A 72,089-nucleotide genomic window follows, 5' to 3' on the forward strand; every position below is an offset into this window, starting at 1 on the left:
CAAATCGTGGGCACGGGCAGCTGCGTTCTCCCGTGGACAACACTCACATCTCTGCAGGAAGGCTGACACTGTGTACTAGACGCCGTGTCGCTAGATCATGGCCACATAGCCTAACAGTGAGAATATTGTTGCTACAGCAACATTTTGGGTGAAGTAGCTGTGGATTCAAATTGCTTACTATACTCCTGAATAAAATCCTTGAGGGGTGCAGATTCCAAAATGGGGTCACTTGTGGGGGTTTTCTGACGTATAGGTACCCAAGGGGCCCTGCTAATGTGACATGGTGCACGAAGTTTATTTCAACTTTTCCAAAATTCAAATGGTGCTCCTTCCATTCCAAGCCCTCCCATTTATCCAAACAGAATGTGGAGAAGGAAATGACATCACAGGTTTTTTTTTCCAAAGGTCTGTGTTCAACCAACTTTATTAACACTGACAAGTCTTAAAAAACGCACCTAAAAAAACGCATGGAAAACGCATGAAAAACGCATGCGTTTTCGATGCGTTTTTCCCAAAAAGCATTGTTTACAATTTTCCCCTCTGCCAGAGGGTGCGTTTTTTTCCGCGCTGAAAAAAAAGCAACGTGTGCACATAGCCTTAGAAACAGTGTTGACTTCTGGGTTGCCACTCTGTTAGATCCACGTTACAAGAGTCAACTTAGCAAGATGCTGCCACCCCTGGAGCGGGATGTGCAGATGCTGAAGTATTGAAACATGTTTGTAGACCATCTTAACAATAGTTTTCCACAAGCCAGCAGGGAGGCACACAGCGTGCATGGCAGTTCAATAATTCCAACCACGGTAACGTCCCAACCTCAATGCAAATTGTCTCTCCAGGAAAGGAGACAAACTCTAGCACAGCGCCACCTATTGGAAGTAGCGATCCTAAAAGTCAAATGTGGATTTTTAACAATCCTTTGCATATGACCTAGGATATATAAGCCAGATCGGAATCCCAGTTTGCAGACACGGTGTTTCGGGATACTTGCCCCTCGTCAGTGCAGATCAGACACCCCATACTTTGCACTGACAAGGGGCAAGCACCCCGAAACACGGTGTCTGCAAATTGGGATTCTGATCTGGCATAAAATCCTAAGTCATATGCAAAGGATTGTTAAAAATCCACATTTGACTTTTAGGATCGCTACTTCCAATAGGTGGCGCTGCGCTAGAGTTTGTCTCCTTTCCTGGAGAGACAATTTGAATATTATCCAGAGGGGCATGGCATCTATAAGTCCCCTTACTGGCAGCCAGTCTGGCTTGCAAAGTCTCCTTAACCTCAATGCAGAAACATTAGCAGCAGTTGAAGTGCCAGAACCAATTTATATGCTTTTTGAACACATTGTTTACACCATTGCATGCACCAGCAGAACAGGGTAGTAGTCTGACACATAGTTAATGACTAGAGAGGATGGTGCTGGATTATCTAAAGCTCTACATCGATGCAATTAGAGGTAGATTGGACCCTTTTACATTTTGGTGTTCAAAGATGGAAGAGTGGCCTGAGTTTGCCAGGCAAGCCTTGGAAGTTTTGGCCTGCATGGCAGCCAGCATTTTCTCAGAATGTGTCTTCAGCATTGCAGGCAGTGCATTGATAGATAAGCGCAGATGGCTGTCTGCTAAAAGTGGAGACCACCTAACGTTCATAAAGATGAACAAGTCATGGATGTCCAGTGACTTTGCCACCCCAGTCCCAGACTGTGCAGATTAGGTAATGGTGTAGTGTCAGGCTTCTGTGAGCAAGACGCCAACACCTCTGTGTCATCTTGCTTGCTTCTAGTGATTAAACTAACGCTGTTTCAGGCTTTGTTCCGATGCCGGTCTTTTGCAGCTATGATGCATTGTTGGTAGTGATGGGTGAATCCGAACTGTAAAGTTTGGGGTTCGTATCGAACACAGTGTTCTTGAAGGCAGCAACTACAAGATGTGTCTCCAAATGTTGTGTAGAGGTTACTGTCAGTGGTCTTGCAAAGAGAAGTTTACGCCTGTGACTATTGCATGTCTTCATTTAATAAAGAACATATCGGCCCACAGCCTGTGTTGCATGGACCTCTCTCTGAACCTTTTTGACCAACTTTGATAAATGGCTGGCTCCACAGAACCTGGAGCAAGGCAAGGCCATGCGTGATTAAGGTGCAAACCTAGGGGCGGCACTACGGCTGAGCAACACTATGTCTGGGTGACATCACGTATGCACTGCATAGATCAACCTTGTTGAACAGGAATTTCTAGGACAGTATTATGTCCTGGATGCGCTGCTGAAGAAGGAACAGTCCCTGTGTACTCACTTTTTCAAATTAAAATGCTGGCCTACAGCCTGTGTGTTGCATAGACTGTATCTGTGGCGCCCTGGACTAGCCAGGTCGTCACAGGTAACACACACACCCCCCTACCACCCTAGGCAGTTACAACAGTCAGACACAAAATCCTTTTTGCCTCCCTCCAGGGTCTGATGTCCACACCAGGTGGGGCGGAGCCAGGTGGTTGGCCCCGCCCACCGAGGAGTTCACAGGCCTGGAGGCGGGAAAAGGAAGAGTTGAGTTCAGGAGGTTGAAGTGAGAGGAGTAAAGTGGAGAGTGTCTGGGTTTGTGGCCCAGGCACTGACAGCAAGGTTGGCAAACAGTGGCGGCCGTCTGCAGGAGTGGTGGATCAACGCGGAAGCATAGGACCGGGGTCAGACGGAGGCCCGCCGGTATTGACCGGGGAGCGAAGTGAAGCTAGCACACACAGGCAGGGCCATTGGACCCCGACTAGGCTTGGAGTCACCGTCAACAGTCAAATCCGAGTGTGACAGGAACCCCAGGGGTTTCCTAACAACCAAAGACCCGTTAGAAGGCAACCGTCCGCACTTTGAGGGTATACAGCCACCGCCAACGGCTAGAGACCTAAGGGCTAGCGCCTGCGGGCAAAACAGGCTCCTCCGGCATCCATACATCGGGGAGCGGACTACAGTTTGGAACCCATCATAGTTAAGAACAGTACACAAAGGTGCAGAGAAAGACAGCCGCCATCACCTGTCCGGGGAGAGACACTGCAGCCAGCTGTGGGACCCGTCCATCCAGCCGTTTGGTTTACCGGAGACTTTGTGGATCTCTTGCTGAGTGAGTACACCCGTGCCATCCAGCACCGCGCCGCACTGTCCCTGCAACCCTGCACCTCACCTACCCTGCCTCCCCGTCACACCACCGGGCCCCGGGACCACCAACCCCTACCCACGGAGGGGGAAAACAACATCCCAGCTGCTCCCTACCATCGCTCTTGGGATCCCCGTCACCAGCAGCGGTGGTGCCCATCTTCACCATGACCCGTGGGTGGCGTCACGGACTAAATCCCCAAACAATCAATCCCCTTTTCACTCACGGGCGAGGAGCGCCGCTCGAGTCCCCGGATCCGGCCCACCGCTCGAGCCACCGAGCAGCAGCGCCGGACCCGAGTGTTAGCGAGCGCAGCGCCCCACCGCCCGCGACATATCTCCCTGGTGTTTTAAGGCCCTATGGGGAGGGGGCAATTGATGCTACTATACAGCTGTTTTTGAAGGCAGAGACTACAAGATGTGTCTCCAAATATTGTGTAGAGTTTACTGCCAGTGTTCTTGGAAACAGAGGCCTACGCCTGCCACTAATGCATGTCTTGATTTTAAAAAAATACTGGCCCCACAGCCTGTGTTGCTTGGAAACAGCCATTGATCAAACTTGGCCCGGATTGTTTTCCACAACTCTGCAGCTATATGACTGCATTCCCTGATATAGATTAATTTGAGCACTGCATGATTGTGTTGAGCCCTGGCTGAGCTGTACGGAGGTGGGGTGGATGCTCTTGTAACATGTGTTACATTAAGGGAGAGATTGATGCTGCAGGAGTAGGCCCTAGAGGAGGTGGAGAGAGCAGAATAGGAAGCGGTAGATTCAGAATTTTGGCCCTCAAGGGATTTCAACACTTTGTAGCAGTCCCTTCCCTGCAGCCACTGGAGTTAGGCTGCTTTCACACATCCGGCTTCAGCTGTGCGGCTCAATCCGGCTGTGCAAGCTATGCAACGGATGCGGTGAAAACACCGCATCCTTTGCATAAGTTTTTCCCATGCGGCCCGTCCGGTTTTTGCTGCTTGCGGCATGCTACTGAGCATGCGCAGTGGCAAAAACCGCATGTGGCGGCCGGATGCGGTTTTTGCCGCATCGCGCCGCATCCGGCCGCCATAGGCATGCATTGAAAAATGCGCCGCATCGGCCGAATGCGGCGCAATGCGTTTTTTTTTGCCGCACGAAAAACGTGCCAGGCAACGTTCCATCCGGCCGCTGCATCGGCTAAATCTGCCGCATGCGGCAAAAACCGGATGGAACGCAAGGCCATGCGGCACTAATTAAAGTCTATGCAGAAAAAACGCAACTGGCAGCAAAAAAAAACGGTTGCAATTTTCCTGCAAAGTGCCGGATTGTGCCGCATTGCAGAAACCGGAGGTGTGAAAGCAGCCTAACTCAATGCCCAGTCATGCTTGCAGGTCCAGGTGTCAGTGGTGAAATGCACCTTGGGAGACACAAAGTTCTCCAAAGGAAAGCTAATTTTGGCTGTGACGTGATGGTGTAGCGCAGGCACAGCTTTATTAGAGAAGCAATGGTGACTGGCAACTGGTACTGGGGACTGCGATGGCCAGGATGTTTTGGAAACTGTATCCACCAGCTGGAAAGGCAGCATTTCTGTGGCCAACAATTTCGATATGTTTAATTTCAAGCACTTTGATTTCTCATGTTTGGCAGGAAATGCTTTTTTACATGAACAAACCTGAGTGACCGAATGCTGGCTGCTGTACTGAGAGAGGGTGGAGGAAGGTGTGCGACACCGACCAGGGGACTTGGCGGGAGGAGTAGGGGTAGATAGAATGCTGGATTGAGAACCATGTGGTGTGCTCAACGTCTCACATGGATCTAAAGCACCAGGCACGGTCATTTCTGTAGCACCTGATGATCCCTCAATCACCCCCACCACTGTAGCGGGTACACAAGAGGAGGTTATGCAGTCGGAGACCTGTGTTACAATACTTTCTCCGTTGACACAGGAGGAGGAAGTGGCAGGCGATGTTGATTTGGTGGCCGGTGGCTGGGTAGGACTATTACTATGCATTTTAACCCGGTGAGATTCCCATAGTAATGCATGTTGTTTGCTCATGTGTCTGCTCATGCTTGTAGTAGTCAAATTATTACAATTTCTGCGTTCACTCAGTTATCGTTTACAATGCTGGCAGATAACGAAAGTTTGCTCATCTTTTGCGGTCTCAAAAAAGGCCCAGGCTAAGCTAAACTTCTTGCAAACTGCAGACCCACAACCATTGCTGACAACAGACAAAGTTGTGGCTCAGGATGCAGTGCTTCTCATGGTTGCTTCACTATGTGTTTGTGCAGGAATCACTACTGTAATATCCTCAGATTCCTCCTCTCCATCATCTGCTGAGCTACTCAGCTGCGTGCCTCTGGGTTCACACCAACTGTATTTTAAAACTTTGTCGTCATGCTCTATGTTGTCTCCGTCCTCTTCCTGACCTGACATCATACTACACAGTACCCGTGCACCTCAGGTATCTGAGTCTCATTATCATTACCTCCATCCCTGCTGGGACCCTACTTCGTCCGGGCCAGATTCCAACTCACAAAGATTATGGGCAGTGGTGAGGATGCTTTCCTCCTCTTGAGTCTGGGAATCTTGGAATGGACCCATGATGCCCATGCGATACCATGTGTGAAGAGCTCTGCATTCGGCCATATCTGGTTCCCCACAGTCAGTTTGCTGGTTGGAGATTTGTGACGCGGGCACAAACAAGTGTAATTGGGGTGGCACCCCTGAGCAATAAACTTTGTGTGATGTGGAGGTGGAGGAAGAGGAGGAGAAGCTGTTTGACAAAGTGCTTAAAACACACTCTACCACCTGACGTTGATGAGCCTCATTTTGAAGTTGAATCTATGTATGGCTGGCAAACAAATATAGTGTACTAGGCGGTCCAGTAACATAAGCTGTTCTCATTTCTCTTGGGACAGGCTGAGCCGGTGTTTGCTCACTAGTCCTTTGACTAACAGAACTTCCCACACATACACCTCCAAAACCCTGCCTGTTCCCCCTTCCAAGACCACCTCCTTGGATGCTATATAGAAAAAGTACCAAGATATAAGGATCTCATAGTAAATGCCATAGCTCATTAACTAGATATAAACAATGAAGAAATGGGGAGGCTGATGGAATACATGAAGAAAGTAACACATAGATAGCGTGCCATGTAGTCTTTTAAGCTGCTTTTATTATAAAGTGCACATAAGTACAGCCAGACAAAGATGGCTAGTGGATTCAAAATCCATAAAAATGAAAATATTTGCAAAAAACAGAATAGGAGGTTGGGGGAAACAGAATCCCATACAAGAGAGGTATACCCGCATGTACAGCATAAAGGGTCACATATACAAAATAGTAAGGAACATAGTCCTAATAAATAGGAGACCCTTATGTATTGACAATGGTATCTAGTATAACATATGGGGTTATAAATACAAAATGGTAAGGCTCACAGTCCAAGTCAACAAGAAAAAAAAAAACCCCTCATATATTAACCATAGTAGACAGAGAAGGTCACATCAGGGCCATTCACTTAGAGAGAGTATCAGATACAAAAACCATGTGTACAAAAATATTAATAGTGAATAGGCACCTGGAGACTAGTGTTGAGCCACCCCCCTAGTGTTCGAGTTGGGTTCGGTTTGTCGAACGGCGGGTGTGTTCGGCGAACGTTTGATTCGACGAACGTTCGACGAACACCTTCGAACCCCATTGAAAACAATGGCAGGCAGACACAAACACATACAAATACCTAGAAAACACCTTCTACGGTGTCCAAAAGGTGACAAACTCACAAGACACCACAAACACATGGAAAAGTGACAAGTACATATACTCATGCTGAAACAAAAGAGCTGGACGAGTAAAAAAAGGAGGAGACACAGATATAGAAGTATCTGCAAATGAACATCGATGCCATTACTGTGCAACTGGAGCCTTGCTCATTTTGTGCTTCCAATCTGGAAAATTGGCCTGATCTAGCCACTTACGCCTTGGAGATTTTGTCGTGTCCAGCTGCCAGCGTTGTCTCTGAACGTGTCTTCAGTGCTGCTGGGTGTGTGCTGACAGATAAGCGCACGCGTCTGTCCAGTGACAATGTGGACAGACTAACGTTCATCAAGATGAACAAGTCATGGATCCACAAGGACTTTACTACCCCTGTGTCATCCTGGGGAGAGTAAATGCTGGTGGATTTTTGAATGTGCTTCATGAAAATAACCATTTTAAGTTTGCAACTGTGGGAAAATTGATGCCACTTAAGTGGTGTCTGTGGCCAAATTTGGCAAAATAATTTCTGCCATAGAAAGGGACGCACGTATGCAGGAGTATCAGCAGAAGCTGTTATGCAATCTTAGCTCGGCTTTTCCACTAAACACCAGTGCTGCACAGAGTGAATCTCAACGCTTTATCATGGCTAGGAGGAAATGGTCTTTACTTGTCCACATCTGAGGGACTGAGGGCTGGCTGCTGTGCTGAGATGGCATTGAGTACGGTGTCCCTGTAGAGTTGTAAATTGGCCATATACAAAATGAGTGGAAAAAGGCCAGATGCTGGTGGAAAGGGGAACAGGTGTGTTGGAAAGGGAAAAAAATTGTCTCCGTGGGGTTGGTGGTAAAGCAACAGTAACATGTGCTGAAGAAACACCATCTGTTACAGGGGACTGGCAGATTAGGACAAGGTTGTATATATTGTAATCGCCAGTCAGGGTCCACCGTGCCCCCAGATGGAAAAAGAGAATCTAGCAAGCCGAAGGTTAGGCAGAGGATACAGAGCTGGGTGGCTCTGAAACTAATAGGAGCCTGACACGAGTTAGATGACACTCGGATCAGGAGACTGTGAACCCTGTTAGCATCACTGGGTCCAAACACCCAGCCCAGGACTCCCTGTTAACAACACAGGAGCCATTGGGTACGCTGTCCGTGTGCGTAAGGGGCACACCTGTGGCCAGCAGGCGCAGCAGCCCAGTTATTGCCACTGGTCTGCACTAGCAGGACAGGTAGGAAAGGAGCTGGCCGTAACCATGCTGCATTACCAAGTGTGGTGGCATCCAGCACCGACGCCCTATCCCTGCCTACCTCTGTCCTAAAGCCACAAGGGGTTCAACACATGGAGGTGTGCCCTGACTGACCATAATAGAAAACTGCGCACCTCCATATTGTCTCCAGCCCCTTTTATAACCTGGGTCTGCCCCAACCAAGGGTGGACCACAATGCACCTCCAGGAGCCAATAGCAGAGTGCCACATCATCATTGACATAACCAGCGGCCTATCCTGAACTGCCACTTCACTGCTGACCTCATGGCAGCCACGCCCCAAACACCTCACCATTCATCGTCTGACGAACAATGATGAGGTGCCAAGTAATAGGGGCGGGCCTCTGCAAGCCAGTCCAGGATGGCCACATCATCAGGACACCTGATGCCCTCTGGCCTATCAGGGCCTGCCACCTCACGACATGGCCAGTGAGGTCCTTACCGGACCTAGCCTCTGATGCACTAAATGATCAGTTCAGTAGGCACAACACAGGACTTAGACACGGCACGGAGTCCAAGTACCTGTGCAAAGAGGCTTTTCGCACTAAGTGTGGGAGCATGCTCAGTAGCCCAAACTGAGGACTTCGCCTCAGGAATGGCACAGTAAGGCTGAGCATGCTCACTTGGCGAAACACTGGACTTAGGCTGTGGCTGGGTTAAATCGGCACACGCATGCGCACTAGCCGCCTCTCCACACTTAGACGTGGAGGAGGAAGCAGCCAGCTGGATGACCCGAGGCACGGCCAAAAATGGCAGCTGATGCCTGCGCACAACTGGAACCGCAGCAAGCTGCTTGCGGCTACGGCGGCACCGATTCGTAACAGCAACTTCCAGCCAAAATAAGAGGTCTACTTCTTCCCGTGGATAATCTGATATGATCCCTTTGTTATGGACAAGACCATCGCTACCAAATGTAGATAAGGCACAAAAACAGCAGGTTCTTGAATGGATCTCAAGTGCTCCATCAAGTGGCCTCTCCTCCACCTCAACTTCAATATCCCAAATATTCCATTCCTCTGTGGTGTCATCCTAATCGCACTTGCTTCCTACCAGCTCTCAAGTCTCCAGCTGCCCTGTTGAGTATGGGGTAACAGAGATGGTTGAGTCTGCAGAGCTGTTCAGTCACACTATAGCCTGGGAGTCAGAGGTCTGCTCCAAAGCTGCAGTGAGTCCAGACAAGGAAATGATCTGCACTGATGCCCAAAAGCTTTGTGAGTCGGATACAGGCCCAGATGAAAAAGGTTCTGAGCATAATGTAGACCCTCATTCCCAAACTGTAACTCCTCTTGGTGGAGACAATGGGGAACATGCTGATGAGACTCAGATACCTGATTGGAACAACAACTTTACTATTCGGTCAGGGCAGGAAGAGGTTGGCTCTGAGGAGTCAGGACGAGGGGAGTGAAAACACACAGGGTGATGATGAGGTTGGAGACCCCACTTACTGTTAACTAGAGATGAGTGATGTTCAAATTGAACCGTTTGCCAATTTCAAATTCGAGTGATTTTGGGCGGTGTTCGAGTCGTTTGACGAACGTCAACGATTTGCTTCAAGTTCGGCCGTTCGAGTTACCATTCGATAACGGTTCGATCACCAAAAGCGTGGCTTTTCACAGTAAGGCTATGCGCACACGTTGCTATCTGCATGCGTCCTGCGTCCCCCGCACAATCCCTCTCTCTTTCCTACTCACCGATCAGCTGCACGGCTGTCACAAAGGTCCAGCGGCTTTTCCTCTTTGAAAATAGCTGCCACTCATTATTCAATCTGGTATTCCCTGCTTTCCACGCCCACCGGCGCCCATTATTGGTTGCAATCAGACACGCCCCCACGCTGAGTGACAGCTGTCTCTTTGCAACCAATCACAGCTGCCGCCGGGCGGGTCTATATCGTGCAGTAAAATAAATAAATAAATAAATAATTTTAAAAAAAAACAAAAACCTGCGGTCCCCCCAATTTTGATACCAGCCAAGATAAAGCCACACGGCTGGAGGCTGGTATTGCCAGGATGGGTTGTGCCACATTATGGGGAGCCCACGACCCTAACAATATCAGCTAGCAGCTGGCCGGAATTGCCGCATCCATTAGATGCGACTGTCCCGGGACTCTACCCGGCTCATCCCGAATTGCCCTGGTGCGGTGGTAATCGGGGTAATAAGGTTAGGTTAATCATGACAGGCGTCTCGCTGTTATACATTCCATGATTAACGTGTAAGTGAAAGTAAATAAACACTGTGAGACTCATGTGGGATTAGTGGATGAGGGCAGGTATATCTCACCCCGGTATCGGTCCTATGTGACTTAGCCTGGCCAGGATCACCTGGCTACTAATGGATTAATGGGAGGTGAAGGACGGAGGTAAAAGGAATCTGGGAAGTTGGGGGAGGGTCTCCATCTGGGAACACAGTAAGCCTGTCTGTGTAGGAGACACTTGTGAGGAGCAGTGCCTGATGTTTGTATGGTTTAGCTGGAAGGGAGAAGCCCTCCAGTTGGTAGTTAGGATAACACTGTGTATAGTTAGTGCCGGACAGGCAAGGATTTATTTTGTTGGTGTTTTTTTTTCTTTTTGTTTATGCTTCACTGCAATAAACCTGACCAAGCGTCAGTTACACCTTGAATTCGGCTGTCTGCCTGAGGTGAATACGTGCCCTTTGAACCCAGCAAAGGCGATCCCGGAGCGTGTTATCACATTGTGGTGGAGAATGCGGGCAGCACGTTACAGCGCATCATAATGGATGACGTGGTGAAAGCGCTGGTACAATCCGCAGCTGTGCAGCAGGAAGCTAATCGCTTGATGTCGGCACAGTTGAAGGAACTGGTGGAATCGACGGTTAAAGACCGCCAACTTTTGCAGCAGGTGGCGCAGCGTCTGGCGACCGTACCGGAGACTAATGCAGAGGCTGACCAGAGGGTGATTCATGTGAGTCGGTGCTGGCAGAAACTAACCACAGAGGACGATGTGGAAGCTTACCTGACCACGTTTGAACGGACGGCGGAGCGGGAAAAGTGGCCAAAGGAGCGATGGGCCGACTTGCTTGCACCGTTTCTGGCAGGTGAGGCCCAAAAAGCCTACTTTGATCTTGAGCCTGAAGCAGCGCATGACTTTGATAAACTAAAAGCCGAGATCCTTGCCCGGCTGGGAGTGACGACGGCCGTGCGAGCACAGAGAGTTCATCAATGGACTTATCAGCCCGATAAACCACCGCGGTCACAGATGTTTGACCTCATTCACTTGACCAAGAAATGGCTACAGCCTGAGGTTTTGACGGCGCCAGAGATGGTACAAAGAATCGTTCTTGATAAATACCTAAGAGCTCTACCGCCATCTCTGAAGAGGTGGGTAAGCCATGGAAACCCCACGACAGCGGATCAGCTAGTGGATCTAGTGGAGCGTTATTCCTTGGCAGAAGGACTTATGGACGATGCTACACATCCTCACTCTTCCCCTTCTCGACGAGGATCTGGTAAGACTGTTCCAGGGTCATGGGGAGGAGGAAAATACCCTAAGGCAGTTGAGGAGGAAAACAGGACTGCTGGCCCTGTGAGGGCTAAGGTGCCAAACTATGGTCTTAGCAAGGGGCCCGTGAGGTGTTTCCGCTGCCAGGAGGTGGGCCACATTGCTGCAAACTGTCCATTAACTGCAGAACCGATGCAGTGCGATGTCACGGACTTTGAAAAACGCAGGGCTATGGTTGCACGGGTAGTGTGTGTTGCTGCATGTCAAGGCGATATGAAAAAACACCTGTGTGAAGTGTCCATTGATGGCAATACTGTTGTTGCACTATTAGACTCGGGAAGTGTGGTGACTCTGGTAAAGGCCAGTCTGGTAGCAGTCCCGATGGGACCGTCAGATAAATTTTCTGTGACATGTGTGCATGGAGACACCTGCTCGTACCTCACAACGGTCTCCTGCATTACTACGCCCTATGGGTCTGTGCATCATAAGGTGGGACTAGTACCAGCACTATTGCATGATATCATTTTGGGCAGGGATTTTCCCCACTTCTGGCAGTTGTGGGAGAACCAATTAGTACCCCAGGGTAGCCGCACGGATGATCCTTCTCCCACACCTTGTGTGGGCCCGGAGCCACTAGAGGATGCCCCACAAGAGGGTTCAGAGGAGGAATCCGCTGAAAACAACCCCCAGTTCCCCTTTTCAGTTCTGGCGGGTGATTCCGATGAACCCGGGGCAGAGGCGGACACGGGTGGCTGTCCCCCTTCCTCTTGGCTGAATTTGGAAGTCCACAAAGATGACTTCCAAAGTGAGCAAATGAGAGATCCTACCCTTTCTCAGGCTATAAAAAATGTTAAAATGATAAACGGGGTGCAGGTGGATGCAGGTACTAGGCTGTCTTACCCCTACATGGCACTGGAGAATGACTTTCTCTATCAGATAGAGAAGAAGGGGGATGACACAGTACAACGATTGGTTGTGCCGAGAGCCTACAGGCGGAGAGTGCTGGACCTGGCACACGGACACATGATGGGGGGACACCTGGGGGTCCAGAAAACTACCGAAAGGATATTACACTGTTTTGTTTGGCCCGGCATGCATCACGATATTCGCACCTATTGTGAGTCTTGTCCTGACTGCCAATTGTCTGCACCTAGGCCCCGTTTCTGTAGCCCCTTAGTACCTCTGCCTATCATCGAGATCCCATTTGAGAGAATTGGGATGGATTTAGTTGGACCCCTCCCCAAGTCTGCACGAGGACACCAGCACATCCTTGTCATCTTGGATTATGCCACTCGTTACCCCGAGGCCATCCCTTTGCGTAACACGGCCACCAAGACCATTGCCAAGGAGCTGGTCCATGTGTTTAGTCGGGTTGGTGTCCCAAAACAAATACTCACAGACCAAGGAACCCCCTTTATGTCTAAAGTAATGAAAGAACTCTGCAGGCTGTTACAAATAGCACAGTTACGCACCTCCGTGTATCACCCTCAAACGGACGGACTGGTCGAACGGTTTAACAAAACTTTGAAACAGATGCTCCGTAAGGCGATAGACAAGGACGGGAAGAACTGGGACTACTTACTCCCGTATTTGCTTTTTGCCATCCGGGAGGTGCCCCAGTCTTCCACCGGGTTCTCTCCTTTCGAGCTTCTGTACGCACGACGTCCCCGTGGACTGTTAGATGTCGCTAAAGAAACCTGGGAGGGACAGGTCACCCCGTTCAAAAGCGTAATAGACCATGTAACCCAAATGCAGGACCGTATTGCGGCGGTGATGCCCATCGTTAAAGAGCATATGATACAGGCTCAAGGAGCACAGAAAAGGATTTATGATAGGGGGGCCAAGATCCGTACTTTTGCACCCGGAGATAGGGTGTTGATCCTGGTCCCCACGGCAGAAAGCAAATTTCTGGCAAAGTCCCTTTGAAATTAAGGAACGGGTGGGTGAGGTAAACTACAAAGTGTACCAGGCTGGTAAAAGGAAGCCTGAACAGATTTATCACGTGAATCTGATAAAACCCTGGAAGGACCGTCCAGCTCTGTCAGCAGGTCTGGCCCTTCCGGTCTGCAAGCAGACCATACCGGATGTCGGGATTGCGGAGACGCTGTCAGAGCGGCAAAAGACAGACGTCAAGCAGTTTGTAATCAACAATCACGAGTTTTTCTCGGAAAAGCCCGGGCAGACCACTCTCATTAAACATGACATCATAACAGAGCCTGGGGTAACAGTTCAGGTAAAGCCCTACCGAATACCGGAAGCTCGGCAGGAAGCTGTCTCCCGAGAAGTGAAGACCATGTTAGAGTTAGGTGTAATCGAGGAATCGCATAGCGCCTGGTCGAGTCCGATTGTGTTAATACCGAAACCAGACGGCTCCATTAGATTCTGCAATGACTTCAGGAGATTAAATGCGGTCTCCAAATTTGATGCATACCCTATGCCACGGGTCGATGAATTAATAGATCGGCTTGGAAAAGCCCGGTATATCACGACCCTAGACTTAACGAAGGGCTATTGGCAGATCCCGCTAACAGAGGCCGCTAAAGAGAAAACTGCGTTTTCTACACCGGAAGGTTTATACCAGTATGTGTATATGCCGTTTGGACTACACGGGGCACCGGCAACCTTTCAAAGGTTGATGGACCGAGTCCTGAGGCCCCATAGGCAGTATGCTTCTGCGTATTTGGATGACATAGTCATTTACAGCCTGGACTGGGAGACGCACCTCCAGAAACTAGAGGCCGTGATTGAGGACCTGCGGGAGGCGGGTCTAACAGCAAACCCCAAGAAATGTCATATCGGGCTGGAAGAAGCCCGGTATTTGGGATACGTAATTGGGAGGGGAATTGTTAAACCCCAGATTGACAAGATACAAGCCATTCAGAAATGGCCGCAACCAGTCAACAAGAAGCAGGTGAGAGCGTTTTTAGGAATAGCCGGCTACTACCGACGGTTCATTCCCAATTTTGCGGCTACCGCTGTTCCCCTGACGGACCTTACCAAAGGGAAAGACTCTGTCATGATCAAATGGACCACGGCAGCCGAAGAAGCCTTCCATAACTTAAAACTAGCTCTTTGCTCTCAACCTGTGCTAATGACTCCTGACTTCCGCAGCGAGTTCGTGGTCCAAACGGACGCTTCTGATGCCGGTATAGGGGCTGTATTGTCACAACTAAAGGACGGAGAGGAACATCCGGTCCTTTATCTTAGTCGGAAACTTAATAAGCATGAACGCAACTATGCCATAGTGGAAAAAGAATGCTTAGCCATTAAGTGGGCTCTAGAGTCCCTTAAATATTACTTGATTGGTAGGAAGTTCCGGCTGATCACTGACCATGCCCCTCTCAAGTGGATGCACTTGAATAGGGAACGGAATGGCCGAGTGACCCGGTGGTTCCTTGCACTTCAGGCCTACCGTTTTACAGTGGAGCACCGCCCGGGGGTGCGGATGGGGAATGCTGATGCCCTGTCTCGTGTGCACTGTTTTGTGGGTGCTGTTGCTCAGCTGCAGTGGTCTGAGCAGAGGGGGGGGATATGTGAGACTCATGTGGGATTAGTGGATGAGGGCAGGTATATCTCACCCCGGTATCGGTCCTATGTGACTTAGCCTGGCCAGGATCACCTGGCTACTAATGGATTAATGGGAGGTGAAGGACGGAGGTAAAAGGAATCTGGGAAGTTGGGGGAGGGTCTCCATCTGGGAACACAGTAAGCCTGTCTGTGTAGGAGACACTTGTGAGGAGCAGTGCCTGATGTTTGTATGGTTTAGCTGGAAGGGAGAAGCCCTCCAGTTGGTAGTTAGGATAACACTGTGTATAGTTAGTGCCGGACAGGCAAGGATTTATTTTGTTGGTGTTTTTTTTTCTTTTTGTTTATGCTTCACTGCAATAAACCTGACCAAGCGTCAGTTACACCTTGAATTCGGCTGTCTGCCTGAGGTGAATACGTGCCCTTTGAACCCAGCAAAGGCGATCCCGGAGCGTGTTATCACAACACACACAACGAAAAATCCTTTATTTGGAATAAAAGACAAAAAAAAACCTCATTCACCTCTTTATTATTCCCCAATCCACGTCCGAAGTAATCCACACGACGCTTACAGCTCTGCTACATGAAGCTGACAGGGAACACGACAACTCTGTGTCAGCTCCACGCAGCAACTGAAGTGAGCCGCGCTGTCACCAGAGACTTCACTCAAGTAGTGCTCTCTCTCTCTCTTTTTCTCTCTCTGTCTCTTTCTCTCTCTCTTTTTCTCTCTGTATTTCTCTCTCTCTCTCTCTTTTTCTCTTTCTTTCTCCTTCTCTCTTTTTCCCTCCTCTCTTGTTATCTCTTTCTTTCTCTCTCTTTCTTTGGGTAGAGCTGCCACCTAAGGATAATTAATTCACGAGTTCGAATCACGGCCGTCCCGGTAAATAATTTAATTTATTTATAATTTAAATTATAATTATTATTATTTATTTATAATTATAATTTAATTATGCACTGAGGGGAGGGGCGGACATCAGCTGTGAGCCGTGGGACACACCTCTAAAATCGGAGCAGTTCACGGGAATGAGGCTGCTTTCTCTCTCTTTTTCTCTCTCTTTTTCTCTCTTTGTCTCTCTTTCTCTCTCTCTCTCTTTCTTTCTCTCTTTCTCTCTCTTTTTCCTCTTTCTCGTTTCCTATCTTTTTCTCTTTTTTCTTTTTCTCTCTTTATCTCTCTTTATCTCTCTTTCTCTCTCTCTTTCTCCCTCTCTCCTCTTTCTAGCTGAATAATCAATTTCTGGATTCTCTACTGCAATACAGAGGTCAAGATTACCAAATCTTCCTATGCTTTTCAATACAGGCAGTGGCTCAATGGCTAGAGCTGCCGCCTAAGGAGAATTAGTTCACGGATTTGAGTCCCGGCCATCCCAGTAAAGAATTTAATTTATTTATAATTTTAAATTATAATTATTATTTATTTATAATTATAATTTTATTGAATTATGCACTGAGGGGAGGAGCCGGACATTAGCTGTGACCCGTGGGACACACCTCTAAAATTGGAGCAGTTCACAGAATGAGGCTGCATTGCTTTTTCTTTTCTCTCTCTTCCCTCTTCTCTCTCTCTTCTCTCTCTTCTCCCTCTCTCTCTCTTCTCCCTCTCTCTTCTCTCTCTCAGAACTGGCGATGATCAGCTGATGCGGTCACCTGATAGAATCAGCTGACACTATAAGTCGAGCGGTGAGGTCGGCTTTTTACCGCCCGGCCAGCTAAACTATCAGCTGCTGCTGTAGGACAGGAGTCTGCGCAGAAGTGTGTATGTTTTTTTTGTTTTGTTTCTTTTGCACTGATGCATCAGCTGATTGTATAAAAGCCGTTTATACAATCAGCTGCTGTGTGATGGGATTCAGGCCCTTGAACCTGACACATCATCTGATCGCTTTGCCTTCCAGCAAACCGATCAGATGATATTGGATCTGGATTGGATGGCGCGGGACCCTTGACCCAGGATTACTGCGGAGGGGGGTTCTTTATTTCAATAAACATGGAGTCACTAATTGTGTTGTGTTTTATTTCTAATAAAAATATTTTTCTGTGTGTTGTGTTTTTTTTACCTGTAGTAGAAATTCATGGTGGCCATGTATAATATTGATACCACTTATACCCTCACACCAAGGATATATACGATGATTCTATTCCTTAAAAATAATACTTTTATTTGATCACAAAATTAAAAGCACAAATACATACATACAAAAGGGCACAACAGGGCAGAGAAAAGTATAACAGTGACTCCCACAGATTGGGGGAGGGTGGAGGGGCACGCTGGGTCCCTTTAATTACTCAATCAAAATTACTGGTCTGTATACAGGTCACTTCACTCCAAGACTGACATATATATATATATGTTTTTTATATTTTTAGTGAAAAACATGTTTAACTGTCATTAACAATATGCTGCAGGCTTTTTGAGGTTATTGGAACGTATATCTACCTTTACCAGTGATGACTCTTCATCTACGGAGTCCCCTTTTGGAATGAAGAATCCATCCCCCCTTTTGGCTATCTACATGTGGAAAATGATGTTGGAACAAAAATAAGCCGGCCGGAAACAGCAGTATATATAAAAAAGTGGATCAAAATCGGGCTGCTGCTTATACAGTCAGGGCCAGAAATATTTGGACAGTGACACAAGTTTTGTTATTTTAGCTGTTTACAAAAACATGTTCAGAAATACAATTCTATATATAATATGGGCTGAAAGTGCACACTCCCAGCTGCAATATGAGAGTTTTCACATCCAAATCGGAGGAAGGGTTTAGGAATCATAGCTCTGTAATGCATAGCCTCCTCTTTTTCAAGGGACCAAAAGTAATTGGACAAGGGACTCTAAAAGCTGCAATTAACTCTGAAGGCGTCTCCCTCGTTAAACTGTAATCAATGAAGTAGTTAAAAGGTCTGGGGTTGATTACAGGTGTGTGGTTTTGCATTTGGAAGCTGTTGCTGTGACCAGACAACATGCGGTCTAAGGAACTCTCAACTGAGGTAAAGCAGAACATCCTGAGGCTTAAAAAAAAGAAAAAATCCATCAGAGAGATAGCAGACATGCTTGGAGTAGCAAAATCAACAGTCGGGTACATTCTGAGAAAAAAGGAATTGACTGGTGAGCTTGGGAACTCAAAAAGGCCTGGGCGTCCACGGATGACAACAGTGGTGGATGATCGCCGCATACTTTCTTTGGTGAAGAAGAACCCGTTCACAACATCAACTGAAGTCCAGAACACTCTCAGTGAAGTAGGTGTATCTGTCTCTAAGTCAACAGTAAAGAGAAGACTCCATGAAAGTAAATGCAAATGGTTCACATCTAGATGCAAACCATTCATCAATTCCAAAAATAGACAGGCCAGAGTTAAATTTGCTGAAAAACACCTCATGAAGCCAGCTCAGTTCTGGAAAAGTATTCTATGGACAGATGAGACAAAGATCAACCTGTACCAGAATGATGGGAAGAAAAAAGTTTGGAGAAGAAAGGGAACGGCACATGATCCAAGGCACACCACATACTCTGTAAAACATGGTGGAGGCAACGTGATGGCATGGGCATGCATGGGTTTCAATGGCACTGGGTCACTTGTGTTTATTGATGACATAACAGCAGACAAGAGTAGCCGGATTAATTCTGAAGTGTACCGGGATATACTTTCAGCCCAGATTCAGCCAAATGCCGCAAAGTTGATCGGACGGCGCTTCATAGTACAGATGGACAATGACCCCAAGCATACAGCCAAAGCTACCCAGGAGTTCATGAGTGCAAAAAAGTGGAACATTCTGCAATGGCCAAGTCAATCACCAGATCTTAACCCAATTGAGCATGCATTTCACTTGCTCAAATCCAGACTTAAGACGGAAAGACCCACAAACAAGCAAGACCTGAAGGCTGCGGCTGTAAAGGCCTGGTAAAGCATTAAGAAGGAGGAAACCCAGCATTTGGTGATGTCCATGGGTTCCAGACTTAAGGCAGTGATTACCTCCAAAGGATTTGCAACAAAATATTGAAAATAAAAATATTTTGTTTGGGTTTGGTTTATTTGTCCAATTACTTTTGACCTCCTAAAATGTGGAGTGTTTGTAAAGAAATGTGACAATTCCTACAATTTCTATCAGATATTTTTGTTCAAACCTTCAAATTAAACGTTACAATCTGCACTTGAATTCTGTTGTAGAGGTTTCATTTCAAATCCAATGTGGTGGGATGCAGAGCCCAACTCGCGAAAATTGTGTCACTGGCCAAAGATTTCTGGACCTAACTGTATGGTTCTTGTCCAGGCGGACCCCTCCGAATGATGGACTATTATCATCTCAGTCCTCGTTCCCATAATGTATGAACCCTAAATTGACCATTCTTGTTTCTGGACTATAAGGGGAATCCATATGATATTAGATAACCTATTGTATGTCGGCCTATGTCGTTTTGGGATTTACACCGTTTAGACTATGGCCTGCTAGACGTATGATATAAGGCCCAACCATGAGATTTATTTTGGAATATGCATTGGGGCTGGCAGACCGGCAATGGTATTGTTTGTATTTATGGTTGCGGGTGTAACATGTATTCGTATCGATGCGGTGAGGGTGGGCCTTGGCATAAGTGGCTCGGCTGGGACACATACGGTATTTCATATTTAATAAGAAAAGTACTTGTAGTTATGATGTAGGTAGTGTGGGCCTGGATTTGGTGCAATACTGCCTTTCTGTAGATTATAAGGGCTATGGGATGCAGCAATTTTGTCATACCCCACAATTTTCTATTTTTATAAATTTCTATTTTTCATAAAATTCTATGTAAACCATAAAATATGATGGCATGATTTATGCAGTGGGATCTCAGGCCATCTATGTATGTGATGTGTACGCTAAGTGCATATATATGTATAAATACCGTATTGATGTCTGTTGGCAGCAGCGCCATAATACTGCCTTATTAATCAGGCCATATGAATAATAATAAAATAATATGGCCCTTAGCAAAATTGTTCTATGGATGATTGCGGCTCCCCTGCAAATTAAAAGCTGAATTAAATTGTAAAGCACAGTTTTTGGGTTCTGTGAAATGTGGGTGGTCTCGATCCTGGAGGTGATCCACATGCAGGAGCTGTTTGCTGCCGCTGAGTCATTCATGCTGTGCGCGGCTGGTATCCGGCTGGGGGATTCCTTGCCTCACAGTACGAACGCCAGGTGCGGGGTGCGCGCATGCCCAGTGACTTTGGCATCACGTTGCCGTGGTTGCGGGCCTGCGTGTATCCCGCCCCCGGCCGGAACTGGGGTGAGGTAATTTCCAGTTTATCCCCCGGCCGTAACTATGCCCGCGCCGATACAAACATGAAGTGGAGCCGGCAATCACCTACCACGTTCGGTGCCTGTACGGGAGGATACTTAAGGGGCTGCAGCCAGTAGAGGTATGTACCTGCCTTCTGACGAAGCCCAAGTGGAGAAACGCGTTAAGGCGCGGTGGGGTGGGAGCCGCAATCACCTGGTTCAGGTCTGTAATGCACGCCATGGTTACTCTTTGATCTACTTTAGACCTTGGCATTATGTTGTGCTGTGAATTTATATACAGCTAGCAGGTCACAGAATGCTTGTAGAAATATTTTATGGGTATTTTTTGATCTGCTCGTGACTTTGGGACTATTTGCACTGTGGATTCTATGTATACCCAGCAGGTCACTAACCTGCAGCACATTGTTATTTACAGTCAATGTTGATTACAGGGGCGCAGTGAGTGTATATCTTGTGCACGTTAGGTGATACAGCTGTATATGGTTAATTAACCTCTGAGGAACCTGCAGGCGCAGATTCCGCCACTCCCTGTGCACCCTGGAGGTAAATGACGCTGTTGGTTATGTTGTGCTGTGAATTTATGTGCAGCTAGCAGGATATATTATGGATATTTTTTGATCTGCTTGTGACTTTGGCACTTTTTGCACTGTAGATTTCATGTGTAGCCAGCAGGTCACTAGCCTGCAGCATATTGTTAATGACAGTTAAACATGTTTTTCACTAAAAATATAAAAAACATATATATATATGTCAGTCTTGGAGTGAAGTGACCTGTATACAGACCAGTAATTTTGATTGAGTAATTAAAGGGACCCAGCGGGCCCCTCCACCCTCCCCCAATCTGTGGGAGTCACTGTTATACTTTTCTCTGCCCTGTTGTGCCCTTTTGTATGTATGTATTTGTGCTTTTAATTTTGTGATCAAATAAAAGTATTATTTTTAAGGAATAGAAGCATCGTATATATCCTTGGTGTGAGGGTATAAGTGGTATCATTGTACAATAAGATGTGATCCTAAGAGTATTGGAACAAAAATGTGGTTTATGTGGTTACATGTCTAATATTGGCATGACACCATGAATTTCGGGCTTAGGGCCAGTTAATAATATACAGCTAGCCCTAACCCCATTATTAACCAGCAAGCCACCCGTCACCAGGGCAGCTGGAAGAGTTGGATACAGCGCCAGAAGATGGCGCTTCTATGAAAGAGCCATTTTCTGGGGCGGCTGCAGACTGCAATTCGCAGCAGGGGTGCTCAGAAAACTTGGGTACCCTGCACTGCGGATTCCAATCCCCAGCGGCCTAGTTGTACCTGGCTGGACACAAAAATTGGGCGAAGCCCACGTCATTTTTTTTTTTTAATTATATCATGAATTTCATGAAATAATTAAAAAAAAAAGGAGCTTCCCTATATTTTTGGAATATTTTGGACTTTGAAAATCTCAAAAAACATCAAAAGAAGGTAATAATAGCTATAACAACCTTAACCCCTTAAGGATGAAGCCAGTTTTGTACTTAATGCCCAGGCCATTTTTTGCAATTCTGACCAGTGTCCCTTTATGAGGTTATAACTCTGGAACGCTTCAACGGATCCCGGTGATTCTGACATTGTTTTTTCGTGACATATTGTACTTCATGACAGTTATAAATTTAGAACGATATTTTTTGCTTTTATTTGTAAAAAAATTGGAAATTTGATGAAAATTTTTAATATTTTGCAATTTTCAAAATTTTAATTTTTATGCCTATAAACCAGAGAGTTATGTCACACAAAATAGTTAATAAATAACATTTCCCACTTGTCTACTTTACATCAGCGCAATTTCTGAAACAAAATTTTTGGGGGTTAGGAAGTTAGAAGGGTTCAAAGTTCATCAGCAGTTTCCCATTTTTTCAACAAAATTCACAAAACCATTTTTTTAGGTACCACATCACATTTGAAGTGACTTTGAGAGGCCTAGGTGACAAAAAATACCCTAAAGTGACACCATTCTAAAACCTGCACCCCTCAAGGTACTCAAAATCACATCCAAGAAGTTTATTAACCCTTCAGGTGCTACACAGGAACTAAAGCAATGTGGAATGAAAAAAAGCAAAAAATAAAATGTTACCTAAAATGTTGCTCTACCCCAAATTTATTCACTTTTAGAAGAAATAACACAACAAAATGGACCCCAAAACTTGTTCCCCACTTTCTTATGAACGCGTTAATACCTTACATGTGGTCAGAAACCTCTGTTTGGACAAATGGGAGGGCTTGGAACCAAAGGAGCAATATTAGAATTTTGGAAAGCAAATTTGGTTGAAATAGATTGCGGGCACCATGTTGCATTTAGATGTCCGCTTAGGTACCTAAACAGCAGGAACACCTCACAAGTGATACCATTTTGGAAACTAGACCCCTTAAGGCTCCTATCTAGGGGTATAATGAGCATTTTGGACCCACGGGTACTTCACATATTTTGATAACGTTACATTGTCATATTGAAAATTTTCATTTTTTTTCTCAAAAATGTTGCTTTAGCATCAATTTTCTCACTTTTTCAAGAGGTAATTCCAAAAATTTGACCCTAATGTTTGTTACCCACTTTTTTATGAGCGCGGTGATACCTCACATGTGGTCTGAAACCTTTGTTTGGAGAAATGGGAGGGCTTGGAACGGAAGGAGCAATATTTGAATTTTGGAAAGGAAATTTGGCTGAAAAAGATTGCGGGCACTATGTCACATTTGGAGTTCCCCTAAGGTACCTAAACAGCAGAAACCCCCCACAAGTGACTCCATTTTGGAAAATAGGCCCCTCAAGGAATATATCTAGATGTTTGGTGAGTACCCTGAACCCCCAGGTGCTTCACAGAAGTTTATAACGTTGAGCCATGAAAATAAAAAAATTAAATTTTACCACAAAATTGTTACTTCAAGCAGGTAGCTTTTTTTTCACAAGGGTAACAGGAAAAAAATCACTATGAAATTTATTGTGCAATTTCTCCTGAGTTTGGCGATACCTTATATGTGGTGGAAATCAACTGTTTGGGCACACGGCTGGGCTCGGAAGGGAAGGAGTGCCATTTGACTGCAAAATTGGCTGGAATCCATAGCGGACGCCATGTTGCATTTGGAAAGCCCCTGAGGTGCCTATACAGTGAAGCTCCCCAACATGTGGCCACATTTTGGAAAATAGACCCCTCAAGGAATTTATCTAGATGTTTGGTGAGTACCCTGAACCCTCAGGTGCTTCACAGAAGTTTATAATGTTGAGCTGTGAAAATAAAAAAAATACATTTTTACCACAAAATTGTTACTTCAACCAGACAGCTTTTTTTTTTATCAAGAGTAAAAGGAAAAAATTCAGCATAAAATTTATTGTGCAATTTCTCCTGAGTATGCTGATACCTTATGTGTGATGAAAATGAACTGTTTGGGTGCACGGCAAGGCTCGGAAGGGAAGGAGCGCCATATGACTGCACAATTGGCTGGAATCATTAGCGGACGCTATGTCGCATTTGGAAAGCCCCTGAGGTGCGTAAACAGTGGAGCTCCCCCACAAGTGACCCCATTCTGGAAACAAGACACCTCAAGGCTTTTATCCAGGTGTATAGTGAGCATTTTGAATCCACGAGCACTTCACAGAATTTGATAAGCTTAGGTTGCCATATTGAAAATTTTCATTTTTTTCACAAAAATGTTGATTTAGCATCAAATTTCTGACTTTTTCAAGAGGCAACAACAAAACATGGATCCCACAGGTTGTAATCCAATTTCTTGTGAGAGCAGGGATACCCCACATGTGGCAAAAAATCTCTGTTTGGATAAATGGGAGGGCTTGGAATGGAAGGAGCACCATTTTAATTTTGGAAAAGTTGAAATAAATTGCGCACACCAGGTCACATTAGCAGGGCCCCTTGGGTACCTATACATCAGAAACCCCCCACAAGTGACCCCATTTTGGAAACTGGACCCCTCAAGGATTTTATTCAGGAGTATAGTAAGCATTTTGATTCCACAGGTACTTCACAAAAATGTTGCTGTAGCAACAAATTTCTCACTGTTAGGCTATGTGGCCATGATCCAGCGACACGGCATCTAGTACCCAGTGTCAGCCTTCCTGCAGAGATGTGAATGTTGTCCACGGGAGAACGCAGCTGCCTGTGCCCACGATTTGGGTTCAGGCTGCTGTGGACTTTAGCTCTATTCTACCTGCAGAGGACACTCTTGTCTCCGCAGCATAAATTGACATGCTGAGGCTCAGGAAGCTGCACCACAGGTCGGTTTATGCTGTGGAGAAAAGAAGCACAGTGGGCACAGGATTTCTAAAAATCATTCCACTGTGCTTCTACTGCACAACGCAGCGTTATGGATGCAGGAAAAACACTCTGCACCCAAAACGCTGCAAACCCTGATTGTGGGCACACAGCCTAAAATGCTACAATGGATGAATGGATAGATGTCAAACACATATAACATCCCACCCCCTGCATATTCTAAGCTGGCGCCCTTCAGTGACTTTCATGTGGCACTAAAGGGTGCCTAGCCTTGTATGTAGCCCAAAAAGAAAAAAAAATAATTAAAATAAATGACGTGGGGTCCCTCCTATTTTTGATAGCCGGCTAGGGTAAAGCAGACAGCTATAGCCTGCAAACCACAGCTGACAGCTTCACCTTGGCTGGTGATCAATTTGGAGGGCTCCCCAAGCTGTTTTTGTTTTTAAATTTTTATAATTAAAAAAACAAACAAACGTGGGGTCCCCCCAAATTGGATCACCAGCCAAGGTGAAGCTGACAGCTGGGGTCTGGTATTCTCAGGGTGGGAAGAGCCATGGTTATTGGACTCTTCCCAGCCTAAAAATAGCAGGCCGCAGCCGCCCCAGAAGTGGCGCATTCATTAGATGCGCCAATCCTGGCGCTTCGCCCCAGCTTATCCCGCGCCCTGGTGCGGTGGCAAACGGGGTAATAAATGGGGTTGATACCAGATGTGTAATGTCACCTGGCATCAAGCCCAGCAATTAGTGATGTCACGGCGTCTATTTGATACCAGACATAACTAATTGACAGTAATACAAAAAAAAAATTGACAACAAAAAAAAATATTTGAAAAAACACTCCCCAACCATCCCTCTTTGACCAATTTATTGAAAAGAAAAAAAAAAATCTCCTGTAAGCCATTTTGGAAGTCCCACGATCTTCTAAAATATGGGGGGCACGTTCAGGGAACGTGTACCCCATTTTCTAGGAGTGCAGACCCTCCATTTGAGGAGAGTGGGTGCAAAGAATCTGCACCCACTCTCCCCGGGTCACAGCTGCAGACTCCGTGCAGCAGCAGCAGCAGCAGCCAGCGTCTCTGAGTCAGACACCGGAAGCTGAGCTGACAGCCACGCTCTGCACATGTGACCGGCGTCTGCTGTGAAGGAGGAGGGGGCGCGGGGGATCAGCGCTCCGACAGGTACGGGGGACACCGGGGAACACCGGGGTGGGAATAGGGGGTGACCTGGCAGGCCTGGGGAGGAGTTTTCTGTCACATGTGTGATGGCACATGCGACAGAAGTCAAAGGAAATGGGTAAATGCGGGCGGTGCGCTGCTGTGCGCGCAGCCATTTTGGGTTTTCGGGGGGGGAAGTTGGGGGTTGGGGGTCAGGGGGGGGCACTTCGGCGACCCCGGGGGACCGGGGGAGGAGATTTATCTCCCAGCTGACATGTTTGATCATGCCAGATGGGAGATAAATCATTGTTTACCGGCGCTGTGATTTACTATAACATGATCATCGGTATACGGTGTATACCGGTCATCACGTGACTGGGGACCAGAAAAAACGGCCCGAATCATGATCTCCAGGGTCTCAGCTACCCCCGGTAGCTGAAACCCCGGAAATTTTCTGACGCTGGGGGGCGCTATTTACCTTTTTCTGACCGCCGTTTATAGACGGCGGATCAGAATAAGGACCTGCTTCTGCCGCCGTTTATCTCCGTAAGGCTGTCGTAATGGAGTTAAAGTAGTGGAAAGAAAGGCATTGGAAACATTGGCCAACAACAAGAAACTTGTGTTCAAACCCTTAGACAAAGGGGGAAACTTTGTCATCTTAACTAACAAGGACTATAAGGTGATGTGTCAAAATATTCTGAAATACACACTGAATTATGCGCCAATTAAAAATGATCCAACAAACCCCGTTATTGCAGAACTAGAGCAGATTCTGGACCATGGAATAGAAGACAGGGTCATCTCTAAGAGAGAGAATTTATTAGACAAAAAAGAATTTCAAATTTCAGCCTATCGTCATATACATAGTACTCCTCAGTTCCTGATGCACAGAAACAACCAGGGCTTGGACGCCTGGAGGTACATAGCTTAAGACACCTTAGATTTCCTAGAATTTTAATATATTTGTCTATGGATTTTAATATGGGATCCAATAAAAGTTACATTTTATTTTATGATGAAGCCTTTTTTTCCCTGGTGCTGGATTATTGTCTTATGGTGTCTGAAGAATTTATTAGAGCAGGGATCCCGACAATACTGGTCTTCTATGCAGTGCCTAAAGTGCACAAGGGTACCAACCCTATAAAAGGAAGACCGATAGTCTCAGGAAATGATTCCATAACACAAATTGGAAGTATATATCTGGACAAGATCTTAAGAGGCTTCGTAACAACCCTTCCGTCACATATAAGGGATACAATGGATCCCCTAAAAAAACTGGAGGGCATCCAAATCAATGGAGATAGAAATCTGGTGTCCATTGATGTGGAGGCTCTATATATCTCCATCTCTCATGACAAAGGCCCAAAGGCAATACATCATTTTCTCAAAGCCAGAGGAACACAGTTCCAACAACACAACAGTTATATTCTGGACCTAATGGAATTTACATTAACGCATAATTATTTTCTATCTGACAGTCATTTTTTCCACCAGGTCAGGGGCACAGCAATGGAGACCCCAGTGGCCCCCACATATGCAAATCTGTACCTGGGTTGGTGGGAAAACGCTATTATTTTTGGCCAAGACACAATCTCTTGGTGGCTACCCAGAATAATATTCTGGGGTAGATTTATAGACGATATTCTATTAATATGGGAAGGTGATAAGGAATCCGTCAATAAATTCATGGAAGAGATAAATGTAAATGAAATAGGCCTTAAATTTACATCAGAATTTGGGGGAGACCAAATCAACTTTCTGGACCTCACAATCTATAAGGACGATGATGGGCAAGTGCAGACTAGAACATACCACAAACCAACAGCATGTAATAATCTGCTCCATTGGAATAGCCATCACACTCCATCATTAAAAGCAAGAATACCAAAAGGACACGAGATACACGAGAATAAGGAGGAACTGTTCAAAAGACACAATATTTTATTAACATACTGATGACGATGAGACGCAGATACCAGATTGGGATGACAACTTAAATATTCGGTCAGGGCCGGAAGAGGCTAGGTCTGAGGGTGAGGGGAGTGCAAACACAACGCTTGATGATGAAGTTCTAGATCCCACTTACTGTCAACCCACAGTCAGGCATTTGAGGAGGTAAACAGAGGCGGTGGAGGAGGATGCAACTGACGACGAATTTACCTTGCGCCTTCCTGGACAGAGTAGGAGTACTGGTAGCACGTCTACAAATGCATCCTCAGCCACCACTCTGCCTCTGAGCACAAGTCAGGGTGGCTCTGCAGGTCGCATGTCTTCTAAGCCTTGCCTAGCCTGGTCCTTTTTTGACCTTGCAAAGGATCGCCCAAATCATGTGATCTGTAAAATTTGTCGGGAATCTATAGGTGGAGGCAAAAAGCTCACCAGTTTGACAACTTCTTCCATGAATCATCACATGAATACCAAGCATAATTCCCAGAGGAAAGCTCACTGTGCTGCAATGCGGCCTAGCGTAGCAGGCCAACCACCGCCTGCCCCTTCCAGTGCATCCACGCGCTCTTCATCTTCTATGACTGTAAGGACAGCTGTCACACCTGGTTTTCCACGCACACCTTCTACCACTGTAACCGCAACAGGCAGATTGCTTGGTAGGTCGTCAGTTGGTTTGGAAGGGGAAACAAGTGCGGGTGTACAGCTCTCTCAGACATTGATAGCACCAACGTTGGATGAAGGCAACATCATGTCTCCGTCTGCACTTTCCTCACAAACCTGCACTTTTCCAGGGACACACTACTTTCCACCATCTCCACACAGCAGCCAGATCTCTGTCTCTCAGATGTGAACAAATAAAAGGCCATTTCCTCTGACCCATGACAAAGCTAAGAGGTTGACTTTATCCCTCTGTAAGCTGTTGGCTACCGAAATGCTGCCTTTCCGCCTGGTGGACACACAGGATTTTCGAGACCTTATGTCCTCGCTTTGCCCCAATGACAGATGCCCAGTCGCCACTACTTCTCTAAGAAAGGTGTGCCTGCGCTACACCAGCATGTCGCACACAATATCACCGCTTCCTTGAGAAACTCTGTGTGTGAACGGGTGCATTTCATCACCAATACTTGGACCAGTAAGCATGGACAGGGGCGTTACATGTCGCTGACTGGGCACTGGGTAACTATGGTGATAGATGGTGAAGGGTCTGCTGCACAAGTCTTGCCGTCCCCACGACTTGTGCGTCAGTCCTCTGTATGTAGAAGTTCCTCCAACGCTTCTGCCTCCTCAACCTCGTCTGGGTCTTCCACCTCCTCCCCAAGCCTGCCTGGTCAGGCCACCAGCGTTGTAACTTGTAAAATAGTGAGTTTATGGAGATTTGATTCATAAACTTGAATACATACATTCATATAATGTGTGTAATTCGCCCATGCCTTTAAGAGTGTCTTTGTGAGTTGGAAATACTAACCAAGGTTTGACATGGTAGAACCAAAGCCATCTGCTATTGTTCATCAAAGCTTTCAACGTAGTGCTATATTCTATTTGGAATTTGTGCAAAGATCTGAAATTAGCTTTGAGAATCTTCTTTCTGTTACACTAGGGTCAGGGGTCAGCGAGCTTCAAAAGGGTTCTATATTTTACATTCTATGTCAATGTGGTTTAGTCTTACAAGTCTCCACTGCGCAAGACACTTATTTTGCAGAAAATATGAATCACGTGCAGTGGCGTAACTAGAGTTGGATGGGCCCTGGTGCAAAGTTTAGACCTGGGCCCCTCCTCCACATACACAGACACTTGAAGTAAGGCATACCTCCCAACTTTTAAAGAAGGAAAAGAAGGACAAAGTTTGCGGCGCGCGTAGCGCGCTGCGGCAAATTTTTAGGCCACGCCCCCTAACCACACCCATTTCACAGTCACGCCCATATCCACTCCCCATCCACACCCATTCAGCATGGACACGCAGGCAGCCGGCGGGCCTCCAGCATGGACACGCAGGCAGCCGGCGGGCCTCCAGCATGGACACGCAGGCAGCCGGCGGGCCTCCAGCATGGACACGCAGGCAGCCGGCGGGCCTCCAGCATGGACACGCAGGGAGCCACAGTGAGGCGGCCGGTCGCCCACACAGTGAGGTGGCCGGTCGCCTTCACAGACAGGCGGCAGGGGGGCGCCCGCACAGACAGGCGGCAGGGGGGCGCCCGCACAGACAGGCGGCCGGGGGGCGCCCGCACAGACAGGCGGCCGGGGGGCGCCCTCACAGACAGGCGGCCGGGGGGCACCCGCACAGAAAGGCGGCCGGCCGACCGCACAGACAGGCGGCCGGCCGACCGCACAGAGAGGCTCCGGCCGAGGGTGAGGGGGGGGGAGGGAGGGAAATCAGCGCTGGGGAGATTTTACTGTACCAGCAGCAGCACAGGCAGCGCTCCTCTCTGTTATGCCACGTCTACTGGGATGGTAGGAGGGAAAAGCAGGGAGGCGGAGAGAGAGTGGATGGGCGGAGCCCGGGAGCCGGCCGTCCCGATCGTGGCAACGGGACAAACAACGTAAAGCGTGAAAGTCCCGCTGTATCCGGGACGGTTGGGAGGTATGGGGTAAGGGATAATGACACTGACACTTGGGGTACAGGATAATGACGCTGACACTTGGCTCTCACCCACAGCACCCTGAAATCCCTCTATCAGCACCCAGCTTTCCTATGTTCTGATATTTATCTTGTCCTCAGCACCCAGCTTTCCCATATCAGAGCATGAGAAAGCTGGGTGCTGAGAGATGTATATCAGAACATGGGAAAGCTGGGTGCTGAGAGATGTATATCAGAACATGGGAAAGCTGGGTGCTGAGAGATGTATAGCAGAGCATGGGAAAGTTGGCTGCTGAGGGAAAGAGCCTTTTTCCCTCAGCACAAAACATTTCCATCCCATACTTGTATCTTTGTCCCCCCTGTATAAAGTTCTCAAAATACTATAACAGCCCCCACATAGCCTTCCAAATAATTGTATAAAGGGTCTCACATAACCCTTCATATATTAGAATGCAGATACATAGCCCTCCATATATTATAATGCACCCCCATAATCCTCCATGTATAAAGTAGCCCTTCAATTATAATGCATTTCCCATAGTTCTCCATGTATTAAAATTCACCCCATAGTTCTCCATATATACTGCACCACATAGTCCTCCATGTTTTATAATGCACTTCCATAGTCCATGTATAAGGTAGCCTCCATAGTCCTCCATATATTATAATGCAGCCCCCATAGTCCTATATGTATTATAACACAACCCCATAAAACTTCAGATGGTATTATGCAGCCCCATACTCCTCCATGTATAATTCACCCCTATATTCCATGTATAAGGTGTCCCTTCATTTTGTATTATACAGCCCCCCCGACCTCCATTTTAATGCAGCCCTATAGACCTCCAGTATAATGCAGCCTCATAGACCTCTATGTATATTACACCTCTATATTCAATGTATAAGGTGTCCTTCATGTTTATTATGCAGCCTCACCAGGCCTCCATATATAATAATGCAGCCAACCTCTCCAGGCCTCCATGTATAATATAGCAGCCAGCCTCCCAGGCCTCCATGTATAATATAGCAGCCAGCCTCCCCAGGCCTCCATGTATAATAATGCAGCCAGCCTCCCCAGGCCTCCATGTATAATAATGCAGCCAGCCTCCCCAGGCCTCCATGTATAATAATGCAGCCAGCCTCCCCAGGCCTCCACGTATAATAATGCAGCCAGCCTCCCCAGACCTCCATGTATAATAATGCAGCCAGCCTCCCCAGGCCTCCATGTATAATAATGCAGCCAGCCTCCCCAGGCCTCCATGTATAATAATGCTGCCAGCCTCCCCAGGCCTCCATGTATAATAATGCTGCCAGCCTCCCCAGGCCTCCATGTACAGTATAATGGAGTCTCCCCAGGCCTCCATGTACAGTATAATGCAGCCTCCCCAGGCCTCCATGCACAGTATCATGCAGCCTCCCCACCCCAGGCCTCCATGTACAGTATCATGCAGCCTCCCCACCCCAGGCCTCCATGTACAGATGCAGCCTCCCCACCCCAGGCCTCCATGTACAGTATCATGCAGCCTCCCCACCCCAGGCCTCCTTGTACAGTATCAGGCAGCCTCCCCACCCCAGGCCTCCATGTACAGATGCAGCCTCCCCACCCCAGGCCTCCATGTACAGTATCAGGCAGCCTCCCCACCCCAGGCCTCCATGTACAGATGCAGCCTCCCCACCCCAGGCCTCCATGTACAGTATCATGCAGCCTCCCCACCCCAGGCCTCCATGTACAGTATCAGGCAGCCTCCCCACCCCAGGCCTCCATGTACAGTATCATGCAGCCTCCCCACCCCAGGCCTCCTTGTACAGTATCAGGCAGCCTCCCCACCCCAGGCCTCCTTGTACAGTATCAGGCAGCCTCCCCACCCCAGGCCTCCATGTACAGTATCATGCAGCCTCCCCACCCCAGGCCTCCATGTACAGTATCAGGCAGCCTCCCCACCCCAGGCCTCCATGTACAGTATCATGCAGCCTCCCCACCCCAGGCCTCCTTGTACAGTATCAGGCAGCCTCCCCACCCCAGGCCTCCATGTACAGATGCAGCCTCCCCAACCCAGGCCTCCATGTACAGTATCAGGCAGCCTCCCCACCCCAGGCCTCCATGTACAGATGCAGCCTCCCCACCCCAGGCCTCCATGTACAGTATCATCCAGCCTCCCCACCCCAGGCCTCCTTGTACAGTATCAGGCAGCCTCCCCACCCCAGGCCTCCATGTACAGATGCAGCCTCCCCACCCCAGGCCTCCATGTACAGTATCAGGCAGCCTCCCCACCCCAGGCCTCCATGTACAGATGCAGCCTCCCCACCCCAGGCCTCCATGTACATTATCATCCAGCCTTCCCACCCCAGGCCTCCATGTACAGTATAATGCAGCCTCCCCACTCCAGGCCTCTGACCACCGTGTACTCATATATATATATAAAAAAAAAACCAAGTACTCACCGCTCTCCTCCTTCCACTGCTGCTCTGTCCTGACGTCTCCTTGTTCCACTGATGCTGTACTCCCGAGTCCCTGCTCTCCTCCTTCCACTGCTGCTCGTCCTCCCGGTGCTGCGGTCGGCGTCCTCCCTCCCTGCGCTCTGTGCACTCAGCACAGCAGTCGCACAGGAGTGACGTCACCGCACAGGCACAGGGGGAGAATGATGATGCAGAGCGGCGCCGGCCGCTCTTTGCTTCATTATTACTGTGCGCGGTGACGGGGGAGGGGGGCCCCGGTGCCGCCGCTGACATCGGGCAGGAGGGCCCGGTGTCGGGGGCGTCAGCGGGTCATATAGTGGGCGCGTGCACTGTGATAGATCAGCGCAGCTTCTCTCTCACTGAGAGGAGCTGGCTGCTGATCTGCCGGGTCCCCGCGGGCCCCAAACCGCCCGGGCCCGGTCGCGATCGCGACCGCTGCGACCGCGGTAGTTACGCCACTGATCACGTGATATGACATAAGCTAGAACTAAAAAAGATAGTTAGTTCTTGTAACACCATGTAAAGAGATAAGGAGAATCAGGGGGTGGGGTTTGAATTATAAAAGAAGACCACACTTCAAAGGGTCAGAAGAAGAAGGAGAGGTAGAATGGAATCATTCGACCAGACGATCCACAGAGAGACGGCTTATCACAACATCACAACTATGTAAGATAAATGAACTTTTTTTACTCTACTTATCTATCTACCTATCTATTAACTCAAGCCAAGACAGTAACTTTTCTGTAATGACTTTAACTTCAACTTTTATTTGAATAAATCCATATATGTTTTTGCACCTATTTTGCTCCAATCATTAATATACTGGCTTAGCATATGTCACGTCAAACCGTATTTTTAACATATTTGGCGAGCATCAGCCTGAATGATTGAGAGGCACAGCTGTTTTCTGTGCGTGGTGATTTTTTTCACACTGCCTTTTGCTGGAAGACCCTTTTTCTTACGTCATTCCCTGCTTTTTGTCCGAGAAGGGGGGTCAGTGCAGTATCTCTGTCCAAGTACTGCAGGCAAAGACGTACACTGTGTCTACATCACGGAACCTTGGAGAGGTTTAACGTGACAAGCTGCACGGAGGTCGTATGTGTCAAAGCCTTGACGGACATCTGAGGACTTCCAATCCAGGACGATCGACCCATAGACGAGTGGAGCCATTCCAGGACGATCGACCCATAGAGGATTGGAGTCATTCCAGGACAAGCATCACATATTGGTGAGATATGTATTTCATTCATCATTATTCTAGACAAAGTCATGTAGAGTATTCTTTTGACCATACACATAGTGATGCACAGTTATGGTCAAATTTGTACCGGCAATGTGAACTTGAGAATGCTAAGTTAGATAAGAAGTTTTTTACTGTGAAACGATTGCAGAAAAAGATACAGAATGTATTGGGTATGGTTTACACTTACAACTCCATGGTGGGTGGGGCACAGCCATATGCACACACCATCTGCATGGTGACAGATTCACCCAATACAACAGATACACCCATTACAACAGATACACCCAATACAACAGATACACACATCACAGATGCAGAAACAACAGATTGTCCAAATTGTTCGATATTAGCAGAACATATCGAACATCTGGAGGATCAGTTGGAAACAAGAGCAGATTTAATATCAAAATTACGGAAAGATATTAAATATGTATCTGTTAATACGAGGCAGAACACGAAAGATGCCTCAGCAGCACCTGCCTCAGGTTCCGACATACCGGACAGGCTGGATACAGCCGAGGACGAGAGTCTAAATGAGGAGGGACTTCGAAAAAAGAAGTTACATGATAAGGCCGCCCGTCTTAACATTAAAATCCATGACCAATTAATGAAAATCATTAAAGACATCCCCAAATATGATGATAAAATGGACGCCTTCCATAATGCGGACATTTTTGAGTCACATTCGGATAAATATAATCTAACGAATGAACAGAGAAATAAGATATTCAGGGTATGGCTTCCCTCCCACATGGCAAAAAGGTTACAAGCAACACCTAGGCCAAACGAACACGATGACCTGATCCATGACACAAAGGAAGATAGGCTGAGACAGTTAATTCTCTTTACCACAGGAGAGTCTACCCCAACAGTCGAATTGTTAGAAAACCTTAAAACACACATACAGGAGGATCCATTTGTCTTTTTAGTGCAATTCGAACAAGGCTATCGTTTGATAATGGAAATCGGACCTGATCAAGAACCGACTTCCATGGTCAAGGCCTTTGTTAAAAAGTTTAAATATTTGGACCCTGCTTCATTCGAAATAGCTTCTATGATGGAAAATCTACAAGAGGCCACGTCATTTATTGATAGAATACGTAGACGAATGAAGCAAAATCAGGTAAAGTCAAAAATAGCCATGATAGAGGGGACCAGTGACACATTAGTATCCCAGGAAAAACAGATCAAAAACAAGAGACCAGTGTTGAATTCTAAAAACAAGAATTCAAGGGGGGGTAACAGTAAGAGCAATATGCATTGCTACTACTGCGGCCTACCCGGACACCTGAAGTGGGAATGCAAGAAATTCCTGAGGGCGGGAGCTGAGGAAAGGCTGGGTAAAGAAAATGGACTGACGCCAAACACATCCAGTGCACCTCCCCCATCTTCAGCACCTCCACCTTCATACACGCCCACTCATACTGACAACAGAAATAACCAATCACCATATACGCCCACTCATACTGACAACAGAAATAACCAATCACCATATGCACCTCTGACCAAACAAATTAGGGAAATGACCATACAGGGATTGGATGGAAGGAGCAAGACACCTGCTGCTCTTCTCCCTTCTCCATCCTCCTGACTAGCAAAGCCGGTCCCCAGGCTGCATCCACTGGAATTTGTCACTCGAGTTTCAATGGATAGCTGTGGTCGACCATTTTTAAAGGTAAATCTTGAAGGCCAGGATGTAACATTTCTCCTTGATACAGGTGCTCAATTGAGTGTCACAAATGTTGATTTACATTTAAAGCCAGATTCCCCTGTATGTACAATTGTTGGTTTCAGTGGTAAAAATGGAACAAAGGTGACATTAGCGCAGGATGTTTCTTTGGAAATACCTGTTTTTTTGAAAACGAAAATGGATATTTGGTGTTGTCAGGATACTGAGAATATAATTGGCACTGATTTTATGGAAAAGCATGGCTGGATTATTGATTTGGGTAACAAAACAGTTTGGAAAGACTCTAACGGTTGTAAGGCGGTAGTTATTGATCCAAATGAATATAGTCATGTCGGGACCATTTGTTTGACCGATGTAGTGTCAGCAGATCATTTGTGGCCTGAAACTGGTGGTGATGAAGTATTGACTGAGATAGTACAGCAGTTTCCTTCTTTATGGGCTCAGTACAGGAATGAGGTTGGAACGATGAAGGACGTGATTGTTAAAATTGAAGGCCGAGATCCGCCTCCACAGTGTCAGTATAAGTTGCCTCCAGAGTCAGTTGCTCCGATGTCTAAAATTATTCAGGAATTGTTGGCTCAAGGTGTGATACGTAAGGCAAATTCTCTTTGTAACAATCCATTGTGGTGTGTTCTGAAAAGCAATGGTAGCTATCGGATGATATTGGACTTGAGGATGTTCAATAAGTTTACTCCCAATGTTCCACAGATTGTAGCTGATACACATGACATGATGTCGAGATTGGATGCTAAGGCAAAGTATTTCTCAGTATTGGATATCAGTAATGGTTTTTTCAGTATACCGATTGAGAAAAGTTGTCAATATAGGTTTGCATTCAACCACCTGGATCAGCAATATGTATGCTGTAGGCTTCCTCAGGGGGCTAGTATGTCGCCAAGCATTTTTCATCAGGCGCTAGCGAACGTTTTGTCGAAATTTTCTCGTCCAGAATGTTTATTGCAATATGTGGACGATATCTTGTTGAATACAGAGGACAAGGAGTTGCACGTGACTCTACTTGCAGAATTGTTTGAGCTGCTGCATGATGCAGGATTAAAACTGAATACCAAAAAGGTCAAGCTGCTGCAGACTGAGGTCAGGTTTTTAGGAGTTCTGCTAAGTCCAGGTACACGGCGACCCCTACAGGACAGAATTGAGGCAATCGCATCCCTTCCAATTCCAACATCACACAAGGCACTAAGACATTTTTTAGGACTTGTAAATTACTCAAGGGATTTCATTGAAAATTTTCCTGACAAAGCCAGACCTTTGTATGATCTTTTAAAAGGTGATAATGATGATTAATTTGGTCCCTGGGGTGTCGAACAGGAAAAAGCCTTCACACAATTGAAACATGATCTACAACACGCACCTGCGTTAAGTATGGTGGAAAAGAACGCACCTTTTGCGCTTCAAGCACACTTCAGAGGCAAGTATCTCTGTGGTTTTGCTGCAGCTGCAAGGGGGGATTGGAGAATCTTGGGTTACTTCTCTAAGCTTCTCTCACCTGTTGAGAGGGGGTTTGAGGTGTGCGCAAGATACCTGGTGGGAGTGTATGTTGCGATAAAAATCACTCAACACATCATCGGGTTCCAAAAGGTTATTCTCCAAACGCCACATTCCACACTGAAACTTCTCTTTGAGAAAAACATCCCAGGTGTGTCACATCAGAGATTTGCCCATTGGTTGCTCTCATTGTCTCCAAATCAAATTGAGGTAGATTATAAGGCCAAATATGTTCTTCCTCAATTGATGCAGTATGAAGGACAAACCCATGATTGCCTACAAACGTTCCATGAACCAAGTCCATCTCTCTTCAGACGACAGTCGGAAGACGCAGATGAACCTGTGTTTGTAGACGGTTCTAGATTTTTTCTGGAAGGACACTATCACACAGGATATGGAATTCTCTATTCCAAGCGAGGACAAGTGGTAAAACACAAGTTACCGAGTCATTTCTCAGCTCAAAGGGCAGAGATAGAAGCGGTAAGAATGGTCCTACAGCTGAATGAAGCTGATGATCAAACTCCAATGGTAATCTACAGTGATAGCTCCTATGTTGTCAGATCCCTAACCGATTACCTGCCTGTTTGGGAAAGGAGAGGCTATGTGGATTCCTCCAACAAAGCCTTGGTGCACCGTGATACTCTAGAATCAATTTTTGAGATGGCATCTAGGGCCCCAAATAGATTTGCTATAGTGAAAGTCGCTGCACATCAAAGATCTGATGATGAGTTATCTGTAGGTAATGCAACCGCAGAAGCTCTAGCCAAAGAAGCTGCCCTGACAGGAGAGGAAGTGTTTAACTCTGATCCTTCTGAGAATTTAGCGGTTCAAAGAACAGACACGTACATACCTTCATTTGCAGAACAACAGAGTAAAGATTCTTCTCTTGTTACTTCTCAGGATGATCCAAAGCCTCCTTTTATCTGTGAAAATGGGGTTTTGTGTCACAATTCAAATGGAGAATTGCGTCCCGTTGTACCAAAACATCTACAGGTAGAATTCACTCGATACAACCATGAGAGTTTAGGTCACTTGGGACAACAGAAATTGTTAGTCATTCTCAAGGAGAAATTTTATTGGGAAAAAATGGACGAGACAGTTCAAAGTGTTGTACTATCATGTCTCATTTGTGCCCAAATAAATCCAAGACCTAAAGGACAGAAGCCACCGCTTCTACGAATCGCACCTGCAGATGGTCCATGGTCTACATTACAAATAGACTACATTGGTCCTTTACCCTCAGGTAAACATGGTCTCAGGTATGCATTGATTGTGGTAGATGTGTTCTCAAAATGGGTAGAAATATTACCTGTTAGGAAAGATGATGCTTTGTCCACAGCAAGGGAATTGGTACAACATGTCTTTTGCACTTGGGGGATCCCAAGGATGATTACCTCCGATCGAGGAAGCCATTTCACAGGTAAAATCATGCAAACTGCTTGTGCTATTCTAGGGGCACGACAGCAATTTCATGTCCCCTATCATCCACAATCTGTGGGAATTGTGGAAAGAATGAACAGAACAATCAAATCCAGAATTGCAAAGATTTTCGTTTGTGAACCCTCCCCAACCACACCTATTGCCAATCCATATCATACGCATATATAGCCTGGGTCTCAGCTTCCCATACACGGTAAGTTTTTTAACTGCATGAGAGGACACACACAAGCTAGAGACCCCAACGTAGAGAAATACTTTGGCGTAGTGTTGGGGCTCTATTGCATTGATCAATTCAGTAGCTAAATTTCTCTTGATTCATATGTTCATGGCAGTAATGCAGATTCCATTTTTCACATTTTCACTTTACATATAGCTATTGGATTTTTCAAGTCAGTATTCACACACCAGTTTCTGCTATTCCATGTATTCCCCTTACATAGTCACTGGTGTGCATGCCTTGTCTCCCCATAGTGATGTTTTTTTAGGTTTTTGCACCCAGTTCAGACTTGGAATGGTGGTGTTCCAAACGTTATTCCTTATTTGTTAGTTGTTTTTCGTTTGTGAACCCTCCCCAACCACACCTATTGCCAATCCATATCATACGCATATATAGCCTGGGTCTCAGCTTCCCATACACGGTAAGTTTTTTAACTGCATGAGAGGACACACACAAGCTAGGGACCCCAACGTAGAGAAATACTTTGGCGTAGTGTTGGGGCTCTATTGCATTGATCAATTCAGTAGCTAAATTTCTCTTGATTCATATGTTCATGGCAGTAATGCAGATTCCATTTTTCACATTTTAACTTTACATATAGCTATTGGATTTTTCAAGTCAGTATTCACACAGCAGTTTCTGCTATTCCATGTATTCCCCTTACATAGTCACTGGTGTGCATGCCTTGTCTTCCCCATAGTGATGGTTTTTTAGGTTTTTGCACCCAGTTCAGACTTGGAATGGTGTTCCAAACGTTATTCCTTATTTGTTAGTTGTTTTTCGTTTGTGAACCCTCCCCAACCACACCTATTGCCAATCCATATCATACGCATATATAGCCTGGGTCTCAGCTTCCCATACACGGTAAGTTTTTTAACTGCATGAGAGGACACACACAAGCTAGGGACCCCAACGTAGAGAAATACTTTGGCGTAGTGTTGGGGCTCTATTGCATTGATCAATTCAGTAGCTAAATTTCTCTTGATTCATATGTTCATGGCAGTAATGCAGGTTCCATTTTTCACATTTTCACTTTACATATAGCTATTGGATTTTTCAAGTCAGTATTCACACAGCAGTTTCTGCTATTCCATGTATTCCCCTTACATAGTCACTGGTGTGCATGCCTTGTCTCCCCATAGTGATGTTTTTTTAGGTTTTTGCACCCAGTTCAGACTTGGAATGGTGTTCCAAACGTTATTCCTTATTTCACAGGTAAAATCATGCAAACTGCTTGTGCTATTCTAGGGGCACGACAGCAATTTCATGTCCCCTATCATCCACAATCTGTGGGAATTGTGGAAAGAATGAATAGAACAATCAAATCCAGAATTTCAAAGATGCTTTTGGACAAAGGTAACACTTGGGTTGACAAGGTACCTTTCATACTCATGAGTATAAGAGGTTCAATCTCTTCTACAACTCAATTCACTCCGTTTGAGTTGATGACGGGAAGGAAAATGCCATTGTGGTTTCCACATGAGCCATTTTTATCCACTCCACAAAAAGATGCTATCTCAAGGTCCCAATGGTTGAGATCGCTACAGGAGAACCTGAAAGCGATTCTGCCATATGCGGCATCGAGAATGCAGAAAATGGAGCCACCCTATGAGTCCAAATTCAAGAAAGGTGCTCTAGTGATGATCAAAACCTTTCGCAAGAGTGGTCCATGGGAGTGTAATTGGGAAGGTCCTTTTGAAGTCCTTGAGACTATGGGACAAGTCATGATTCTCGTGCACCAAGCGTCAAATGTGATAAAAAGGACCCGGAAAACACAAAAAGTGTGGGTTCACGTTGACCAGTGCAAAATATTTGTGACAAAATAATGATACTGCATTTCTTTCCAGGAAGAAATGGATTGGATTCCTATAACGAACTGGAATAAAGAACCTAAAGACTTTGAAGGAAAGATGACATCAAGCCTTCTGGAGAAAGAACATCTTCCCAAGCTCAAGAAAAGCTTCTATGTGATGGGATCTACTTTCCTGCTGCTTTGCTTTATTTCCGTCATTGTTTACATGTTACATCAAGGAACAATCGCCAATGATGTGAATGAGCGGACCAGAGAGATTCAACATTCACGAAGACCGAGAGGATCAGAGACACTGAACTTACTGACAGAGAACATCACGGATGATTCTGTGGAGATAACAGGGAATATCTGCATGGGATATGGAACAAAATGTTGCATTGAATTACATTTCATACACGACACAGACATAATATTACATGCGATTGCAGGACCTAAAACTAAATTCACACAATTACAAGGAGAATATGTACACAATAATAAAACGGGTACATGGGAATGTTCTCCTACAGATGTACTATACTGGAACATAGAGATCAGAGGTGATGAACCTGCTGCATGGTCCGGTGATATTACAAATGACATGATTGCAAGGGGAAAGTTTGGAAGATCCAAAACAGAAATTTTGTTAAAAACTCAGGTTTTTGGGAAAATTCTGGATCCTTCTTTACTCTCCATTACAGAAGGAGATAAAGATTGGGTCAAAACATGGAATTTCCAGATAACACGGGAACCTGTGCAAGTTCAGGTATCTGTAGTGTTTACCGTTACTAACACTATGGTTCCGGAAATAAGGGTTTCACCACAGACAGTACATAACAAAGAAAATACATTTCCTATAATGTTAAAATGTAACACAAGATTGAAATTGCCTTCTGAGTCTCTGATGACATGGACCAAGAATTCATCATTTTTGGGAAGTTTTTTAAACAGTCCAACTAATGTCATTCACAGAGGTCAGATTGGTAATATCAGGTGGATGGATGATACTTTCATTTTTTCCATAGAGAATCCATCTTCCAGGGACTCTGGAATTTACCAGTGTTGCGTTGAAACAAAGACACATTACAGACATTGTAAAGACGTTAGTGTGAATATTTGGTCAGCAGCAGATAGTGCATGCACAAACACGAGGTTCATGCCGTCTACTCCTTTCCAAATTAATCAATTTCAGTCCAAGTCCTTATTAAGGGATGGAGAATTTATGACAATGGTATGGACTTTCAATATGTCTCATTGGAAGATCTCTACCAGGTTTCCTCAGTGTCAATCACATCTCATAAACATGGAGATGGGGATAGAACAATGGTTTGGGAAAAGAACAACTCAGACTAGGAGTAAGAGGGGAGTGTTAGAAGGAATTCTGGGAGGAATTGGGACAGTGGGAAGTCTGACTAATGCCATGAATATACAGACACTTAAGTCAGATTTGGATAATATTGGTTTTATTGGAGGAAAAGGTGTAAAGGTTCAGAAGAGTCTGAATCAACTTCTTGAAAAGATGGTAATGAATACAGCTGCTGTACTAGGCTCTTCCGTGTCACATCTACAGGATGCTACATTAGCTCTCGTGGAAAGCACACACGAAACACAAGTAGCTAAAGCGTGCCTGGAGATACAGGTAGAGTACTCTTCTAATCTGAAGCTGATTGCTCAAGCTTTACAGAGTGGAATTACTCCACTGGGAATACTGCGAAATTTACCTGTAGAGTATGATTTTGCATTGAATCATACGGATTTGTGGGTAAATAAGTGGTTAGGATGTGAACGAAACATTTGTGTTGGCACATCGCTAATCCCAGTGATCGGAAGAGAGGGAACTATTGTTCCTGTTACAGTTTTGGGTATACCTGTGAGTAACACACAACAAGTGTTCTATCAACTGCAGTACACAGATTTTGCATTTGATGAAGTGAACACTGAACAAGTAGACATTTCTTCATGTTTGCATTTTGTTTCTAAGGTGATGTGTCTACCTGGACAGGATAAGGTGATTTAGCATTCATGTTTCCATAATCATTCTTCTTGTCATGCGAGAATAGAGACTGTAAAGACACTACATGATCTGGTGACTCCAGTAAGTCCAAATAAGATTTGTTTCCAGGTCATGTCTGAGACAGAAACGGTTTCTGCTTTCTATTATACTTGTGTACATAAGACAAATCTGCCTAAGGGATTGTATTGTATAGAAGGAAATGTGAGATCTCTTTCAAAGAAGGAAGGAAGTTTTAATATCACTTCTATAGGAAAGAGAAACTTAACGGCATTTCCCATACAATTCAATTTATCACAAATAAATGATTTTCCTTGAAATATGTGGACAAGTGAAATAAAGAAAGATAAGGGTTTGTTAGATTTATTAACAAAACAGTTAAAGGAAGCAGAAATTATATTCAGGCATGAACAAGGTGAATTAAGTGATATTGAACACGAATGGAATGGAATGTCAGGTAGAACTTGGTGGAGAAGTTTTGGCAAATCGGTACATTCCTGGTCTCAGTCATCTTTTCAGTCAGCGGTTGGAAATGTTTTACTTAATCCCATCATAATCATATTTTTATTAGTTTTGATGTGTATTATTTATCAAGTTTTTGTGATGTGTAGAATTCAGAAGATATATAAGAATATAAAAATAGAAATGAAAAAGGAAGATAACATTCTTAGAGGAATGTTAAATCGTAAGATGACTTTTTGACAGAAAGTTTCAGATTGGTTTATCAAGTCAAATATTGGTCTAGAATTTTCAACAAGAATGTATGTGATACGAATGATGATGATTGAGTTAGGGTTTCCCGGGGATTCATCAAATCTTCAAAAAGGGGGGACTGTAAAATAGTGAGTTTATGGAGATTTGATTCATAAACTTGAATACATACATTCATATAATGTGTGTAATTCGCCCATGCCTTTAAGAGTGTCTTTGTGAGTTGGAAATACTAACCAAGGTTTGACATGGTAGAACCAAAGCCATCTGCTATTGTTCATCAAAGCTTTCAACGTAGTGCTATATTCTATTTGGAATTTGTGCAAAGATCTGAAATTAGCTTTGAGAATCTTCTTTCTGTTACACTAGGGTCAGGGGTCAGCGAGCTTCAAAAGGGTTCTATATTTTACATTCTATGTCAATGTGGTTTAGTCTTACAAGTCTCCACTGCGCAAGACACTTATTCTGCAGAAAATATGAATCACGTGATATGACATAAGCTAGAACTAAAAAAGATAGTTAGTTCTTGTAACACCATGTAAAGAGATAAGGAAAATCAGGGGGTGGGGTTTGAATTATAAAAGAAGACCACACTTCAAAGGGTCAGAAGAAGAAGAAGGAGAGGTAGAATGGAATCATTCGACCAGACGATCCACAGAGAGACGGCTTATCACAACATCACAACTATGTAAGATAAATGAACTTTTTTTACTCTACTTATCTATCTACCCATCTATTAACTCAAGCCAAGACAGTAACTTTTCTGTAATGACTTTAACTTCAACTTTTATTTGAATAAATCCATATATGTTTTTGCACCTATTTTGCTCCAATCATTAATATACTGGGTTAGCATATGTCACGTCAAACCGTATTTTTAACATAACTGCGCTCAAGGATATCACGCACACCTCCTTACTATGCTGGCAGCAGAGCCCAATGGCATCAGGCGGTCTTTATCTTGAAATGTCTTGGAAATAAGAGTCACACAGCGGCTGAGTTGTGGGCAGCTCTGCGGTCCGAGTTTCGTAAATGGTTGTCTCCACTCAACCTGCAGCCAGGTTAGGCCGTGTGCGACAATGCTGCAAACCTGGGTGCGGCCCTTCACCTGGGCAAGGTGACACACGTGCCTTGTATGGCTCACGTGTTGAACCTTGTTGTCCAGCAATTTGTAACACACTATCCCGGCCTAGATGGCCTTCTGCACAGGGCACGGTCACTGTCTGCTCACTTCCGCCATTCAACCGCCACAGCTGACCGACTTGCATTGCTCCAGAAGTCTTTCGGCCTGCCGGTTCATCGCCTGAAATGCGATGTGCCGACACGCTGGAATTCTATTCTCCACATCTTACAGTGACTGTGGCAGCACCGCCGAGCACTGGTGCAATACGTCATGACGTATAGCCTGGGCCAACGAGATGCAGAGGTGGGGAAGATCACCATGATGGAGTGGTCTCAGATCAAGGACCTATGCACCCTTCTGCACAGTTTTGACATGGCGACGAATATGTTTAACACTGACAATGCCATTATCAGCATGACAATTCCAGTCATTTACATGCTGGAGCAGACGCTAAACACTATTCGGAGTCAAGGGGTGGGACAACAGGAAGGGGAGGAAGTACAGGAGGATTCATATGCGCAAGGGATAACAACATCACCAAGGTCCAGACGTTCACCATCACCAAGGCGGCAGGCATGGGATGATGGGGCAGAGGGATTAACAAGGGCGCATCGTAGTAGGCAAAATGTTGAGGAAGGTGCAGGAGAACATGAAGAAATGGAGAATGAACTGTCCATGGACATGGAAGACTCAGCGGATGAGGGAGATCTTGGTCAAATTTCAGTTGAAAGAGGTTGGGGGGAGATGTCAGAGGAAGAAAGAACGGTTAGCACCTCTATGCCATAAACACAGCAAGGACTTGGTCCGCATGGATGCGCAAGACACATGAGCGCCTTCTTGCTTCACTACCTCCAGCATGACCCTCGGATTGTCAAAATTAGAAGTGATGATGAGTACTGGCTTGCCACACTATTAGATCCCCGGTACAAGTCCAAATTTTGTGACATAATTCCAGCCATAGAAAGGGACGCACGTATGCAGGAGTATCAGCAGAAGCTGTTACTCGATCTTAGCTCGGCTTTTCCACAAAACACCAGTGGTGCACGGAGTGAATCTCCCAGGAGTATCTCCAAATGAACATCGATGCCATGACTTTGCAAATGGAGCCTTGCTCATTTTGGGCTTCAAATCTTGAAAAATGGCCAGAGCTCTCAACTTACGCCTTGGAGATTTTGTCGTGTCCAGCTGCCAGCATTGTCTCTGAACGTGTCTTCAGTGCTGCTGGGTGTGTGCTGACAGATAAGCGCATGCGTCTGTCCAGTGACAATGTGGACAGACTAACATTCATCAAAATGAACAAGTCATGGATCCACAAGGAATTTACTACCCCTGTGTCATCCTGGGGAGAGTAAATGCTTGTGGATTTTTAATGTTCTTGATGTAAATCTAGCTGTGAAGTGTACAACTGGGGCACAAGTGCTACCACTGAATGGGTGGGTGTGTGTGTGGCCCAATTTTTTGAAAAAAAGGGAGACTCCGCTTGGAGTAACCCTTGCTTACAGTGTTTTTAAAAATGATCCAAGATGAACAATTCATGGTTCAGCAAAGACTTTGCTACCTACCCCGGGGTCATCCTGGGGACGGTTAAATATGGCGTATTTTTGAATGTGCTTGATGCAAATCTAGCTGTGAAGTGTACAACTGGGGCACAAGTGCTGCCACTGAAGGGGTGGGTGTGTGTGGGGCACAATTTTTGGAAAAAGGGAGACTTCCCTTGGAGTAACCCTTGCTTACATTGTTTTTAAAAATGATCCAAGATGAACAGAGCTGGGATCAGGAAAGACTTTGCTACCTACCCCGGTGTCATCCTGGGGACGGTTAAGGATGGCGTATTTTTGAATGTGCTTGATGCAAATCTAGCTGTGAAGTGTACAACTGGGGCACAAGTGCTGCCACTGAAGGGGTGGGTGTGTGTGGGGCCCAATTTTTGGAAAAAAAGGAGACTCCGCTTGGAGTCACCTTGCGGTGTTTTACATGATTTTAGTAGGGCATGCCATGCCTATATCTGTGTCTCATCCTCTTTTCCTTGTAACGCTGTTTTGTTTTCGCATGAGAATTTGTTCTTGTCACTTTCCCATGTGTTTGTGTTGTGTTGTGATTTGTTTGTCACCTTTTGGACACCTTTAAGGGTGTTTTCTAGGTGTTTTTATGTGTTTGTGAATGCCTCCCATTGTTTCCTATGCGGTTCGAGTGGTTCGTCGAAAGGGTTCGCCGAACCGAACTCGAACGAGACCTCCGTTCGGCGAATGGATGATCCCTTCATTGTTTATTGTGAAAAATGCATTTGGAATCAGTTGACACAACTGCAGGCAAATTTGAGGGAGGTGAAAGACACCCAAGTGTCATGTCAGACCACTCAAAACATTTTATATCAGTGTGGGCTGTGTGCTAGCCGACCTACAAGGGTACCTGACCACATCACCATGCACAGGTATAATCTAAGCTGGATGAGGGAGCAGTGGGTCTCAATGCTCTTCACTGTGAATTCACGAAGAGCAGAAATGATGGCCACCACGAATGTTCAAGACATCAAGAAGAATGCTAGGCATCAGCCACAGTTGTCACCAGACGAGCCTTTGATGATAGTGGTATTACAGTGTGGGCCGGTGTGTCTAATCAATAAAGAACAGCCTTAAACCTGATGAATATACAGTGACAGCCCCTACTACTAGAATAAGATCAATACTGTAGTCATTCTGCTTCTGCATGAACAACACTGGCCTAATTTCATCTTCATAGAGGACAATGCTCAAGCTCTTCAATGTCGCATCATTATGGTACCACTGCTGGAGACTGGGGAACCTCAAATGGAGCAACCAGCACTTTCTGCAGAACGGAGTCCTATAGAAAACCTATGAGATGAGCTGAGTTGCCATGAAGAAGCTCATAACTTTGTACCCCAGAACTTCAATAACTTGAGAGCTGCCCTTCAAGAAGAGTGAGATGCTATGCCTCAGCAGACAATAACTCCACTTGTGAACAGCAAGAGGCATTGTTGTCAAGTAATTATTGATGCTCAAGGCCACATGACAAGTTATTGAGACATTGACATTTTGGGGGGTGTACCCACCACTGTTGTTGGGTTTTGTTTCACTAAATTGTTTGAGATGAGGAAATCACGATTGCATGCTACTACTTAAATGACGTCTTTCATGGTAAAATATAACCGTAGCGTGAACCATCCAGAGATCCTTAACATTTTTTGACTAGTGTATACTGTATACAGTAAGGATCTCGACTTTGAGGTGTTTGAGGAAGGCACAGGAGATGATTTAAATAAACTGTCCAGGCTGCTTTATTCAAGCTCCATAAAACATGTGCCAACACAGAAAATAAGTAGCATTTCAGTGCAGGCAAAGCAGGATACACCTTCTAAACAATAGCCCTTCAATGATAGACCAGTTCACAAGGCACAGTATGGAGACTTCACACAGGAGGCCTTCTTCTCTCCATAAGCCCCCTAATAAATCCACCTGCACTTCCTAACATCCACCATACCATGCCCCGGGGTGGTGATATCTGAGCAGCCCATCCCATGCATCTGTGACGGAATGTGTGACAGAAAATGCATGGGCAGCAGGCCAGTGAGCAATCACAAAGAACATTATTGTGGCTGGAAAATATTCCAATGAGCATAAATGGGATTTTCCAAAGTCTGTGATACAACAAAGTGAAAAAGGAACAAATCCGGGGATACCAAGGAGAATAAGCCACTAGTCCTTAAAAATAATTTCTCATATCCAAGCAAGATGTCCACTAGCATGAGGCTGATGATCCCCAATCTTTAGTCCAGGTTGTGAAAAAACATTCTCACACCTATCTCAAACATTTGCTACAATGACATTCATAGTATAAAGAGGTTTCTAGAAACACAGTTTCTAGACTGTCTACTTGGGTTATGTATTAGGGAAGCCCCCTGCAGAGGGGCACAATATACACACAACCCCTCACCAGATACAGGACAATGGATTCTGCTGGAGGCCTGATTACAGTATGGTACAGGCTGGGGTGATACAACCCCTTCCCCCTCAGTTTGTGTAAGGACTAGTGACCTCAACAGGTCACTTGTCAAGTACATGTAAACATTGTTGATATGACTCAGGGCTCCTTCTGTCTGGACAATCCACCAGCTTGTTGGGGTTGGCTGCCTTTTCTATACTCTATGGTGAAATTGAAGGGGTGAAGAGCCTGGCTCCATCTCAGTAGGCATCCATTATCCCCAGAGACTCTGTTCAGTCAAGAGAGTGGATTGTGGTCAGTAGCCACCATGAATTCTTGACTATACAGATACGGCCTTAGTTTCTTAAGGGCCCACACTACAGCCAGGCATTCCTTTTCAACAGTTTCATAAGCAACTTCTCTGTCCAGCAGTTTTCTGCTAAAGTAGGCTATGGGGTGCTCCTCCCCAGCTGCATTCACTTGGCAGAGAACAGCTCCCAGTCCATAAGAAGATGCATCTGGCTGCACAATAAACCTCCTCTTGTAATTCGGAGCAGCCAGAACAGGGTTGCAGACCAGGGCATCCTTCAGCAGGTTAAAGATCTTGCACAGGCTCCTGGAGTCCAGGAAACCACTCTGGGCATCATTTTCTTGGTAAGGTCTGTAAGAGGCTTGGCCACACTGCTGAAATGAGCAACAAATTTTCTGTAATAACTAGCAGTGCCCAAAACAGTCATAACTTGCTTCTTGGTTTGGGGTACAGGCCAATCTCTAATAGCCTGTATTTTGACAGGTCTGGGACGTACAGTACTTCCCCCCCAACATTATGCCTCAGATATTGTACTTCACCCATCCCTAACTTTATAATATCGCAAAGTCGGTGAGCTGGCATTTCATGTTTTGTTATGAATATATTTGCTGTGGGACCTGGGAACAAATATGAACAGAGATGTAAACAGAGCTAACAAATATTGAGGAAACATGATGGAACCCTGTAGGGAAGGAGAAGGAAAAACAGAGATAAACTCACATGATGGAGCCCTGTAGGGAAGGAGAAGGAAAAACAGAGATAAACTCACATGATGGAGCCCTGTAGGGAAGGAGAAGTATCAATGAAGATGAGGCCACCCATCAGGAACATATAAGACTGGAGTTGAACTCTCTTTGATAACTTGCAGTCATTTCACAAAGTGCAAGAAGTGAGAGAAGAGCGAGACTTAGCAATGTCGTCAATCCCAGGTAACAAAGGCTCAATGCTGACCCCACTAAACCTTCTTCTATCTTTCACAATTTTTCATTTTTAACTCACATCATCTTCATCATCATCATCATCATCATCATCATCATCATGAGCATCTCCTTTTCTATGTTTTCTACTTTTTTTGTTATTGGTCTTCTTTCTTTTTATGATTTTGGTTTGTTATCTTATTATATTATTATTAGTTTTATTCATATAATGCTGGCATATTCAGCAGCACTTTATAAATCAGAAAGAACATCTATAGATAACATAAGACATAACACTGGTGATGGTCCAATTCTAAAATATTCAGGGTCAGATGATTTGCCTCAAATATTTTCTATTATTCGTGTAGTCACCACAAATAACTAATTTAATGCAAGTCAATGGGAAACTCAAATCATTTTTTGGCGGGTTCCCATGGTACCAAGTGTGACCACTGGTGAACCCGTTACTGGTTTGCCGGACTGTCAGGTTGTGAGACACGGCGGCATATCAATCCGGCAATCTGGCAGTCATGTCCAGAAACGTTAAAGGAACCTTTAACTTTGTGGAGTTCCCAGCTGCTGGGACACCTCTGGTAAGATAACCATGGACTTTCCCAGCCTGACAATACCATTTCCCAGTTGTCAGCTTTAGCTATGCTGGTTATCATGAATAGGTGGGGAAATGCAAATCATTTTTTTTTCACTGTGCCTGCCAATCACAGGAATGCCAGTAGCAAAGATAGTTGTGATTGGCAGGCAATCTCCACATGTTTAGTGGCTGAAAATCAGGCTCCAAACATGCAAGGAGGAGACTTGAAACTCATGAGGCGAACACCAAAATACTCAACGAGTAACGGATACCCTGAACACCGTAACCACTTCACAACCTTGAACGTACATGTTCAAATTGTCTCTCCAGGACTGGAGACAAACATCCTAGAAAGGGAGTACTTCCTGTCATAGGATGTATATCTATACCTTGGCTATAGTGCTGTCATTGGCACTGTTTCCGGCGCGATCACTGCCGAGGAACTTGTCTTTCTCAACAGCTGAGCCCCGTCTATCACAGCCAGCGACAATGCCCGTGCCATCCCTTTCTGTTTAACCTATAAATGCTGCTATCAATATCGATCACAGCACTTAGGGGAGAGGGAGTACGATCCCTCTTCCATTCCCCTATGATCGGTGCCCCCCGCTATGTAATTGACCTGACAATCTCCAGGTCACCTGACTATGGGAGGTCTCAGGGATCACGCTGTGCAGCATGATCACTGAAGCTTCGGAATGCAGCTCTGACAGTTGCACTGTACTGTAATAATTGATCATTGCATTAAAGTGCAGCTGAGATCAAGCAGCAAAAGGTAATGTCCCACATAGGGACTCAGTAAAAAAAACTAAAAAAAAAAATATTGAAAAAAAAAATCAGAAAAGAAAAAATGAAAAAAAAAAAATTCCAATAAATACTTAAAAATTGTGTAAAAAATAAGCAAAACAAGTACACATTTGGTATTGCCGCATCCATAAAAAACCAATCTATAAAATTATCACACTACTTAACCGTTTCAGTAAATATCATAAAAAGAAAAAACTGACTTTGCATCACACAGCTGACAAAAAAGTGGAATAAAACGCAATCAAAAGTCATATATAAATAAAAATGCTACCACTGAAAACATCACCTTGTCCCACAAAAAATAATACAGCAAAAAGCTCCATCAGCAAAAAAAAATTAAAAAGCTATATTTTTTTTCCTACAAAAAAGTTTTTATGGTGTAAAAGTGGCAAAACATAAAAAACTATATAAATGTGGTATCTCTGTAATTGTACTGACCCAAAGAACAAAGCTGTCCTATCAATTTTATAACACAGTGAACGGTGTTAAAAAAAACCCCCTAAAAATTAAAATTAATTCCTGAATTGCTGGTTCTTCTTGATTCTGCCTCACAAAAAGTGGAATAAAAAGTGATCAAAAAATATTATGGGGCTCTATATGGTACCAATAAAAACTCAAACTCATCTTGAAAAAAACAATCCCTAACAAGACTCCATTGGCAGAAAAATAAAAAACAATAAACTTCAAAACTCAGTGATGCAAAAAAACCTATATTTAAAAAGCATTTTTAGCGTGATAGTCGTTAAACCTAAAAAAATATGTAAACCTGTTATTGCTGTAATCGTACTGACCCGAGGAATAAAGATGCCTTATCATTTATACTGCACAGTGAACGGCATAAAAAAATAAATAAATAGAGCTAATTCTTCAACTGCTGTTGATTTCTTTATTCTGTCTCCCAAAGATCTGGCACCCCGGTGTGGCTCATATTTATTCTGTGCTCTATACTGAGCGCTTACACTGCGGAGTACGTTTACATCTCTAAAAAACGTGATTCAGTCAAAAATCCCAAAGGAAAATTCACTGTTATGAGGCAGAGGGAGTCACTTTGAACTCAGATCTAGCCTATGATCCGGCATTGTCCATCTTCTTAGATGTGCACAAAAGTGCAGTCAACAACAGTTTTGTTCACCTTTGAAAATACTGACACCGCTAAAGAGAGGCGGAATGCAGTCTGGAGTAACTCTGCTGCCTCATTAGTGAGTTAATCACGTATTTCGAAGATGTAGATGGAAACCTAATGTAAGTGCTCAGCGTAGAGCACGGGATAAATGTGAACTGAACCAAAATGTTCTGTACCCATAATTCTACTGAATAGCATTTAACTCAACCCACAAAAACACAAGTCACCACTCAGGTTTGTCATCTGTTAATGGAAAGATAGGGAACTTCTAAATTACTAGTAGCACAGAGGCTCTGGAGAAACATTATGGCTCCCCTTCAAAAAAGAAATCCTGTAACATCTGTGCTTCAAATTACAATTTTTAATTTTGCAACATTCATTGCATTTTCACGATAGGTCTTTTCCAGACACTAATTCGTCACTACACCCATAGGTGAACTCCCCACAGTGGTGTAATTTCAAAAATTACTAGCACTAAAGCCCGCTTTACACGCTTCAATATATCTCACAATCCGTCGTTGGGGTCAAGTTGTAAGTGACGCACATCCGGCATCGTTCGTGACGTATGTGCGTGTGACACCTACGTGCGATCAAGATTGAACGCAAATACGGTGATCGCATACACGTCGTTTATTCCTCATACAGTGGACGTTTTGTTGTACGAACCTAGTCAATTGAAACGTGTGACATCCCTCATACGATTTTGATGTCTGAGGCTATGTGCGCAGGTGTGCGCTCTGCACCGCAGCTTAAAAAAGGTCCGCTTCAGAGCGCAGCTAAAAAGCTGCGTTCTGAAGCGCCTCACAATGTCTGTCATTCTCTAATCTCTGTCAGTCGGTCACTATCTCTGTCCCTCTCTCTCTGTCCATGTCACTCTATCCCTCTTACCCCCTCTCTCATACTCACCGATCCCCGATCCCCGGCACGGCGCTGCACGGCATTCACACTGCTCCGGCAGCTTTTACTATTTTGAAAAAGCCGGCCGCTCATTAAACAATCTGGTATTCCCTGCTTTCCCCATCCACCGGCACCTATGATTGGTTGCAGTGAGACACGCCCCCACGCTGAGTGACAGGTGTCTCACTGCACCCAATCACAGCAGCCGGTGGGCGTGTCTATACTGTGCAGTGAAATAAATAATTAAATAATTAAAAAAACGGCGTGCGGTCCCCCCCAATTTTAAAACCAGCCAGATAAAGCCATACGGCTGAAGGCTGGTATTCTCAGGATGGGGAGCTTCATGTTATGGGGAGCCCCCCAGCCTAACAATATCAGTCAGCAGCCGCCCAGAATTGCCGCATACATTAGATGCGACAGTTCTGGGACTGTACCCGGCTCTTCCCAATTTGCCCTGGTGTGTTGGCAATTGGGGCAATAAGGAGTTAATGGCAGCCCATAGCTGCCACTAAGGCCCCCTTCACACGTCCGTGAAACACGTGCATGTTTGTTCCGTTTCCGTATATACCAGAGACACGGACAAACATGCACCAATGTTAATCTATGATTGTGGTCACACGTGCGTTATTTCATTATGTCCGTGTGTGCGTGTCTGTGATCCGTATGTGTTTGCGTTTTGCACGGATGCATGTCCGTTATCTGCACGGAGCACGCACACGTGGACACAATGAAAGTCTATGGGTATGTGCACACACGTTAGTAAACACGTATGCATCTACCTATAGTCCGTGTCCGTTTGGTGTTTTTTTTTCTAGTGATGTCGGGCGCCATTCTTTCTATTTCTGTGTATGTCGGTCAATCTCCCTGAGTGCGTCGGTCGGTCTCTCTGTCTCTCTGTCGGTCTCTCTGTCTGTCTGTCCCTCTCTCACAGTCTGTCGGTCAGTTTCCCCCCTCTCTCATACTTACCGTTCCCCGATCACTGGTGCAGCGCTGCACGGCATTCACACTGCTGCGGTGGCTTTTACTATTTTGAAAAAGCCGGCCGCCCATTAAACAATCTCGTATTCCCTGCTTTCCCCGCCCACCGGCGCCTATGATTGGTTGCAGTGAGACACGCCCCCACGCTGAGTGACAGCTGTCTCACTGCACCCAATCACAGCAGCCGGTGGGCGTGTCTATACTGTGCAGTAAAATAAATAAATAAATAATTAAAAAAAACGGCGTGCGGTCCCCCCCCAATTTCAATACCAGCCAGATAAAGCCATACGGCTGAAGACTGGAATTCTCAGGATGGGGAGCTCCACGTTATGGGGAGCCCCCCACCCTAACAATATTCGTCAGCAGCCGCCCAGAATTGCTGCATACATTAGATGCGACAGTTCTGGGACTGTACCCGGCTCTTCCCGATTTGCCCTGGTGCTTTGGCAAATCGGAGTAATAAGGAGTTAATGGCAGCCCATAGCTGCCACTAAATCCTAGATTAATCATGTCAGGCGTCTCCCCGAGATTCCTTTCATGATTAATCTGTAAATTACAGTAAATAAACACACACACCCGAAAACATCCTTTATTAGAAATAAAACACACAAACATATACCCTGGTTCAACAATTTAATCAGCCCGGAAAAGCCCTCCATGTCCGGCAGAATCCAGGATGGTCCAGCGTCGCATCCAGCTCTGCTGCATGGAGGTGACAGGAGCTGCAGCACACACCGCTGATCCTGTCAGCTCCACGCAGCAAATGAAGAGTGCCGCGTGATCAGCTGAGCTGTCACTGAGGTCACTGGATCCAGGTAACCTCAGTGACAGCTCAGCTGATAGCGCGGCTCTCTTCATTTGCTGCGTGGAGGTGACAGGAGCGGCGGTGTCTTCTGCAGCTCCTGTCACCTCCATGCAGCAGAGCTGGATGCGACGCTGGACCATCCTGGATTCCGCCGGACATGGAGGGCTTTTTCGGGCTGATTAAATTGTTGAACCAGGGTATATGTTTGTGTTTTTTATTTCTAATAAAGGATTTTTTCGGGTGTGTGTGTTTATTTACTATAATTTACAGATTAATCATGAAAGGAATCTCGGGGAGATGCCTGACATGATTAATCTAGGATTTAGTGGCAGCTATGGGCTGCCATTAACTCCTTATTACCCCGATTTGCCAAAGCACCAGGGCAAATCGGGAAGAGCCGGGTACAGTCCCAGAACTGTCGCATCTAATGTATGCAGCAATTCTGGGCGGCTGCTGACTGATATTCCTAGGGTGGGGGGCTCCCCATAACGTGGAGCTCCCCATCCTGAGAATACCAGCCTTCAGCCGTATGGCTTTATCTGGCTGGTATTGAAATTGGGGGGGGACCGCACGCCGTTTTTTTTAATTATTTATTTATTTATTTTACTGCACAGTATAGACACGCCCACCGGCTGCTGTGATTGGGTGCAGTGAGACAGCTGTCACTCAGCGTGGGGGCGTGTCTCACTGCAACCAATCATAGGCGCCGGTGGGCGGGGAAAGCAGGGAATACGAGATTGTTTAATGAGCGGCCGGCTTTTTCAAAATAGTAAAAGCCGCCGCAGCAGTGTGAATGCCGTGCAGCGCCGCGCCGGTGATCGGGGATCGGTGAGTATGAGAGAGGGGGGGAACTTCAGTCACTCGGGGGATTAGCGGTCACCGGTGAATCCTTCACAGGTGACCGCTAATCAGTACTCGACACAAACAGAGCCGCGGTATGAGGATGAAGTCGGGTGAAGTTCACCCGAGTTCATTCTCATCGCGCAACTCTGTCGGCTGTCAGCCGATATTTATAAACGACATTGTGCATCACACACACGGACATTCCACACGGACATTCCACGTACACATACACATTAATTCCACACGCACACACGGACGTTCTACACACAAACACGGCTAGAATACGCAATTCACACAGATGCCACATGGACCATAAAAACGGACACAAAATCGGGATACGGACCCGAAAAACGGCCCGTAACACACGTGCGTGTTTTTCACGGAAGTGTGAAGGGGGCCTAAGTCCAAGATTAATCATGTCAGGCGTCTCCCCGAGATGCCTTCCATGATTAATCTGTAAGTGACAGTAAATAAACACACACACCTGAAAAAATCCTTTATTAAAAATAAAAAACACAAATATATACCCTCGTTCACCACTGTAATAAGCTCGAAAAAGCCCTCCATGTCCGGCGTAATCCAGGATGGTCCAGCGTCGCTTCCAGCTCTGCTGCATGAAGGTGACCGGAGCTGCAGAATACACCGCCGCTCCTGTCACCTCCACGCAGCAACTGAAGACAGCCGCGCGATCAGCTGAGCTGTCACTGAGGTTACCCGCTGTCACTGGATACTACTAACGCACGTGTGACAGCAAATGAATGACCTACGTGCGATCTCATTAGATCACATATGCGATCTGGGCGTGTCACATCGCAAACGTGATTGCACAACAAATTGCAACGTGTAAAGCTGGCTTTAGGGGCACTGCAAATAGAGTCCACAAACTGTTTTAGAAAAATCTGTGCTCTAAAAATCAAATGGCGCTCCTTTCTTTTACTGCACTGCGGCCAAACAGTAGATTTCCACCCCACTTGGAGTATCAGTTCACTTAGTAGAAATTGCACAACAAATTGTACTTTACATTTCCTCCTGTTACCCTTGTGATAATGCAACATTTGGAGCTAAAGTAACATTTTTATGGTAAAAATTTTATTTTTTCCTTTCACATTCCATTAGTTGCTGTTAAGCATCTAAAGGGTTATGAAACTTCTTAGGTGTGATTTTGTGTACTTTGAATGGTTCACTTTTTAGAATGGTGTCAATTTTGGTATTTTCTGTCACCTAGGTCTCTCAAAGTCACCTCAAATGTGATGTGGTACCTAAAAAAATGTTTATGTTTATTTTGTTGGAAAAATGAGAAATTGCTGATGAACTTTGAACCCTTCTAACTTCCTAATAAAATATAACTTTCTGGTTTAAGGGTATAAAAATTGAAAGTTTGAAAATTGTGAAATTTTCAACAACTTTCTGATTTTTTCACAAATAAACACAAAATATATAGTCTTAAACTTACAAATAACATGAAGTCCAATACAGTCAGGGCCAGAAATATTTGGACAGTGACACAAGTTTTGTTATTTTAGCTGTTTACAAAAACATGTTCAGAAATACAATTCTATATATAATATGGGCTGAAAGTGCACACTCCCAGCTGCAATATGAGAGTTTTCACATCCAAATCGGAGAAAGGGTTTAGGAATCATAGCTCTGTAATGCATAGCCTCCTCTTTTTCAAGGGACCAAAAGGAATTGGACAAGGGACTCTAAGGGCTGCAATTAACTCTGAAGGCGTCTCCCTCATTAACCTGTAATCAATGAAGTAGTTAAAAGGTCTGGGGTTGATTACAGGTGTGTGGTTTTGCATTTAGAAGTTGTTGCTGTGACCAGACAACATGCGGTCTAAGGAACTCTCAATTGAGGTGAAGCAGAACATTCTGAGGCTGAAAAAAAAGAAAAAATCCATCAGAGAGATAGCAGACATGCTTGGAGTAGCAAAATCAACAGTCGGGTACATTCTGAGAAAAAAGGAATTGACTGGAGAGCTTGGGAACTCAAAAAGGCCTGGGCGTCCACGGATGACAACAGTGGTGGATGATCGCCGCATACTTTCTTTGGTGAAGAAGAACCCGTTCACAACATCAACTGAAGTCCAGAACACTCTCAGTGAAGTAGGTGTATCTGTCTCTAAGTCAACAGTAAAGAGAAGACTCCATGAAAGTAAATACAAAGGGTTCACATCTAGATGCAAACCATTCATCAATTCCAAAAATAGACAGGCCAGAGTTACATTTGCTGAAAAACACCTCATGAAGCCAGCTCAGTTCTGGAAAAGTATTCTATGGACAGATGAGACAAAGATCAACCTGTACCAGAATGATGGGAAGAAAAAAGTTTGGAGAAGAAAGGGAACGGCGCATGATCCAAGGCACACCACATCCTCTGTAAAACATGGTGGAGGCAACGTGATGGCATGGGCATGCATGGCTTTCAATGGCACTGGGTCACTTGTGTTTATTGATGACATAACAGCAGACAAGAGTAGCCGGATGAATTCTGAAGTGTACCGGGATATACTTTCAGCCCAGATTCAGCCAAATGCCGCAAAGTTGATCGGACGGCGCTTCATAGTACAGATGGACAATGACCCCAAGCATACAGCCAAAGCTACCCAGGAGTTCATGAGTGCAAAAAAGTGGAACATTCTACAATGGCCAAGTCAATCACCAGATCTTAACCCAATTGAGCATGCATTTCACTTGCTCAAATCCAGACTTAAGACGGAAAGACCCACAAACAAGCAAGACCTGAAGGCTGCGGCTGTAAAGGCCTGGCAAAGCATTAAGAAGGAGGAAACCCAGCGTTTGGTGATGTCCATGGGTTCCAGACTTAAGGCAGTGATTGCCTCCAAAGGATTCGCAACAAAATATTGAAAATAAAAATATTTTGTTTGGGTTTGGTTTATTTGTCCAATTACTTTTGACCTCCTAAAATGTGGAGTGTTTGTAAAGCAATGTGACAATTCCTACAATTTCTATCAGATATTTTTGTTCAAACCTTCAAATTAAACGTTACAATCTGCACTTGAATTCTGTTGTAGAGGTTTCATTTCAAATCCAATGTGGTGGCATGCAGAGCCCAACTCGCCAAAATTGTGTCACTGTCCAAAGATTTCTGGACCTAACTGTACGTTCTGAAATTTTTTTGGGGGATTTACTGGGATTTGTTGAAGCTTTCCAGAGTTTTAACCTCAGAGTGAAACAGGTCAGAATTGAAAAAATCGGTTGGATCGTAAAGGTAAAAACGGATTGGGGTGTAAAGGGGTTAATATTTGTGCGAGTATTGAACAGTGACGATTATTTTCGCTCATCACTACATAACACAAATCATAACATACCACGAGGATAGACAGCTCTGCTCACAATTTTTCACATTTTATGAGGACATTGGGGAGACACAAAAAGTAAAAAAAAATGTTTGCATTGTACGATCCAGTCATCATTATAATTGTAACTTCCCACTCCCCTATGGAACTCCTTTGTTAGCCGCCTCATTTCTGTAAGGCTGGAGTCAGACTTGTGAAAGACTCTTGCAAGTCTTGCATCACATCACCCGACATGGCCGGCAGCTCTCCGGACAGGAGCATCTCAGCTGCATAGAAATACATGCAGCTGACCCGCTCCTGTCAGGAGAGTGTGTGGCCATGCCGGGTGATGCGATGTGAGACTCGCGCGAGTCTCTCGCAAGTGTGATTCCAGCCCATGGAGTAGTGATGAGAGGGCACTGCCATGCTCGGGTGCTCAGTAATCGTAACGAGCAGTTGGATGCTCAGATGGGCTTTACTCGAATAACTGGATTTAATTGACATCAATGAAGATCACTAGCATTTTTCTTGGAAATGTTCTTAAAAAAGGCTTTAGTTCCCCATTGACTTCCATTATACTTGGGTACTCGAGTCACGCCCATCTGAGCATATAACTGTTCATTACGAGTACAGAGCACCCGAGCATGGTAGTGCTCACTCATGACTAGTTGCAAGTACCGAGCACCCGAGCATGGTAGTGCCCGCTCATCACTAGTTACGAGTACTGAGCACCTGAGCATGGTAGTGCTCGCTCATCACTAGTTATTACCAGTACTGAGCACCCGAGCATGGTAGTGCCCACTCATCACTAGTTACCAGTACTGAGCACCCGAGCATGGTAGTGCTCGCTCATCACTAGTTACAAGTACCAAGCACCCGAGCATGGTAGTGCCCGCTCATCACTAGTTACCAGTACCGAGCACCTGAGCATGGTAGTGCTCGCTCATCACTAGTTACGAGTACAGAGCACCTGAGCATGGTAGTGCCCGCTCATCACTAGTTACCAGTACCGAGCACCCGAGCATGGTAGTGCCCGCTCATCACTAGTTACCAGTACTGAGCACCTGAGCATGGTAGTGCCCGCTCATCACTAGTTACGAGTACAGAGCACCCAAGCATGGTAGTGCTCGCTCATTACTAGTTACCAGTACCGAGCAACTGAGCATGGTAGTGCTCACTCATCACCTGCATATGGGACGGGACAATTTACAAGAACACCGGGGTTCCCAAGTTGCTTCAAGCCATGGGGATTCACAAGTAAGCACAGAGGGGGCAGGTCTCACACTCCACAGACACCGGTGATTGCTTCTGATTTACCTGGGACCGGCTGGAGCCCATTGCGGTGGAAAGCGGCATCTTACAAACCGTGAGTAAAAAGAACTTTTAACCGCAGCCCCACGCCATCAGCCGTCCCCACCGCCCTCATCTTCCTGAGGTCCGCCCCACCTGTGGGGAGCAGAACCATCTTGGCTGTGACATCACCAGCTGCCCAGAGGACATCACCCACAGCAGCAGCTAATTCTTGGCCGCATACCACAGGTGGGGTAGTAATTTCCAACATCTACCTCCTACCCCCCTTTATTGTGGACACATCAGGGCACAAAACCGGGCAGGCTGATGCGACTACACGACCAACATCGGCCAGGCTATGAGTAACAGGTATGAGACGACCCCCCCTGCCCCCTGGATGCCACAGAAGAGCATTCCAGAAGACTGGTGCAGCATTAAAGAAGTCTTAGAGATGGCAAGGAAGGTTCAGATTATAGGATAGCTATAGATATAGGATGTCAGTCTTAGATAATTAGTGAAACACAGAACATTTGTGTGGTTGTAGATGAGGAGGAGATATGGGATGGTGCAGAACAGTGAAGAGGACAGGTAAGGTGGTGGACAGAGAAGAGAAAAGATAGGAGATGTAGGACTGTGCAGCATTGCAGAGAGGAAATGTTGAGTGATAGACATAGATAAGGAATAGATGAGGAATAGATGAGGGATAGATGTAGGACAGTGCAGACCTGTAGAGAGGATTGGTAGGGTTGTAGACAGAGATAAGGGGGATATTTAGGACGTTGCACCTCTGTGGAGACCATGGAAGTTGGTAGGCGAAGATGAGAAGGAGATGTAGAGAGAGGTGCAGCATTGTAGAGAGGACAAGTAGAGTGATAAGGAGGATATGAAGAGAAGTGCACCTGAGAGATAGGTCGGATGGTTGACAGAGAGGATGGAGAAGACGTGGAGCAGAGCAGAACTGTGGAGAGGACAGGGAAAGTATTAGTCATGGATGAGAAGGTTCTTAGTCATACCATGATGTGAGCATATATAGCCTCAGATTTATATACATGTAGGAGGAGTTTATACAATGATTAATTGGCTACACATGTAGTTGTCAGATAAGTAAGAAGAGACACAATGGTGACATCACACGCACATCATAATCTAAGTAGATTATATCAAACCAATGAGCAAAAGAAAAGACTATATTAATATTCTCAATAAAGAAGCAGAAGACAAGAAGCACTGATGATTGGTATCTATATCAATATATATACATCAGATCCATCTTGAAGTTTAGACTCAGGTGCACGTGTCTCTAAATCCAAAATCCATTTCGCTTCCCGCAAAGAAGAGAGCATCTCCAATCACCACCACGTATCGGTCCATTCATCTTCTCTATGACTAAAAAGCAGGAGTGAGTGAGATCGCCCAAATGAACGTCTAGGAAGAGTCGTAAAACCCCAGAAAGAAACCTTTTTGTTTCAATGCTTTGATATAATCTGCAGGACAGACCAAAAGTTTGGATACACCTTCTCATTTAAAGAGTTTTCTTTATTTTCATGACTCTGAAAATTGTAGATTCACATTGAAGGCATCAAAACTATGAATTAACACATGTGGAATGAAATACATCAAAACTATGAATTAACACGTGGAATGAAATACTTAACAAAAATGTTTGAAACAACTGAAAATATGTCTTATATTCTAGATTCTTCAGAGTAGCCGCCTTTTGCTTTGATCACTGCTTTGCACACTCTTGGCATTCTCTTGATGAGCTTCAAAAGGTAGTCACCGGAAATGGTTTTCACTTCACAGGTGTGCCCTGTCAGGTTTAATAAGTGGGATTTCTTGCCTTATAAATGGGGTTCGGCCATCAGTTGTGTTGTGCAGAAGTCTGGTGGATACAGCTGATAGTCCTACTGAATAGACTGTAAGAATTTGTTAGGGCCAGGTGGACGGGCAGACCCAGGAGGTGGATCCACTGGGCTGAACACCTCACCGAAGGCAAGGTGCCCGGTAGCCGGAGCACTACGGGTAGCAGGACAGTCCGTTCAGAGGAGTGGAGTGTAGAAGTCCCTGGGACCACGGAGTCACTGAAGGTAGTCCGGGTGACGGAGCTCAGGTTCGGAGGCCGAGATGACGTCAGGCAGAGTCCGGAACTGACGGAGCGAGAAGACGGGTCACCACAGGGATCGGAGATGGTATGAACTGACGGGATGGCAGACCGTCACCGTTCGGGGTTCGGGTATCGTCAGGACCGGTTGGCGAGGCAGGAGCGGCTCTAGGAGAGAGATAGGTAAGTATACCACAAGACGCAAGGAGACCTGAATCCTAGCTTAGCAAAACACGAAGAACAGGCCCCGCCCACTTGGAAAGGATCTCCCTATATACCCTGTACCTGATTCTGCAATATCCTGTTGGAGGACACCGGCCCTTTAAGAGAGGGTCAATGACCGCGCGCGCGCCCTAATGCGCATGCGCGAGGCCCGGGTGCCAGAAGCCAGAGCAGGGAGCGGTGAACAGGAGGCAGGAGAGCCGGGCTGGAGCAGAGTTGACGACAGGCGCCGGGAGCGGGGACCGGGCTGCCTGGGGACCGCAGGTGATGGGGCATGGAGGCTGTGGAGCGGGGGACGCCTGGCAGAGGAGCCGGGGAGCGAGGCAGGGAAGCCGGGGAGCGTGGCAGGGGAGCCGGGGAGCGTGACAGGGGAGCCGGGGAGCGTGACAGTACCCCCTCCCCCACGCCCCCCTCCCCGCAACCGGGACAGGAAGGCACGTATCAGGGGAGTACCCACATTCTCCCGGGATTCCCAGGACCTATCCTCAGGACCATACCCTGCCCAGTCCACCAGGAAGAACTGTCGGCCCCGTACGGTTTTCATGGCCACGATATCCCTTACCGCATAGATGTCATCATCAGCAATAGGAGGAGGAGCAGAACTGGCAGCAGCGGAGAAGGGACCAAGGACAACCGGCTTGAGCAGGGAGACGTGAAAGGAGTTGGGTATTCTCATCTTGGCCGGGAGCTGCAGCTTGTAGGAGACCTCATTTATTTTGCTGAGGACTTTAAACGGCCCGATGTAGCGAGGCCCCAGCTTGTATGATGGTAGCTTCAATCGGACGTACTTGGAAGCAAGCCAGACCAGATCTCCTGGAGAGAAACACGGAGGATCCAGACGCCTCTTGTCTGCGTGTCTCTTCATTCGCAGGGAAGCACGTCCAAGGGACGTCTTGACAGAGTCCCAAATTGTTGTAAAGTCACGGACTACAGCATCAGCAGCAGGGACATCCGAGGAAGAGGATACAGGTAAAGGGACGGAAGGCTGAAGTCCGTAAATGACATGGAAGGGAGAGCTGGAGGAGGACTCACTGACGTGGTGGTTATGTGAGAATTCAGCCCAAGGAAGAAGCGTGGACCAGTCGTCGTGGTGGGCGTTAACGTAGTGACGTAAGAAGGAGGTCAAGATCTGATTGACTCATTCCACTTGGCCATTCGACTGAGGATGGTAGGCTGAAGAAAAGTCCAGAGTCACTCCCAGATGTTTGCAGAGGGCCCTCCAGAAGCGGGAGGTAAACTGAGTTCCTCTGTCAGATACAATGTGTGATGGAAAGCCATGCAACCGGAAGATGTGCTGTATGTAAGCGTCAGCGAGTTCCTGGGCAGAGGGCAGTCCAGCCATAGGGACGAAATGAGCCATTTTGGAGAACCGATCCACCACGACCCATATGACTGTGTGTCCGGAGGACAGGGGCAAGTCTGTAATAAAGTCCATTGCAATGTGTTGCCACGGAACGGAGGGTATAGGCAGAGGCAGAAGACGACCATATGGCAGGTGTTTGGGCGTCTTGTTCCTGGCACAAGAGGAGCAGGCTGAGACAAAAGAAGCGACGTCTGTGCGAAGGGATGGCCACCAGTAGTGACGTACAATTGTACTCCATGTTTTCTTCTGACCAGCATGGCCGGCTATTTTCGAGGCATGGCCCCAGTGCAACACTTTTTGCCTGTCAGTCTCAGAGACATAGATCTTCCCGGGCGGTATCTGGGCCAGGGTGACAGGGGCCACCGGAATGATTTTACTTGGACAGATGATGGGCTGGGATGTCTCCTCCTCCTGTTCCAGGGGCATGAGTGACCTGGACAAGGCATCTGCTCGCACATTCTTGTCCGCGGGTCGAAAATGGAGCTGAAAATCGAACCTGGCAAAGAACAAGGACCACCTGGCTTGCCGTGGGTTCAGTCGCTGAGCGGACCGCAGGTATTCCAGGTTCTTGTGGTCTGTGTAAATGATCACGGGGTACACTGCTCCCTCCAGAAGGTAGCGCCATTCCTCCAGAGCCAGTTTGACTGCTAATAGCTCTTGGTCACCGATGGTGTAGTTGCGTTCAGGCGCTGAGAAGCCCTTGGAGTAGAAACCGCAAGTAACCATCTTCCCGGAGGAGGACTTCTGCATGAGCACTGCTCCGGCTCCCGAGGAGGAGGCATCCACCTCCAAGGTGAACTGTCGGTTTAACTCAGGACGGTGGAGCACAGGGGAGGAAGCAAATGCCTGTTTCAGGGAGCCAAACGCGGCGTCGGCCGCAGGTGACCAGTCCTTTGGATTAGCCCCCTTATTGGTCAAGGCGGAGAGAGGTGCAGTCAGAGCAGAGAAGTGAGGGATGAACTGACGATAATAGTTTGCGAATCCCAGAAAGCGTTGGATTGCCTTCAGTCCGGAAGGAGGGGGCCAGTTGAGAATGGAAGAGACCTTCTCCGGGTCCATCTGCAGGCCGGTATCGGAGATTACGTAACCCAGGAAGTGAAGAGAAGACTGCTCGAAGACACACTTCTCGTACTTGGCGTACAGCCGATTCTCTCTCAGTCTTTGTAGTACCAGCTGCACGTTCTCTCTGTGGGTCTGGAGGTCCGGAGAGAAGACCAGGATATCATCAAGATACACCACCACACAGACATAGAGAAGGTCCCGGAACACGTCGTTCACCAATTCCTGAAATACTGCTGGTGCGTTACACAGGCCGAAGGGCATCACGCAGTATTCATAGTGCCCATCGCGAGTATTGAATGCGGTCTTCCATTCGTCCCCAGAGCGGATGCGGACCAGGTTGTATGCACCCCGAAGATCCAACTTGGTAAACACACGAGCTCCTCTAAGCCGATCAAACAATTCGTGGATGAGCGGCAGGGGGTATTTATTTTTCACGGTGATTTGGTTAAATCCCCGGTAGTCAATGCATGGGCGTAGGTCACCCTCTTTCTTCTTAACGAAGAAGAAGCCTGCTCCAGCAGGAGAGGAGGATCTCCGAATGAATCCCCTTGCCAGGTTCTCTGTGATGTAGGCAGACATGGCCCTTGTTTCAGCAGGAGACAGAGGATATATCCGTCCTCTAGGTGGTGTAGTTCCCGGGAGTAGGTCGATGGCACAGTCATAAGGACGATGTGGCGGCAGTACCTCTGACTCCTTTTTATCAAAGACGTCCGCGAAGGACCAATAGGCCGAGGGCAGTCCCGGTAGGGACTTCGGAACCGGAGGTCGTCGGATGGGCTGTATGGTCTTCAGGCAGTTCTCGTGGCAAGAGGAGCCCCATCGGGTGATTTCACCAGTACACCAGCTGACTGACGGTTCGTGTGTCCGTAACCAGGGGAGTCCCAGCAGGATTTGATGAGACATGTGTGGGAGGACGTAGAGAGCGATGTTCTCGGTGTGCAGGGCACCGATACGTGGTTCCACCGGCTTGGTGATCCACGAGATGGTGTCAGAGAGGGGTCTCCCATCTACAGAGGCAATCACGAGGGGTTTGTCGAGTGGAGTAACAGGCACCTGGTACTTGTCCACCGTGGCCTGCTGGATGAAATTGCCTGCTGCCCCGGAATCGAGGTATGCCTCGGCCGTGAACCGCGTCTCTCCCGTTGTTACTTGAACAGTCCACGTAACCGGGTCTCAGCACCTAGGGTGGCCTCTCCTACCAACCCTAGGCTTTGGAGTTTTCCGGCCTCTCTGGACAGGAACGTAGCAGGTGTGTGCCCTCTCCGCAGTAGAAGCAGAGGCCCTTGGTGAGCCGTTCTGCTCGGCGTTGTTCGGACTGCCGCAAGCGGTCAATCTGCATGGGCTCGTGGACAGAGACACCAGACGACGCTGACTGAAGTACGGTGGGCTTCTGCGGAGGAGAGGAATGCTGTATCGGACGTCTCTCATGGGACACCTCTTTGGATCGTTCCTGGAATCTGAGGTCCACGCGGGTGGCTAGTGTGATCAGGGCATCCAGGGTGGAAGGAACATCGCGGCCTGCCAGCTCGTCCTTAATACGACTGGAGAGCCCTTCCCAGAAGGCGGCGGTGAGGGCTTCATTGTTCCACCCCAATTCTGAGGCCAAAGTGCGGACGCAGATGGCATACTGCCCCACCGTCATGGTCCCCTGACGTAGCCTGAGGAGTGATGAGGCGGATGCGGCGGCACGTCCGGGTTCATCAAAGGTGGTTCTAAATGCCTGCAGGAAGTCCTTGATGTTAGTGGTCACAGGGTCCTCCTTCTCCCACAAGGGGTTCATCCAGGCCAGTGCCTCACCCTCTAGATGGGACATCACAAACGCCACCTTGGCTTGGTCGGAGGCAAACAGGTGCGGAAGCAGCTTGAAATGGAGGGAGCACAGGTTTAAGAATCCTCTGCAGGTCTTGGGATCTCCGGCATATCGGGGTGGAGAGGCCAAGCGAAGTTTAGAAGCCTCCGAGGTAGCCGCCACGGGAACCGTGGCCGTGGACTGTGCAGTAGTAACCTGAGATGCCAGGGACGTGGCAGTTGCTTGCAGCGTGTTCAGGCGGGTATCCACCGAGGACATGAAGGCCAGCATGTGGGACTGGGTCTCGCGCTGTTATACGAGTTCCTGCTGCAAGGTGCCCAGCTGGGTCGCTAGTGCTTCGGCGGGATCCATGGCCTGTTCTTACTGTTAGGGCCAGGTGGACGGGCAGACCCAGGAGGTGGATCCACTGGGCTGAACACCTCACCGAAGGCAAGGTGCCCGGTAGCCGGAGCACTACGGGTAGCAGGACAGTCCGTTCAGAGGAGTGGAGTGTAGAAGTCCCTGGGACCACGGAGTCACTGAAGGTAGTCCGGGTGACGGAGCTCAGGTTCGGAGGCCGAGATGACGTCAGGCAGAGTCCGGAACCGACGGAGCGAGAAGACGGGTCACCACAGGGATCAGAGATGGTATGAACTGACGGGATGGCAGACCGTCACCGTTCGGGGTTCGGGTATCGTCAGGACCGGTTGGCAAGGCAGGAGCGGCTCTAGGAGAGAGATAGGTAAGTATACCACAAGACACAAGGAGACCTGACTCCTAGCTTAGCAAAACACGAAGAACAGGCCCCGCCCACTTGGAAAGGATTTCCCTATATACCCTGTACCTGATTCTGCAATATCCTGTTGGAGGACACTGGCCCTTTAAGAGAGGGTCAATGACCGCGCGCGCCCTAATGCGCATGCGCGAGGCCCGGGTGCCAGAAGCCAGAGCAGGGAGCGGTGAACAGGAGGCAGGAGAGCCAGGCTGGAGCAGAGTTGCCGACAGGCGCCGGGAGCGGGGACCGGGCTGCCTGGGGACCGCAGGTGATGGGGCATGGAGGCTGTGGAGCGGGGGACGCCTGGCAGAGGAGCCGGGGAGCGAGGCAGGGAAGCCGGAGAGCGTGACAGGGGAGCCGGGGAGCGTGGCAGGGGAGCCGGAGAGCGTGACAGGGGAGCCGGGGAGCGTGACAAAATTTGTATTATGGCAAGAAAAAAGCAGCTAAGTAAAGAAAAACGAGTGCCCATCATTACTTTAAGAAATGAAGGTCAGTCAGTCCGAAAAATTGGGAAAACTTTGAAAGTGTCCCCAAGTGCAGTGGCAAAAACCCGCAAACGCTACAAAGAAACTGGCTCACATGAGGACCACCCCAGGAAATAAAGTCCAAGAGTCACCTCTGCTGCGGAGGACAAGTTTATCCGAGTCACCAGCCTCAGAAATCGTAGGTTAATAGCAGCTCAGATTAGAGACCAGGTCAATGCCACACAGAGTTCTAGCAGCAGACACATCTCTAGAACAACTGTCCTGAGGAGACTTTGTGCAGCAGGCCTTCATGTTAAAATAGCTGCTAGGAAACCACTGCTAAGGACAGGCAACAAGCAAAAGAGACTTATTTGGGCTAAAGAACACAAGGAATGGACAATACACCAGTGGAAATCTGTGCTTTGGTCTGATAAGTCCAAATTTGAGATCTTTGGATCCAACCCACGTGTCTTTGTAGAAAAGGTGAGCGGATGGACTGTACATGCCTAGTTCCCATCATGAAGCATGGAGGAGGAGGTGTGATGGTGTGGGGGGGCTTTGCTGGTGACACTGTTGGGTATTTTTTCAAAATTGAAGGCATTCTGAACCAGCATGGCTACCACAACATCTTGCAGCGGAGTGCTATTCCATCTGGTTTTTGTTTAGTTGGAACATCAATTATTTTTCAACAGGACAATGACCCCAAACACACCTCCAGGCTGTGTAAGGGCTATGTGACTAAGAAGGAGAGTGATGGGGTGCTACGCCAGATGATCTGGTCTCCACAGTCACCAGACCTGAACCCAATTGAGATGATTTGGGGAGAGCTGGACCGCAGAGTGAAGGCAAAAGGGCCAACAAGTGCTAAGCATCTCTGGGAACTCCTTCAAGACTGTTGGAAGACCATTTCCGGAGACTACCTCTTGAAGCTCATCAAGAGAATGCCAAGAGTGTGCAAAGCAGTAATCAAAGCAAAAGGTGGCTACTTTGAAGAACCTAGAATATAAGACATATCAGTTGTTTCACACTTTTTTTGTTAAGTATTTCATTCCACATGTGTTAATTCATAGTTTTGATGCCTTCAATGTGAATCCACAATTTTCAGAGTCATGAAAATAAAGAAAACTCTTTGAATGAGAAGGTGTGTCCAAACTTTTGATCTGTACTATACATAGATTATGATGTGTGTTTGATGTCACTATTTTGTCTCTACCTACTTTTCTGACAACTACATGTGTAGCCAAATAATCATTATATAATCTCCTTCTACATGTATACAAATCTGAGGCTATGTATGCTCACATCATAGTATGACTAAGAACCTGTCATTTTGAAGCGTGTTACCGGTTTCATGTGCCCTTGTGTGCACTTGCATGTAGACTATGCTTTTAAAATAATTTTTGTGAATAAATGAAGATTACTTTTATTTTTGGGATTGCTCAATTTCTTCCTTCTAGACAGAGTATACCAATGTCTGCTTGCGGGTGGTCTAGTTGTCTACTCAGTCAAAGACATGGGTAAGTCTGGTGTAATCCACGACTTATTCGTTTTAATAAAAGTCAGCTAGTCCACATTAGCTGAGGACAGGGGGATGCACCGGTCTGTGATGACCCCCATCCCCCCGGCCCTGCAGAACAGAATACACGACAGAACACTTACGGCAAGGGAGGCCAACATCTCCAAAGCCTATTAGGAAGCTCAGGCCATGTATTTAATTTTGCCTCCCAGAAATTAAATGGTGCAGAACCATCAGATAGCACTGAAATACCTGTGGACATGTGCTCTTCCACCGTGTTTGCTAAATGCTGACTCATGGAAATCTGGAAATACGCACTATAGCAGATGGTGTTGCTAGATGGTGTAGAGGGCTGCACATTAATTGTTGCCACATTGCATTAAAGATGACCCTCCATCCCAAGGTGTGGCCACCCGGTGTAACCAGTGTATTGTTCACTTCCTCCTCATACTCATTGTCCTACTCTGCCTGATTGTTCCAACGAGCCAACGACGTCTTGTGGGAATGCCATAACTACAGCATTGCACAGCTTGGATTTATATTTGCATGCTTACATCCTGCTCCAGTGGCAAAAATAACACTGCTATGAGGTCTCTGTAGTGTTGGTTCAGCAGGGCCAACACCCAGTAATAAACACTGGTCAGATTCCTTGCAACTTGAGGGTAGTTGCTCAGGCACAACAGCATGTATTGGCCCATATGTGCCAGGCTTCGCAGAGTCAATGATGAGCTGGTGTGTGGATTGGCTCCTCTGTATCCCTCTAGCCATGCTGAAGTGATGCCCCAAACCTAACTTCCTGGCCACCCTGCTGGACTGATGGTGTCGCGGGCGGAGGAGGGGACGCTGCGCTCTCCCACTGCTAGGGTCCGGCTGCCGCTACTCTGCGGCTGCTGCTGCTTGGTGGCTCGAGCGATGGGCCGGATCCCGGGGACTCGAGCGGCGCTCCTCGCCCATGAGTGAAAAGGGGTGGTTTTGGTTTTAGGGATATTGTCAGTGACGCCACCCACGGATGTGGTGATTTTGGTGACACCACCGATGCTCTGGACGGGGATCCCGGGAGCGGTGACTGGGAGCAGCTTGGTTGTTATTTCTCCCCTCCTTGGGTAGGGGGTTGGTTGTCCCGGGGCCCGGTGATGGGGTAGGGATGGATGACAAGCGGGTTGCGGGGCCTGATGAGGTGCAGGGTCGCAGGGGCAGCGCTGTGCCGCACGGCACGGAGGTACTCACTCAGCCCAATGATGAGGACACAGTTCACAGTAAAACAAGCGGCTGGATGGACGGGTCCCTCGGACGGCTGCGGTGTTGTTGCTCCCTGCAGGTTAGCGGTGACTGTCTTTTCCCTGCACCTACGCTGTCTGTACGGTTCCAATGGGTTCCCACCGGTAACCCGCTCCCCGACTTGGATATGGGCCGGAGGAGCCCCTTTTGCCCGCAGGCGCTGGCCCTGAGAAACGGTTGCCTTGGCGGTGGCGGTGTCTCTTTCACTGGGTTGGACTGTTGCCTTCTGTCGGGACTTGACTGTTTGGAAACCCAGGAGGTCCCCTTCACTAACGGATTCGGCAAATTCACGGCGACTCCTAGCCTTGCCGGGGTCCAAAAAGCCCCTGAAACTGGTGCTGGCTTCTCTTTGTGTACCAGTCCGGTACCGCCGGGCCACCACCCATCCACGGTCCTTACGGTAGACTCCAATCAGCCACTCCTGCAGACGGTCACCACCGTCTGCCAACCTTGCTGTTCTGTCCGGGCCACACACCCGGACCAACTTCAGGCTGTTCTTTTACTACTTTCCTCCATCCACGTTCACTTCTCAAACTGTCCTCTCTCCTCTCCAAAACTAATCTGCCTGGTTTTCCCGCCTCCAGGACTGTGAACTCCTTGGTGGGCGGGGCCAACCGCCTGGCCCACCCCCTGGTGTGAACATCAGCCCCTGGAGGAAGGCAACAAGGTTTTGTGTACTGGCTTTGGTGTGCCTGCTGGGAGTGTGGGGGTGTTGTGATGTTGTTCTCTGTGGCCCCTGGCTTGTCCAGGGCGCCACATTCCCCCTTAGTTTAATGCAGACCGTCCGCCGGCTGCCCGTCCACCACCGGTTTTATTTTCACCAACTGAAAAAGATAAAAAACGGTAACAGACATACAATTATAATAACATCTTCCCACATCGGGAGGTACTCTTACTTAAACGTTTCAACGGTTGCAAACGGTTACGGCTTCCGCTCTCTCCCACCCAAGCAACCTGGCCCTGATGCTGCCCCTAAGTAAACAGGCAGCACCCCTTGACCCCAGTCCTGCACAAGTTTCCCGAGCGGGTTCTGTCCTTTTCAGGGGACCCACGTCCATGGGGAACCCCTGAAACGCCCAGAGGATTGCCACCAGTTCCGGTGGTGGCTGGGCCCCAGCCTTCTCCACTGCGGGCCCTTCCTCCAATCTGCCTCTCCGGAGGCGGTAACGGTGGAAGCTGTAACAAAACATTTTTATTTACAGGCCACAAGTTTGTGGTTG

Source organism: Anomaloglossus baeobatrachus, chromosome 1 (genome assembly GCF_048569485.1).
Source record: "Anomaloglossus baeobatrachus isolate aAnoBae1 chromosome 1, aAnoBae1.hap1, whole genome shotgun sequence".
Taxonomy (NCBI): domain Eukaryota; kingdom Metazoa; phylum Chordata; class Amphibia; order Anura; family Aromobatidae; genus Anomaloglossus; species Anomaloglossus baeobatrachus.